Raw genomic sequence first — 72,089 nt, 5'->3', positions numbered from 1 at the left:
GAAGGTAGCCAGAAAGGTATAGTCTGTCTGCATTCTGTTCAAATTTTGCTTTGTCTGTTACTGATGATGATCCCAGAATTGTGAAGGAAGCAGTAGATTCAGAGGACGGAAAACTCTGGAAAGAGGCCATGGTTGATGAAATGGCATCTTTGCACAAAAATGAGGCTTGGGATCTGGTGGAGTTGCCAACTAGAAGGAAACCCATTGGCAGCAAATGGGTGTTCAAAAGGAAGACAAATGCAGAAGGGAAGGTGGAGAAATACAAAGCTTGGTTGGTAGCAAAAGGTTATTCCCAGGTACGGGGAATTGATTTTGGTTATATCTTTTCTCCTGTTGTTAAGGTAACTTCTATTAGGTTACTTTTATTTGTTGCTACTGCTTTTGATTTTGAGGTAGAACAGATGGATGTGAAGACAACATTTCTTCATGGGGATTTGGAAGAGGAAATCTACATGAAGCAACCTGAAAGCTTTGCGGTGAAGGGTAAGAAAGAATTGGTATGCAAGTTAAAGAAGTCTCTGTATGGGTTAAAATAGTCACCAAGGATGTGGTATCAGAAATTTGATACATTTATACGGGGACTTGGCTTCACCAGAAGCAAAGTAGATAATTGTGTGTATTTTAAATTAATTGGCGATCGTGTTATCTATCTGGTCTTGTATGTGGATGATATGTTGCTGGTTGGAAATGACAAAGAAATTATCCAGGATTTGAAGACCCAATTGTCCTCCAAATTCGACATGAAAGATCTTGCTGCTGTAAACTATATTTTGGGCATGGAAATTAAAAGAGATCGGGCAAAGAGGAAGTTCTGGTTAAACTAGAGGAAGTATTTCGAGGCAATGCTGCAGAGGTTTAATATGTAGGATAGTAAACCGATGAAGGTTCCTATTCCTATAGGTGTGAGATTATCTATTGAACAGTGTCCTAAGTCACAAGAAGAGGAAGAGGAGATGTCTCGTGTTCCATATGTGAGTGCAGTTGGTAGCCTGATGTATGCAATGGTCTGTACTAGACCAGACATTGCACATGCAGTGGGAGTATTGAGCAGGTTTATGTCAAAACCAGGGAAGGAGCACTGGACAAGAGTGAAGCGGGTTTTCAGGTATTTGCGTGGCACTAGTGATTTTGGTTTATGCTACCAAGGAAGACCAGGATTGGACAGAGTGTTGGATATTCATGGCTTTGTTGATGTAGACTGGGCTAGAGATCTGGATCAGAGAAGATCTACAAGTGGGTATGTGTTTAACCTATTTGGAGGTGCAGTCAGTTTGATGAGTAAGAAACAATCTGTAGTGGCACTATCAACTACAGAGGCAGAATACATGGCAGCCACTCATGCAAGCAAGGAAGCAGTTTGGTTGCAGAGATTGTGTTCAAATATGGGGTTAGTACAGGGAGCTATAATAATAGACTGTGATAGCCAAAGTGCAATTTTCTTGGCAAAGAACCCTGCTTATCATTCAAAGACAAAGCACATTGATGTTCAGTATCACTTTGTGAAGGAAATGATAGAAGACAAAAAGGTGTTGCTGGTAAAGGTGGACACTTTGAAGAATACTGCAGATGCATTCACAAAATCTGTGAGTTCTAAGAAGTTCTCTTGGTGTAGAGAAATAATGGGCGTTTCAGGGCTGAAAAAATGACTAAACTCTCTTGTGGCCCCTGTGGAAACAAAAAAACAAGTGGGAAATTGTTGGGTTGTGTTATATTCTTTCCACGGGGTCTAGGGCAGCGCCCCGGGAAATTTTCTTTTGGACCCTATATTAGGTTGGGCGAACCTACCTATGGTTTTTTGGTCCATGGTTTTGGATGCAATGGTTTTCAGTCCATGGTATTGGATGCTTTGACATGTATAAATATGTATTGTAACATTGAAAGGAATATAATGAAAAATCAAGCTGGTAGTCTCGGTTTTGGGATCCAGGGGAAAATCTCTATGTATATGTGCTTTATGTGTTATGCTCTCGGATTGTTTATTTTTCTGTGATTTAGAATTCGTGTATAGGTAATTTCTGTACAGGGTTGAAACCTACACTCAACATGTTTTTACTTATACATGAATGGATAATGTGTCTATGCCTAATAGATGATAATGCAACAAATAACAGGAGGGAACAATGATTCATAACGATTCTCATATATGAGATCCCTACACTTAATTTTTTTGTTTACACATGTAGGTTACATGTTGATGACTTTTTTGAAGAAATAATTGTCATGGCTAATACGGGTTTGGTTATGGACTTGTTCAACTTATTGTTTTTGCTCCACTACTTCCTTGCATTTTTACTCATTTCAAGCTATCACTCTAATCTGTGAGGTGGCATGAGATCTAAACTTGAAAAAATAGCTTGAATCCTACAATTGCTGGCATAGAACTTGTAATTTTGGTCTCTCTTCACTGGCATGGAAGCCTGTGAGAGGGAATTTAGTTCCCTGGTCACTCCCTTGCCCATAAATTGAGAGTGACTATGGCCTAAGAGCTCCAGAACAATAGTGGGACCTAGGGACAGGTTGTATAAGTGGTTGACTTGTCTCCTAAGGGTTATATTGATGATGTTGAATGACTATGTGTGAAGTTCTATTGATTCCACTTCCTTAAGGTCACATATGAGGCTGAATTTGATCATAGTAGCCTCTCATCTCATGTTTACCCTGATCGGCATGGTTACTTGGGTGGATGTGGGAGGAGGGTGTTACAAGAGGTTTATGTGGTCCATAGGTGCCGAAAGAGATCATATGCATAGGAGATTTAGAACACGTAGAAGGAGTGTTTGGCGGGCCCGAAGTTACGTAATTGATAAATTTCTCATAATTATTTTTCCAAAATATTAAAATTATGAGAAATTTCTCAATTATGTAATTTCACCCTTTTATCATGTGATAAATCTCAAATCAGTAAAACATAAGGTAAAAGGGGATACATTGTTAGCCAAACCACTAAGGTAAGTTGGTATTGGGTTTCTCTCACTATAATAGAGTGGAAAATAGGGATATAACATCCAAAATAAAATTTAAATTTATAGTGACTAATGAGTGATAGATACTTTTTCAACTATGTCACCAAGTTTGTGTTTAATTTATTTGATTTTTGAGTTTGTAACACTTTCACTATCCTGCATTTTAACACAAAGAAAATTACCCTTTAAAAAGAAGGACTATATTTATATTCTTAGATCATATTGATCTTTTAGAATTGTCCATGTATTTCTGAATGTCTTTCATTCATTAACATGGTGTATGATGATGTCCTTTATGAACACTCTTTGGAGCACGTTCGCTTAAGCTTCTAGCTACCATAGCTTATTGGGCTTCTGGATTAACTTTTTCACTACACTCAATCAACCACATATTCTATACTTCCATCTTAAATTTTGAATTTGCATAGGTTTCTCCATGTAATTTGATTGATTCATTTACATAAGAATTTTCTGAAGAATTCATCATTTATTCAAATTTTAGAAAATAATTAAAAACTAAAAACACAAATCATTATGAAAGTAGTAAATCTACGAACCACATGAAATAACTAACAGGAGATAAATAGTAATTAGTCTTTGCCACTTAGTTTAAATATAACTAAATTAAAGTAAAAAGAAATAAAGACAAAGATTTCATCAATATTTCATAAATATTTGATGGTACATTGCATTAACTAAACCAAATAATTACATAATAAGAGTATAACAAATCAAATGCATGAAACTATTATTATTTTTTTTATCGAATGCATTTAATTATTTTAAATATATATATTTTTATAATGTTAAATTTGTAGAATGCAATGTAATTTTTAGTCAAACGAAACAATAATTCACGTTCTTAGTTTTGAATTGTTATCTCTACCTACTAAACGAATTTTAGAACTGCACCCAATCAAATGCATGAAAAATAAAACTAAATTATTTTAAAAACTAAATTAATTTTTCTTCCTAATATTAAATTTATAGAAAGCAATCTAGTTTTTAGTCAATCAAATGCATGAAAAAAAACTAAATTATTTAAAAAAAAAAATTAGTTTTCTTATGTCAACTTTATAGAATTCAATATAGTTTTTATTCAAATAAAATAATAATAGGTAATCAAACTTGGTTTGTATTGCATTTAGTTTCATTTTCTTAAACAAAATTTCAAAATATAATTTTTTTTAACGGTTGAAGTCACTAAAAGCTTCTAAGCTGGGAAGAAAGAAGAAGAAATTATTTTAACATCCACGAGACTAAAGATAGCCTATGGGACAGATTTCTTCTTCAACCGCTTGATGTGTTCGACCCTTTTCTGTGAAGATTCACAATAAATTCTTCCAACTTCTCGACAAACCCCCCACCTAATGGATTATCCCAAGAGCTAGCTACCAGCATATCTACAAAATTTTCCTTGTTGTCTTTGAAGGCCTCACATTCTAAAATGAAATGTTTTTCTGCTTCCACTTTTCTGAAAGAACAAAAAAATCATACTCTATCCTCCCACACTTGTTTTGGTCTTTTCTAGTGCCTTGTTTCACAACAAAGTTGATGAGAATTAGTCCTTATCTGAGAAATAAGAATTTTGGCTCTCCAAAAGATATTAACCTCTCTATATGCTTTTGGTTGATGACTATGAGTGGGAGTAAATACTTCAATAAAGTACTTTTTCTTTCTTCCTAGCTCCTTATCCCAAGTACACTTGTAGAACTTATCCATAACAAAATATTTTATCTCCTTGCTATTTATAGGACACGTGTTCAAGAAAATACCCCATTTACTAAACCATTTGTTATTTTTCTGCATCCAAGTCTTTTTTCTATTGCACAATCTCTCATTAAGGAAAACCTTAAGCCATCTACTATATTCCATTTGATCATTTTTTTTAAATACCTTATGACTCGCACCGTAACAATTGCTTCAACAGGAGAAATCCCTGTTTCACTGGGCAAAACAGCATAAGGAACTGCACTTTTAATCTTGAATTTGTTTGTAATCAAACACTTTCGAATTTTCTCAATTTGTCTCCACTACATGTCGGATGTACTGTTGGTCCAGAGTCTAGAACCATAGAGAATCACTGGAATCACTAGAAGTCCAAAAAGAGTTTGAGTGGTATTCCAGTCCCATAATGATCCATGTGGATGTTGGTGGCCACCCACCTATTCCATTTGGACCCCCACAACTGTCTCTTTCAGTCTTTTCAGTTTCCTAAATTGTAGCACAATTTACTATTTTTAGCAGTTTTTCGGGTCCTGAACTTCTGGAGCCGTTTTGAGGCCCTAAATGATGTCTTTTGGGAAATATGGGGCAACATGGTCCATGGACCCATGTTGCCTCCCAATGTTGTAGTGCTCAGATATATCTTTCTAACGAGCTATTGTACGTGTCAAACGGAGATCGTATGCCAAAGTTACGACCACGGGAAATTGATGTACCAATTTACCCAAACGGGGCCCACAATTTGGCGTTTCATCTTCTAGGGTTAGATTTCAGAATGTTAAGGGTTTTCCATTGTTTCTCAATAATAAATAGGCCATCGAGCCCCATTGTAACACAGTTCAGAACAATTCAGAGGCATGTAGCCACCACATCTCTTCTCAGAGATAAGCTACCTTCGTCCTAGCTGGTTTATTTCCATTTCTGGTTGTAAGCATATTTCAGTATTTTACAGTAATGAAATGAAGTGCTATTTCTGCTGCATCTCTGTATTTATGGTTATTTCATCTCTATATTTATGGTTATCTCTGTAATTTGTTGCGTTCCTGTTTAAATCCGGATCAGTGGTGTCAGAGCGGTCTGCTTTTTCTCTATTTTTCTTTGCATGTCCCCAACGAGGTCAGGATATAAGGAGTTAGGGCTTGAACTAGTCGAACCTTTGCAAGACCAGCCTCGCAAATCTTGACGACCTCCCATGGTGGATGAGAAAAAAGATGAGGGGGCAGGAGATCCTATCAAAATCTTTCTCGAAGAAGCCCTCCAGCGGCAAAGGAACACGATGATGGATAGCTTTGCGCAGATCCTTCAGCGGCTACCCAAAGGCGACGCATCAGCTTCCAACAGCTACTCTGGAAACGCCACACCATTTAAGGTACAAGTTAATTTTTGAAATCCCCATTTTCGAGGGTCAAATAGACGTAGATTCCGTAGATAAATGGTTAAATCTGCTAGATGGGTATTTTTCTGTTCATGAATATTCAAATCGGGAAAAGATTGTTTTCGCTCTTCTCAAAGCAGCGCCCCATGTCAAGGACTGGTGGGAAACCTACTGCGAGCAGAAGGATGAAAGTACAGGCTCACTATTTTCAGCCGCACCCACTTGGAATGACTTCTGTGATGCCATCAAGGAGAAGTACTACCCTGTCAAAAGCTACAAGGAAAAATACATCAAATGGACCACACTGAGGCAGGGACGAGACCAAGATGTGCCAGAGTTCACAAACATTTTTCATACCCTTCGCACACAGTTGGGTATAAAAGATTCTGAGCTGCATCTGGTACTCAAATACCGTGCCTGCCTGCACAGATACATCCAGGAAGAGATGGTGTTCTTCAACATCTCCTCGCTCGGCACGACGTATCGATACGCTGTCAAAATCGAGCAAAAGTTCAAATAGAAGAAGCGAGACTTTGGATCTGCAAATCCAAAGGCCAAAGGACAAAGCCAAGGCGTGGTGACCCAAGACAACCCGTCGAAGCCACAATACAAGAACAACACCATGAAGCCGAAGAAGGACAGAGGGATGTGGTGTGAATTCCACAAGAGTCCCACTCATAACACAAGTGAGTGTCGAACCAAGCAATCGTTGGTGGCTGAGTTGAAGGCTTCCGAATCAGATGCATGTTCCGACCCTGAGCCAGAACCCGACAAGGGGAATGGCAAAGGGAAGTAGATCATTGATGCGGATCCCAGCGCCACTGTTTCCACCGCCAAGATCCAGAAAGATGAGCTCAAAAATCCAGAGGAAGGGGAGCGTCTTTTCCACTCACAGATGTGGGTGAAGGGTTCGCCACTACAATTCATTGTCGACAGTGGCAGCCAAAAGAACCTCATTTTAGCAGAGGTCGTGAAGCAGTTGGGCCTACCTACTACACCACACCCACAGCCGTACAGTATCAGGTGGCTTCATGAAGGACGACATCTCAAATTTCGCCAGCAGTGCCACCTTCCCTACAGCATCAAGCCCTTCATAGACGAGGTATTGCGTGATGTTACACCTCTGGATGTTTGTGATGTATTATTAGGCCAACCATACTTATGGAGGCGACATGCTGTGTATGAGTCAAGGCCTCGTGATGTCATTATTTCTTTAAATAATTCATTATACAGGACACCGGAGGTAGCCCCACCTACTGCCACATCTTTGATCACTGCTAAGAAAGGCAGCAAGCTCATCTCCCGAACCAGGAAATTTATCTTTCTGGTTCACTCCCAAAGTAAGGGGAAGATCATTGCTACATCCATGACCCCTGCAAAGGATTCGTCCATGCAGCAGCAGCAACAAAGGGATACGGTCATGACAGAACACAGGAACAACTTCTCCTCACCCACAGAGATACCACACAAGTTTCAGTTGGGCAACAAAGTGCGGTTGCATCTGCAGAGAGAACGCCTTACCAGAACACATCAGAAGCTCAGACCACTCCGACATGTTCCTTACAGCAGTACCAAGGATGTGGGGAACAATGCTTTGGAGCACATCATTCCTCCATTCCTTTGCCTGCACCAAGTGTTCAATATGGACCATCGTCGACCATGCTTCCCACCATTACTGGACACATCAGAGATTGCAGGAGAAGTTCAGTAGATGGAGGAACTCAACGCAATGGGGACCATTGCTTCCTAATGGGGGAGGAATGATCCACATGGATTTTGGTGGCCACCCACCTATCCCATTTGGAACCCCACAACTGTCTCTTTCAGTCTTTTCAGTTTCCTAAATTGTAGCACAGTCTACTATTTTTAGCAGTTTCTCGGGTCCTAAACTTCAAGAGCTGTTTTGAGGCCCTAAACGATGTTTTTTGGGAAATCTACGACAACATGGGTCCATGGACCCATGTCGCCTCCCAAAGTTGTGGTGCTCGGATAGATCTTTCTAACGAGCTATTCTATGCGTCAAACGGAGATCGTATGCCAAAGTTACGACCCCGGGAAATTGATGTACCAATTTACCCAAACAGGGCCCACAATCTGGCGTTTCATCTTCTAGGGTTAGATTTCGGAATGTTAAGGGTTTTCCATTATTTCTCAACAATAAATAGGCCTTCGAGCCTCATTGTAACATAGTTCAGAACAGTTCAGAGGCATGTAGCCACCACATCTCTTCTCAAAGATAAGCTACCATTGCCCTAGCTGGTTTATTTCCATTTCTGGTTGTAAGCATATTTCAGTATTTTATAGTAATGAAATGAAGTGCTATTTCCGCTGCATCTTTGTATTTATGGTTATCTCATCTCTATATTTATGGTTATCTCTGTAATTTGTTGCGTTCCTGTTTAAATCCGGATCACATAACTCTGCCTCTCTAGACCTATTTTGAAAATCATAAAATGATTTTCAACCCCCCAAATTTCTTTTTCTTCTACAACCATCCCAACTTAGATTTTTGCTCAATTCAATTCCGAGGTATCTGTAATATGCAACTTCTTTGAGAATGTTGCCTTCAATGTAGAACTTATATTGGTTATGTTTTCGTTTTTTTAGAGAAAACCACTACTTTCGTTTTGTTGATATTGACTTGCATCCCCACACTTCTACAAAAATGCTCAAGGGATAATATGTATCTGGTAAACCAAGAGCCGATTTACCAATTAAAATAAGGGCATCTGCATACAAAACAAGCCTTGTAACAAGCTTACCCAAATAGATACCATCAGCCCCTTGCGAATTTAGCAACTCCTCAAGCTTGTTTATATATAAACCAAAATGGGTAGGAGACAGTGGGAAACATTACTTGACCCCGATATCACTTCTAAAACTTTCAGAACTACATGTTGAAGTTCTAATTTTGAATTTTACCTGTTCATACAACTTATGCACAACTGCTCTCAAATGTTTAGGAACCCCAAGTTCCTCCATTATGTGCCAAATTTTATCTCTAGGAGCTGTGTCAAACATTGTTCTGAAATCAAAAAGGCAACAAAACACTTCTTCATTTTTCTCCCAAATTTTTTCAATGATGTGCCTTAAAGTTATACAATGATCAACTGTGGAATGCTTAGGTCTAGAACCTGCTTGCCCTTTAGCATGCTTATCTCTTTCTTCTACCCAATTGCTAATTTTATTTTCTAGCATTCTTCCAAATAGATTTGCAAACAAAAGGTTTACCATGATGGTCCTATAATTGGAGGGATTATTGATGTCACCACTCTTGAAAAGAGGTATTGCCACACTAGTTGTCCAATATGTGGGGAGGCCCTATTGTATGATGTCGTTGAAGATTTTTGTAATGTGAAGTGCAAGGCATTTTGAGCCCCACTTTAGATATTCTACTTGGAGTTTAGCTAAGTCTTTTTCTTTTCCAACACCCAAATTCTTGATACCCATCTGTACTTCTTGCACCGTGAAGAGTTCAATATTAGTGTTGAGCAAGGGGGGAAGGTCAACCTTGGGATCTTGCTCGTAGAGTTGTCTTTCATATTCAAAACATTTAGTAGCTATAATATTATTTCCAATTTTTATCTTTCTCACTTGGAGCTCCTTTGAAAATAATTTGGGATTATTTTCCCCAAGGAAGATTAGTTCTTCCCTCCTTGAAACCATGAAATCGACCTTTTTCTTGCTTAATAAATTCTTTTAAGCTTTTAACTTTATGTTATACTTGTTTGAATCTTTTCACATTCTCCTTGCCTTTTTGCATTCCTCATCAAACCAAGCATTAACTAAAAAGAATTTTGTTTCAGACTTCTTAATTTTTTCTCTTTCGCACTCTACAAGTGCACATTGAATTAAATGTTTTAATTCATGACTATGAAGACTGTGAATTGTGATTTTCTCCTTCTCGAAGAGCCTCTCTAGTGTCGTTATGAAGGTATCACAATTTTCTAGAGTGAAAAGGATTCCACCTTGTGGGAAATTTTGTTCAACATGCTGAATTTTTTACTCTAATTGTTTCTTTCCAGTCCAAGAGAAACTTAAATAATTTGGCTTGTGATCTGATTTTAAGTCCCACAGCTAATCTCCAACCAAAGCTTCCTCCATTTTTCACACAAACCATGCGAGCAAATTACATAATCTACTACACTTACTCCATTGTAAGTATTGTGAGTGAAATTACCAAACTTTGCCCATCTAGTTAAGCTATTACAAATGACGAAATCAAAGGCCCCACATAGAGTAAGAAATTTTTCACCAAAGAGATTGCAACCCTTGTCCTCTGAAATTATTTCCCACCGATGATTACTCTCTTCTGTAAGCCAAATAGTGTCGCAATCTTCTTTACAACAAAGAATACTAGCTTGCTCACTTGCGGTCCTAGCATTGGAATCAGCCACTATAAGGACTTCACCTAGCTGAGAATATGTTGCAGTATCCACTTTTATTGTTGTAAATGGATCTTTGTGCTCAAGCCCTCTAACTTTGTAGATTTTTGAAACTTGTGGCACAAAATAACATTCTGCAATTCTGATGTGGTTTCCATTTTCTGATATTTTAAACCAAATGAATTTCCTATTTGAGTCTTCCTTTTCTAAATGAATGAGACGACCTTCTTTCTCCCTCACTAAAACCATGATACCCCCATGCCCTTTTCCATTCCATACTGCCTTGTTCGACACTGCCATCTTCCAATATCCTTCAAACAAAGGTGTATTTCACACTTCATGCTCATGTGTTTATATGAGGCAAATTATGCCTCTATCTTCTGCAACAGGCCCTAACCTAGGTCCTCGTCTACATGGGTAACGTCTGCAGTTCCATTAAACTAATCTTAAGGAAACCTCAGTATGACTTGATTTCTATTTATTTTGACAAGAAAGACTCACATTTGAGTGTTTGTCCCTGCTTTCCCATACTGACCTTGCTTCCTGATTTTATGTTCAAGAGTATCTTGCCTCTTCTTTATTACCATCTTGTTGCTCTGTTTTGGAAGGAAGTCCAAATCACGCTATCACAACTTTTCCTTTATAAATCCATGCTCTTTTACCTTCATCTCTTGTTTCCCTAACCTTTAACATTTCCTCGCTCCTTTCCTCTTGTTATCTTTTAGTTAAATCTTCTTCTAGGAAAAGGTGAGAACCCCTCAACAAATGCTTCTTGCTTGGAATGATATAGTTATCATGCAAGCTAAACATGATAAATTTTATTGTCCTGGCTCTCTCACTGTTGAACTCACCCATGCTCCACACTTGGAATATTTGTCCTTCCCATAGCAACTTTTCATTCAAGAAGTCTCTTGCAAGGTCAAGAGTACATTCATTTTTCCCATAGTCTTTCACCCCTTTAATAATTATGTTTGCTGCTATATTTTGTCTTTCCTTGCCTTCTCTATCTTGCATGTTGTCAACCTCAATGTTTGTTTCTCCTTCCTTATTAGCAGAATTGTTAATAACTTGAGCCCATGTTTTTGAAACTTTGATGAAATCTCCTTTCCTTTCTTCTCTTTCTTTCTCTTCATGGTTGTCTATTTGGGCAATCATTTTCCCTTTATCCTCAGTTGATTTCACATTCACCACTTCTGTACTTTCCAATACAGATTTCTTTATGTTTTGGACATCCACATTCATGCGTTACCATTTTGTCTTCCCTATAAGGAGAGCTTCCTATAGCAATGCCACCCGTTCTTTCCAAACTTTACTGCTTTCTACTAAAGCCTTGTTCTCAACTACTATTATATGAATTTTATGATCTCTTTCCTTCTCTTTAGATTCTAAAACCTCTAACCTTCGTTTTTCATTTAACAATTCTTTCACATAAAGATCAAGTAAGCAGGTGAGAGGTGTGGATGTGGAATTATATAAGGCAAAATCATCAATGTCTTTTTCTCTGGATTTCTTGTTGTGACCTGCTTGTAGAGGGGACTTATTTGAGTGCTTATTTCCAAGGGCTCGAATACTTTCCTTTTGAGACCATTTTTCCTTGTCTGCCCCCATTTTAGATGGGCTAGGCTTTGTTTTAAAATGCCCCAATATTGTTTGGAATTGACTCAAAACCCACCTCCCAGCTTTGGTGGATGTGGAGATTTTCACTTGTCCTAAATCATTTGTCTCCACATGTTCTAAAATTCCTTATCGAGTTGTCATGTTTAAATACATTTTCCGTCCAACCTATTCCGAGAATGATATAGGTCTATAAAATGCCAAGATTACTTTGCACTTCTCTTGGCAATTCAAGTTATCGCTACTCCTTGCTTAGGCTACAGGCTGCTCTGTGCTCAGTGCTCAATACTTTTGTTGCATAAAATCTCCATGCTCTCACCCTACTCACTATTCACTCCTTGCTAACCGCACTGCTCACACTGGTGTCTACGCGCTCGCTGCTTATCAACATAAAACTTCAAAGATAAAAGTCCCACATTGATTGCCCATGAATTATTGCCTCATGTAATGTGGAATTTCCGAAGAAAACTAATATATAGTTGAACTATATGCAAGCATGCAAATTCTCTTTTCTACACAGAGGACAAAATGATTGCCTTTTGCTCTGCCAAATTGCTAGTAAAAGCCTCTTATGAATATTGTTTCTCCCAAAAACTTCTACAATATGCAAGTATGCAAATTCTCTTTGCTACGCAAAAGAGAAAGATTCTTTGTTGTTCACCGCACCTAAGCGAAGGTCAGGGGTTCAGACATCAATCAATGCAGGCTGGCTTCCAAGTTTTACACACCCTTTTCCCCTCTTCTAGCATCGCATCCAACAATATCCATAAAAATAGAATTTGGTACCCTGTAAAACAATTTGCACTTTTAGACATTTACTGTTTTTTACTATTTAGGCCTTCATTAATTAATGCTATTGTGGAACATTTTGTGAAGGCCAACCATTAGGAAGAGGAAGCATGTTAAAGAAGCCATTTTCATTGATAAGTATGGAAATGAAGGACGTAAGAAATGAATTTTTTTTAATTGAAGTCTATGATACAACTTACATTAAAAGTCTAATTCCTTATTATATTCATGATACAATTTTGATTAAAAGTCTAATTTTTTATCATATTATTTAAAATCTATTTTTAAATATATATAAACCAAATTTATAATTTTTAAAATATCTATGCAATTTTGATTAAAATAAAGACTCTGTTGGGAAGTACTAGCCTTAATACAGTGAAATAAATATATGCTTAATGTTGCCCGGGATACATCATGATGCACTGTGTCTTCCATGGATACATGAAGGTCCACTCCCTTTGCAAGTATTGCCCCTCATACAGTAAAATAACATAAAATTAATGTTTTGGTAAATGCAATAACCAAAAACTCTGAAAATACACTCGTGATATTAATGGGCTGATGAGCTATCCTATTTCATTCAACAAAGTAGGGTTGTTGACTTTTTACATTAACTGCTTAAAGTCCTCGGAATATGCTTTGTCTTAGAGTTTATCTACTGCTAGGGTTCGTGTTAAGTGGCCAGGGTGGTGGTTTGCTAAGCGTTTCAGGTTCCATTTTAAAACGTTACATGTTATGTTTTTAATTGAAATTGCTTCAAGTTCCATTTTAAAATGTTACATATTATGTTTTTAATGGAAATTGCGTGGCCTTCTTTCCGCCGAATTTGAATCGACGGACCTCTCACCTGCCCAATAGCCACGTTACAAAATGCTTTACCGCAGGTTCGATCATGGTGCTTGAGATCAGATCATGGTGTTTCTTCCCCCATGGAGAAAAAATCACTAGATATGGGACATCAGGATGGTTGTGAAACGCCAAAGAGGGAGGAGCACATAATACCCAAATTGCTTGAATGTCCCCCTGCGCCCAGAAAACCAAAGATGAAGCGGAAGACTCCAACTCTTACAAAAGATTCTTTCTTCGTCCTTAAGGATTTGGATTCTGCATTGCTTCCATACAGAATAAGCCCACCAAAGAAAATAATGCATTCCTCTAAGAACATCTTGGCGCTTGATGTGGGGCGGAATGAAGAACACCAAATCTAGGGCGGCGTATTGATGGCTGCTAATATATTCTTGGCTAATTACTCATAATTTCAGAAGCTCGTATTAAAGAAATCTATGAGCGATTTTATAAAATGTTACCATGAAGTCGAACCGATGCCATGAGAGATTTTTAGGTTTGTCTATTGATTTGGTTTGTATGACAAATTTGCCAATGATATGATAGCAATACTATGGCCTTCTTACATAGTAATCTCATCGAGGATCTGTGAAAATAATTATCATGTAATGTTATACATATGAGCAAGCCAGTGCTTAGTCTGTTAAATATTATCTGGGTTTATTACTGCTGCCTGATAATGGCTGTTGACATTTGATAGTCATGTTTGCATTTCCGTAATTAGATTGTCGTGAAAAGTAACATCATGGAAGGGCAACGACATTTAGGATGCGTGCAAAAGGCTCCGGCTGCACCGAATAACATCCATGAAAAAGAAAATGGAAATGACATGCTACATACATTAATAATTATTAAGGTCACGGCCAAGACATAAAATATAATTGGTGCATTGTTCGCCGGACAAGGATTAGTTTTCAGGTAGTTTTTTATTTTTAACTGTTAAAGTTTGTTCTTATCAGATCTGTCAAAATCGATATTGCCAGACCTCAACAAATATAAATTTCTTTAGAAAACGCATTTTACATGAATGATTATATGAATCTAGACAAACACAGGGAATTGGAAAAGGTAACACTGTAGTTCAACTACTTATTTTTTTCAATATTTGAAAAGGTCATATTCCCATATTGAATTGTCTATACAATTAAAGCTCGCCTACTTGACATGGAATAAGTCATAATCCACAGAAACTAAACACATCAAAAACAGAGAACGATAAACGAAATATGGTTTAGTCACACGCAACGGACAGCTCAAAAATATAAGATGATTGTAGCTGAACTAAAAACGAAGTAAAAATGGTGAATACTGAATATGATAATACTCGAACAAGTACAAAATTACAGCTACGAATGAGCGGAATTAGCATTTAGAATGCACAAGCCTCAATCCAATTTTTCAATTATTGCTGTAACCGTACCACACAATGCATTACTTGTGAATGATGTCACATAATTGACGATCGGGTAGATCGGGTAGATGATGATTACATAATTCAAAGTTTTGGAATCTTATAATATTCAATTAAAGATAATATCAATTGTATATTTAATTGAACTCTTTCTTTCATTGTTGCGTAAGAACATAATCGTGATCTTGAAATTGAAATCTATAAATATTTCTATGTTCACAACGAACAAAAGTTATAACTTTTTCTTTAAATCAATATTTAAAAAAAATGCGTAGACTTGAAAAGATTTTAATTTATTTTTTACTACTCTACTTGTGAATAAAGATGGATTATTGAAAATATTCGATTTCCTAACTTCAATCCTTATTTTGATTATTTGATGGTGTAGATGAAAATCACTTCTTTGCATAATTAAATTTCTTAAAGAAAATGAATTTACATATCGACATTTTTAAGTGTTTTTTTTTTCTATATATAAAAGTTGTGATGTTCTCAAATCTGAATAGGAATATTAACTATTATTATACATAAGGTGCTTTTGTTGCACATCTTATATATTAACTTTGTATTTTCTTTTTCACATTTTAGTATCAATTTTATGTTTAGTTAAATTATAATTGAAATAATTATAAAAGGCAAGAAGAGTACTAAGAGATAAGGATATCACTCTCATTGTTACTTTTCAAATTAGTACTAAGAGATAAGGATATCACTCTCATTGTTACTTTTCAAATTAGTACTAAGAGATAAGGATATCACTATCATTGACCTAGGCATCGTAACACCTTCTTCAGGGTAAGAATAATAGTGAGTTTGAAGTAGGATTTAATGTTTTTTTTCTTAAATTTAATTATACCGGAAGACTGTTTGGTGATGCTTCTATCTTTCCCTTTTAAATTTAACTGGATGATGACATTAGAAATACAATTAATATAAAAATAGATTTATAGTGATTTAAAATCACAGATATTTAAAATTTTAATTAAATATTGTATAAATATTCAAAATTGTTAATTTTTGGAAAGGTTTTTTTTTTTTTTTTTCACATGTGCTTCACGGATACCTAAGAACTGGGTAGCTCATACCCCGAAGGGGAGCACACCCCTCGGCCTATGCTGACCTGACCCCAAGAGCTTTCGGGAATTGACCCTGTGACCTCCTGATTGGAGGGGCACTGATTTGACCGATTGAGCTAACTCTTGGGACTTAATTTTTGGAAAGTTAATTGGGAAATATAGGAAATTAAAAATACAATTTATTCAAAAATAAGTTTATATTGGTTTAGAATTTGTGGATATCAATCTATCTATCTTTATTTATATTCAAAATTTTGATTAAATATTTTTATAAGTATTTCACTTATTTATAAAAATTATAACTAACCATTTAAACTTACCCTTATTCCACCTAAAATGAATATGAGATGATACAATTCATATTCAATTAGAGCTTTATATTATTCTAGAAAAGTGCAACTCAGACAGGTAAACTACTGGCGTAAACAATATCAGCTTTGCACTAATTTTTTTCTGATTTCCAACTTCTTGAAAGGAAAAAAATTCATGGGCTCATGAACTTGGTTTGGAACATTTCTTTACAAACCTAAAAGGTTTTTGATAAGTTGTAAAATCCATAAGTTTTTCATAATCATGGACATGTTGGAGTTTCTCCACTGGCACAAAAGAGATAAAGATGATATTGTCTGGATATTTCAGCAGCTAAATATAAAATAGTGGTAAAAAATTAGTCAAATATGAATAGTATAGTGTAACTTACACAATATTAGTTTTGATCATTTACTCTTCTATCAAATATATTTATATTCCAGGGTTCATTTTCTATTCAAAATGTCTTAATCTCTGACCATCATTAGAGTTAATAAGCTAGTCAATATTAAATTGGTGGGTTTTTGTTTTTTTTTAATTCATAAAAATGTACATATTCTAATTTTTTTATATAATTTTTTTTATAAAATATTTTATAAAATTGTAACAGATAATTTTTTTTATATATATTCTATTTTTATATAATTAATGTTTATTTAATTTATCGTTAACAATTAGAATTTGTTGTGATTTCTAGGAGATAGGCTAATACAGTCCAGAGAAGTATCATAGCCTACTAAGAAATTTTTATGATAGAAATAAAAAATTGTATATAACAATTCTTCTACATTGGAAAATTATCCTAACATGCCAGCAAAGTGCAAGCAAGTCCTAGCCTAGTCCCATAATCATCAAAGTGATGTTGGTCACCGGCACACAACCCACCCCACAAGCAGATTTTTCGCTTACATTTTATTAAATCTGAAGCTCCTTTGTACTCTCTCGTATGTCTAACAACTTTCCGCTTCACAATTTAAATGATGTATATATGTTTTTCAAATCTAAGTTGAGTTTGAAGTTAAATAATGTGGGTAATATTATTGTTAAGCCCGTAGATATTTTTGTTTTGTAATAGAATTATAAAACGTTTTAATTTATTTTGCAGTAATGGTTAAGTGGATAATAGAACTTATTTTCTATTAGTTTTAGTAGTAGTCGGAAATTAAAATTTGAAATTTATTTTATAATAATTTGTATTTTTAATTAAATTGAAAAATTGAAAAATTTCACATACAAATAAGTGTTATATGAAATGAAAAATAAATTATGGTTATTTAAACATGTGATATTGATAAATCATGATATTATAAGAGTATTATATAATTGAATGCAATAAAAATGTCATAATTAATTAATTTAGTGAAATTATTTATTTGAACAATATTTTTTTTGTTTATTTTTTATTTGATATTTTCATTCAAATAATAATAGTAATAAGATATTTAAAGTTAATATAATTTATTATCAAAATTTAATATATTCTAAATCCTCCTTTGTCAAGAAATTAGTGTGATGGTGATATTCAAACTATTGTAAAGATAAGATTTGGACTTACACGAAACCAAATTGAAAATTTTCTTCAATGATTTCTAGTTGAATTATAGATATTTCCCTAAGGGTTTTTATACCTTTGGATTATAATATTAATTCCTTAGTTTTAATATTGTCTTGTGCTAAAATCAATCATGCTCAAACATGTTCCAATGTCACATTGTCACAAGGATTCTCTAAATATGAAAATCAACAATGGCCATCCATGTTTCAACGTTGCGTTATAACAGAGATTGTCTCAATATGAAAATCAACCATGGAAAACCATGGTCACTAACCATGGTTACATTGTGACAAAGATTTATCAATATGAAAATCAACCGTTGTCAAATATTGTCCGACGTCACATTGTGAAAAAGCTTGTCTCAATATGAAAATCAATCATGCTCCACCATAGTCCAATGTCGCATTTGACAAAGGTTGTGCCCATAAAAGATCAATTATGGTCAACCATATTTATTTAAAGGTTTATAATAATTATCTTAGGGTTTTTATACCTTGGGTTTATAATATTAATTCATTAGGTTTAATATTATTCCCTTGGGGTTTTAGAATTAATCCCTTTGGTTTATAATATCAATCTCTTAATTCTATCAATCTAAGGGTTCATATTCCTAGGGTATAATATTATTCATAAAGTTTGTAAATTAATCCCGCGGTTTAATATAAATCCCTTAGGTTTATAATCATGGTCAACCATGCACAACCATGGTCCAATGTCACATTGTGACAAAGATTGTCTCAATATGAATGTCAACCATGGTCAACCATTGACAACCATCGTCAAACGTCACATCATGACAAATATTGTCTCAATATGAAAATAAACCATGGCAAAACATGGTTACTTGTAACCAATCTCCTCCCACATCTACCAAAGTAACCGACCAACCAGGTAAAAATGTGATGAGAGGCTACTATGATATGATTCAACCTCCTTGGTAATATGAAGGAAATTGAATCGATGGAAACGCATCAATCATACCTCCTACATCAACAACAACACCCCCAGGAGACATCTCATTCACTTAGACATCCTGCCTCTGGGTTCCACTGGCCTTTTAGACCTCTTGACCTCTAGACGCTCTCATGCTATGGTAATAACAATGTCCAGGGACCTTTGGACGCTCTCATAGGCCTCCATGCCTACGTCCAGGGACTTTTCCCAGTAGAGCTATCCCAACATCTATGGAATTTAAAGAACTTTTCTAGCACAAAATTTCAACCATTACCTAGAACTTGATGTAACTTTCAGAATCCATCAAGAACATGATGACAAGATTGATAAACCAAAAATAAACTTCAGTACTAGGCCTGACCATCCCCAACTGGGACTAACATTCTGTTAAACACTTGGCATTAATGCAATCTACAGGTCTAGGATACAAGACAAAACATGAATGACTAAAAAATCTTATGAAACATGGTAAGAAGGATCACCACCTTATCCCTTGAACTTTTATGACATCAATTAGGTATTCTATCCATCATTTTAACCATTACAAGTAAATAAATAAAGTAACCATGACATGAACTAGTCAATTAACAATGCTTATAACCAACATAAAACCATGGAAATAACAATGAGATAATAGTCATCAAATCAACATATAAAAAAGTACAAGAGGAAGAGAACTTTTCTTTGATTAACCATAGGAAAATCTAACCAGGTTCGGGACTTCCATGTACCACCCGACCATAGACATGGTTGAACCAAATCTTTCTTTCAGTCAGCCGCCCCTGTGCCATATTCCAAGCATGAATGTGGGATCTTGTGGATAAACCAATCCAAAAAAAATCATGGGAATCCAGAGGTTAAATCACTTCCACCCTCACCAAACCGTGATCCCACCAAAACCAGTGCTCTGAACACAAAACTAAAATGAACTTGGAATGCCATCGAGAATCTATCACTATCCTTGAGGAATTTTCTATCTCCTTGTCTTTTAGGCTTTACTACAAGCCAATCCCAGATCACTATGCCCTAAACCGAGACACCAACCTCCCAGGCTTTACCACAATCAACACTAGATTAATAGGCCCTAAATCAAGACTCCTCCCTGAGGCTTTACCATGTATCCCAACAAAATCATTCAAGGGATTCCTATACCTTTGGGAATTAATCTTGAGCCCACCTTTTCCCTGGATTTTTAAATCCATTTAGCAATTCCAAAGATGAAAATTGAGATAAACATCCCAACACACCATGGCATCCATAAAAGGAAAGACTAGACTGAAAGCCACTATCATGACCCAGAAAAACCATGCCAATGATAACAATAAAACCATACACCAACATGCAAAGTCATGCATGTCAAAACCATCTAGGAAATAACACATGCAATTTGTTACCTGCAAGTTTTCCGACTAAAGTTGCTTGATCCTACTCTTCCTTCCTTCATCCTTCCTTTCCTTCCTTTCCCTTTTCTTGCTTGTCCTTCCTTGATCCAAAGCTAGAGTGCTCTAAGAAAACTCTAAGTGACCAAGAGTGAGAGATAGAGAATGATGAGAGAGGTTGAAAACTTGAACTTAAAAATGGTTACCAGCTGATCCTCATAAGCCTTTTATTAATGAGGCCTCTATTTTCTTCATTTTCCATTATTTTCCTCCAATTTCCTCCTCACATGCAACTTCTGACCTTTCACCTTACGTTTCTCCTATTTTCCTTTATTTTCATAAATAATATGCCGAAAATGTATCTTTTTCTTTTCATGCATTTGCCTTAGCCTTTGCCAATTTCATTATCCATAAGCACATCCAGTGATGCCCACTAGGATATCTTTGACAAACCTTCAGCTTGGAATACGCATCCCTTACCCATGGCCTTATTTTGCTTTTATTAACTTTTATTACATGAAATTTTCACCAAGGATGTTACATAACCCTCGCCCTTAGGGAACATTATCCTCGGTGTTAAACCACACCAAGACCTCAACAAAATTGATAAAAGTCAAACATACTATGCATGGAGCTTTATAACTTAGATCATTGCAGTATTTACAATGAAAGACCTGGTCAAAAGCAAAACATCATAACAACATAAAAAAATAACGACCACACTGCTTATTGGAGTTGTATAACTTAGCTCATGGAATTATTTACATCCATATATATGCATATACTAAAACATCAGCAAAACATATGCCAAACATATATCAAACATCAAACCAAAAATACTTTGCCTCAACCACCAAAAAATGAAAGATACATGGCCCGCATCTGATCCGACATCTTCCATATAGCATCTTTAAGGCCAAAGTGTGTCCACTGCACTTTAACTTGTTCTATGGATCTATTCCTAAGCATGATATGCTTCCACTGCAATATGCACTAAGGCTTCGGCTGGAACTCCCCTTCTTGCTCCACTTGTAATATAGACCAATCAATACCATGATCAACATCCTTTATATACCTCTTAAGCAATGAAATATGAAAAAAATCAATGACTTTCACTCTTGGTGGCAATGCAAGTAGTTAGGGCACTATTCTAATTCTCTCAAGGATCAAAAAAGGCCCGCAATACCATGTTGCCAACTTGGCACGTGATCCAATCCTCAAAGAGATCTTCTTGGGCTTGATGTGAAAATACACATCCTCTCCAACCTAAAACTCCTTGAATACCCTGTGTTGGTCTGCATAACTCTTCTTTCTATCCTGTGATGTCTCTAGATTCTTCTCTATAACCTGCATTGTTTGTTCCATGTTTGCCAACATATCTAGTACCATGTTCACTTGGTCACTCCAGCTGATGGGAGTATTAGAACATTGCCCAGAAAATCCTCAAAAGGACTCATCCTCAAGGACTCCTCATAACCATTCTTGTATGTTAACTCAACCAATGGAAGTTATTCTTCCTATCTCCTCTTCTAGTGCATCACGTACATCCTCAGCATATTCTCCAATATCTTATTGACCCTCTTTACTTCTCCATCTGTCTGTAGATGATAAGCTATATTGAAGGCCAACTTTGTAACCAAACCCACAAATAGCTCCTTCAAGAACTTGGAATTGAAATTTACATCTCTTTCCGAAACAATCTTCTTTGTAACACCATGTAATCTCACTATCTCTCTATAATGAAAACATGTACCACCTCATTGGTCCAATATGTAGTCTTCACTAGAATGGCGTGATCTACCTTGGTCAACCTTTCAACCACCACCATAATAGAATCACGTTGTCTAAATGTTCTCGGAAGACCTATAACGAAATCCATGGAAATGACCTCCCATTTCCATTCCAGAACATAAATATGCTATAGTAGACCACTTAGATGCTTACATTCTACCTTTACCTACTGATAATCTAAACATCTAGCCACAAACTCTGCCACTTCCTTCTCCAGATCCAGCCAATAGTAGAACTTCATCACCATCATCAATGTCTTATGATATCTTGGGTGATCCAAGTATGTCTTCACATGAAACTCCCTCAATATAACCTTCTTCAGATCACTGCAATTTGACACATAGATCTTATCCTTAAATCTCACCAAACCATCTTCCATGAGATGATAATTCTCATCTTGATCACGTGTACCTGTACCTACACCCTGTTGTAACCTGTGCATGATCTCCATGTACTTTCCATCCCACTATCCTTCCTTCAAGATCATATCCTATAAATTTGTCCCATAAGATCTCATAGGTGCTATATGATTTACCTATACCTTCTTGCTAAGAGCATCTCTAACTCGATTCTCCTTTCCTTTGATGTATCTGATATCAAAGTCGAAATCACTAAGGGTGGGCAACCATCTAGCTTGCCTAGCATTTAGATTTAGTTGGTCAAACAAATACCTCAACCCATTGTGACCGCTCATCAATACAAACCTCCTTCCAAGAAGATAGTGCCTCCACATCTTCAATGCATGTATGATAATCAATACAAACCTCCTTCCAAGAATATAGTGCCTCCACATCTTCAACGCATGTATGATCATTGCTAGCACAACATCATGAGTTCTATAGTTCTGCTTGTGGTCATTTAGTTTCCATGGCTGATAAAATATTACCTGTCCTTCTTTCATGAGAACTCGACCAATTCCTCTCTTGTAAACATTTGTACAGGCTACAAAATCCTTTTATGGATCTGAAATCTTTAGTACATGTACATGTGTCAACAACTCCTTGAGCTGCATATTAGTCCATCCATTTGAACATCTTACCTCTCCTCTACAATGATATGATAGGATATGCAAACTGTGATAAGTTCCTGATGAACCTCCTATAGTAACCTATCAATCTCATGAATGATCTCACCTCATCCACATTCTTAGGATTTTCCCACTCCATGATGACCATTATCTTTTCTGGATCTAATGCTATGCCTTCCTTGGAAACAACATGTCCCAAGTAACGCACTTCTGTCTGAAAGAAGCTGCACTTGCTAAGCTTAGCATACACTTGATGCCCTCTTAGAAATATTAACACTGCTGCTAAATCCTCGCCATGTTCTTCCTCCTCCTTAGAATATACAAATATCTCATCAATGAATATGATAGAAAACTTGTCTAGATAAGGACGCAACATGCTATTCATCAAACACATAAATGCGGTTGAAGAATTAGTCAAACCGAATGGAACTACAACAAACTCATAATTCCTATACTTAACCCAAAACAAAGTATTGAAGATATCCTCTTCCTTGACGCGTACCTAATGGTATCCCAATCTGAAGTTGATATTAGAGAACTCTTCCGCTCCCTTCAACTGATTAAACAAATCATCAATCCTTGGGAATGGGTAGTTGTTCTTGATCATTACATTCTTCACCTGCCTGTAATCAATGCACAATCTAAGAGTACCATCTTTATTATTTACAAACAACACTTCTACACCCTAAGGAGATACACCTGGCCTAATGAATCCCTCTCAAACATCTCCTTTAACTGCAATTTCAACTCTACTAGCTCTGGAGTGCTCATCCTGTAAGGCTCCTTCGATGCTGGCGCTATCCCTGGCACCAACGCAATAGAGAAATCCACTTCCCTGTGACGAAGTAACTCTATAATCTCTAATGGAAACACATCCTCATACTATTGTAATACAAGGTACCTCTCAAATATTTATGCATCCTCAACATCTTTTCAGTTTTCACTAGGTATATGCACTGCAAATATCGCACGACCTTTTCTGCAACTACGCTTAGCCTGCATAGTGGTAACCATTCTCACTAACGTAGGATTCTTCTTCCCCTTCAAATTTCTCTTTTCCCAACTATCATCCACACACTCAATGTCCTTGTCAAATAAATCCACTTTGGTCGTGCGAAAGTATAGCCATTCCATACCCAAAATCATATATACCATCCCAGTGGTAGTACATTCAAATGTGTTGTTATAAGCATACCATTTAACTCAAATGTACAATGTTCTACCTAATGGTGAACTCTCTTATTTATACCTGTAGCCAACTATACCAAAAAATATTATTCATACACTTATTTTCTCAAATCACATTTATCCATGAGGTGAGGATTAATATAACTATAATTAGATCCATGATCAATCAAAATAGAAACAAATTTATCACAAAGCTTACCATCCATCTCAATGATAGATTTGTGATGATCTTCCTCCCTGTTGTCCATAGATGCATAGATTTGAGGAATTTTATGACCAAGGTCACCAACTATATGTTCCTCCTTAGCATTATAGATCTGGGGTCTACCACCACTCTGATACTGTGGACAATCCCTCTTATAATGATCCTTACCACATATCCAACAATGCAATGGTTCTCTACCACCTCCTCTAGTTTTTTTCTTTCCATGTCCCCTATGAGTTGTATTAAACTTTTTGTAAGGGGCTACATTTTCTCTCTCACTTGCATCTAGAGGTCTTCCTTGCTTTGGTGGCCATTTCCATTTATATTTCTCATTTCCTTTTAAGTCATGCTTAGGATCAACTTTGTGCTTCGACTTCTCATAACAATTTTTCAACTTTCGTATGGCCTCCTCCAATGATCTAGGCTCACCGAACTCAATTTGGTCTATGTATGCTATTCGTATTCCCCCAATGAATCTTTGAACCTTAGCCTTCTTCTACTTAAGGTAAGGAATATATCTTAACATCTCCAAGAACTTGCTAGTATACTCATCGTCTATCATGGAATCCATCTGCAACTCGTAAAACTCCTTAGCTCTCTCATCAAAGTATCCCTTTAACAAATACTTCTTCTTTAAGAACCTCTCAAACTCATGCCAAGTCAGATCATACTCATGTATACATTTAACATTCTTCACATCTTCCCACCAAATGTCTACTTTACCTTTGAGACTGACAGTGGCTATCTTTGCTTTCATGTTTTCTCAATAATCATGCAATCTAAAGAACTTCCTTATACCAAGCAACCATGCCTCTGCATCCTGTGATTTCTTCATCTCTCCATCAAAGGTAGGTGGCTTTTCTTTCTTAATATAATCCTGGAGGTGTCCCCTATCACTCCTCCTACAAGGGTGATAACGATGGCAATCATGATGTTTGTCCAAACCAGACCAAGAATAATACCTGTGTCCATCACCTCTCCTATCTGAAGTGTCCAAGAACCTGCTACCTCTCATCCTGTTGTCTCTATATGACCTGTGACCACCATACCCCCTATTTCCATATGCCTCATTAGTTTTTTCCTCCTGCTCATGGTTGATCTGAAGTGGTCCCTCTCACTGCAATTATGACAAACTATGAACTAGTATTGCATTAACCTCTACTTGTTTCTCATGTGTTTGAATTATTTTTTCATTGTCCGCCTTACAACTCCTTATTTCTTCCTTCAAGCTTCTCAATGTGTCTTCTAAATCAAAATAGTTCCCAACACCACGTTGCTCATCTAATTCATAAGGAAATTCTTAGTAATCTAACATCCTGCTAGCCTTTTTTATCTTTCTCCTGCAAGGCATACTATGTGAGCTAATCCAAATCACAATAAACGAACTTACCTTAACATAGTTTTAGGTCAATATCTCCTTTTCAAGATCATTAAATTAGAATGGTAGATGTATAACATAAACCTAGCAGCATATAGACATATGATAAATAAGCATATAACCATGTAACCATCAGTCTAGATAGAGTTTGCTCATCAACGCATGAATATATCAACTACACATACCATAAATATTGGAAATAATACTTAGAGGGGGGGTGAATCAATATTATTCAAGTCAATAATCATTTTCATTTCCATATTCTGTTTTATATACGCTACTTCAATGAAGGTAACCCGCATGTACATGTAACTGTGTTTAAGGCAACCTGTGTATATCTAGCAAGCTTAAGATTCAGTTAATTCATCGTATGTTGTTCTTTAATCAGTACTTCGTTAATCATATAAATAGTAACCATGTGTAGTAATATGAGAAAAAACCATCACACATAAGAAACACACATGAACACCAATATTTAAGGTGGAAACCCAATGTGGGACAAAAACCACCTATAGTTGTCTTCTTTTAATATAAGAAAAGCCTGTTTACAAACGTGTACTATTGTAGACTCATACCAGTACGCAGGCACCCACCTGCAGAAGGCTACAACCTTCTCTCGTTCTCTAGCTTCTACTGGAAAGGAGCTACAACCCCCTATCTCTTATACTAGCCGATCCATTTACTAGTAGATAGGTGCTAACCTATTGAAGACACCAACCTTCACTCATTTTCCAGCTGTTACTGGAACGGAGCTACAACCCCCTCGCTCTTATACTAGTCGATATGTTTACCAGTACATAGGCACTGACCTACAGAAGACTACGACCTTCTCTTTTCCTCTAGGGACCATGTTTCATAAATTTTCAAACTGGATGCTCATGGTACGCAACAATACACTTGAAGGCCACGTTTCACCTAATTTTCATACTAGACCCATCAACAACATTGAAGCTCAAATTCAATCACCACTGTAATACAACCATCAAATACATCTGCATTAACCAATCATTGAAACTCAATCATCAATCTCTAAAGCACCCACAACTGAATCACTTAAGTCCCATCATCACTGGAGCAAATAAAAATCAACCAATCAATATGAACATTTAGTATACTGTCATCAAAACATAGTCACTAAAACACAGAGCAGAACCTAGAATTCTGCAGCAACAGCAAGATCGAACTGCAACCTCGAGTATCATATTTCATCATGTATACGCTACTATGATTAGTTGAACTAGCGTGTATATGTGCTTTTACCAAAGCCAACAAGCGTATGCATCTACAAATATTAATTCATAATTTTGCAGCTATTCTAGACTTCAATTATACCCAGATCATAACATTTAGAGAACAACACATGCGTCAGTATTCATATCTAGTCTATACATGATCAAACCACATAATCATAATTCATTTGGAGCCTTAATATCCTGATCCATCATTATATCTCATCGCTCATCAACCTCTAAGGTTCATCCTTGGTTAAGATCAAGAAAACCACCATAAGCTGATAACCTGCATACTAGATCTCACACTTCATTAGATATTCAATACTTGCACACCTTGGCCTCATGATATTCTCCTCCTTATATAGTTTTAGGCCTTTCTCAATACCATGGATCAAAACCACTTACGACCAATACCTTGGACCAAATACCTAGGGTCAATACCTCGAACCAAATACCTTGGACCAATACAATGGATCAAAATACCTTGGACCAAATACCTCAGACCAGAAACTTAGTTTTCCAACATATACACACTTTTCTTTCTGTGAAAGTCCATGTGTATGTATACATGACTTGTGTTTAGTGAACCTACGTGTATACACAGCTTGGTCAAGGTAAACCTATGTATACCTGTCTTTCTTCATTCTCTATAGTATGATCTATAATTGTTTGTTGTTGATCTTTCATCTAAGTGAGTTGCCATCAAGGACAACACTTGTATCATAATGCCAACAATCTCCCCCTTTGGACTTGATGGAAGCAACAACACCAAGTCACTCTCCCCCTTTGACATCAAGGGAAAAGGGTGGACCAAAAAGAATACTTTCATGTCCGAACAACTGAATATAAACATTGATCATGCTCCCCCTAAGCACATGCTGAATTTTTTTATTAATCTCCCCCTTTGTACATGCTGAGATGCACTATATAATGCATGCTCCGCATGAGCATATGCAGAGTCTGAAAATATTTCTAAGAGAATAACATGACTCTATAACTCAACTAAGTGACTTTGACCTTCCTATCACCAATGACTCATACATAATTCAATTTCCCAACCAAGTGGGGATATATTGAATTTGAATCATCCTCCCAACCAATTGGGGATACACCAAATTTGACTCATCCTCCCAACCAAGTTGGGATATACCAATTTATACATGACTGAAATGTAGCAATTATTACGTCATCCTTCCCGTGCATAGTGGGGTTACAAATTACATCATATGATAAAAAAGGACTTTATCAAAAGACTAGGACAGATAGAGATAAATTATTACATCATGGGTCTTTTGTATGACCTTTATATCGAATGATATACACGATATTTATAATAGAGACCAAATATCTAAAGAAGACCATGGTAGTCATCAAGAACTATCATACACCATGTAAGATCTAGTCCATAAGCATTTGTCAACAACATCCAAACCAACAACCTGCATATGTCCATCATTAGTTCCAAAAATATCATCAATCTATGACAAAGTATGTCTGCATATATCAACTCATCCTCTTGATCTCATCAAAATAAACTTGCTTTTTTTCCTTAGTAGAAAGAGCTTTATCATAACCTTCCATGAATCAACTAAAAATATGTCATATCTCCAAGCGGTAGCACAAAATCATTCACATCATATCATATGTATGTGAAAACACCATTCACATCATCTATGATCATAACATCATTATTAGGAAATGCATGATGTTTTCACAAGGACCTTCATTATATCATCACTAGGGAACATCCCACATCTGATAAGCATCCACCATGATAATAAACATATGTGAGTATCAACCTATCATCATAAAGTAAGAACTCATCATCATTATGTGACTAAGTAAGCCATGTCTTCAAATATCCATATCTTCAAATAGTTATGTCTTCAATAACACCAGTCTCTTGGCGAACCAACAATTCAACTTAAGTAATCATTCATGTATCCATCATAATGTGTATCCACCAATTATGTATCTGGAAAACCATGAAATCATGGTCATTTGTTTAAGATTTCTTGATATCATCAACAACAACAATCCTCAACCATGTGAGAGCCAAGAACTATAAGAATCCTACATCATAATTGCATTTTTGAACTTTATGCATCTTTGAATACATGATAACAATAGCATAAAACAAATGAGTGGCTCGTCATCAAATAATGAAGTTGTGTACTCAAGCCTTGTACTTCTCCTTGTCCTTATGGAGATCACCATGTAATCAAAATTTATGTACTATATGCATCACCAAAAAGTCATTCACAATCATCCATAAATCTGATCTGAAAACCAACTATGCGATCCAAGAATGATTATGGGCAACTCATAATCATAACATAGCAAGATGTATCATTTAGCCATATAAGCATCATCATCATTGATTAGGTACCAAAGACTTCTAAACATAATTCCAACAATGTTTTATTAGAGGCATAACATTTTCTACTCCTACACCTGTTCCACGTGTTCACTGTCAGATCTGTTCATTGCAAATATCAGTGAGAGTTATCAAGGTATCATCATTAACAAGATATACATAACCTTTTTACCACAACCACATTTCTACAAATCATCAAAAAATTGTAACCATCATCAAATAGAGCAGATAAGTGAATGAACCATATCAGACACCTTTTCCCGAGTCTGTCCTATTGCTTTTTCCTCGAAACACCATATGCGTGACTGTGCAGCTTCTAACTCACGTATATACGCAACTTGTCCTCATGCTAACTATGTATGAGAACTAAGATTCTGAAGTTTCACACTTTTAGCTCCCTCTATGTCTGTTTTGTCTATATACTCTGCTTTGCCACATCTTTCTGATTGTACTTCCTTTTTCTTCCATATCTTTGAGTGTGATGATGTTTTCTCCCTTTGGTAAGGTGGTCGAAATTTTCTCATGCATTCCTTTGCTATATGTCCAAACTTGGTACAAGCATAACATCATACATATTTCACATTCCTTCTATAACAGTTAATGGCTTTGTGACCAAACATATTGCAAGCAAAACTATATCCCTTAAACAACCTGGAACGTGATGACCTTTCTGTGTGATGGTCTTGAACCATTCTACTTCTACATTTGACTGCAACATGTCCAAAGTTATGACATATAAAACATTCAACATTATTCATTGGAGGAAATAACCGACTATCACTTTCATAGTTAGGAGTAAAAGGTTTTCTTTGAAGACTTTCATTCCTTTGTTGTTGATGGGGTTGACCTCTCATCTCCTTGTTGAGCATTTCAAATTTTGCATTAGAGTTCCTTGCCTCACCTTGTGAGCTAGATTCACCTTCAACATATTCATGAAAACCAAGACCAGTTTTGATGGTAGGAGACCTTTGACTACTAAGAATATTATCCAAAATCTTAGTATTGTCTTGAAATCATAACAGTTTATCCATTTCTTCTAATTTACCTTTTAAGATATTTACCTCAACCTGATATTGCTCTTCCTTTTCTAGATATTTTCTTCAAGATTTCTTCATCGTTTCTTCCTTCTTCCACTTGTTACCTTAATTTGAGAATCTCATTTTCCTATTCTTCATCTCCTTGACGTAGTTCTTCATTCTGCTTATTTTCTAGATCTTCTCTTAGAGAGAGGATCTCAGCTTCAAGACTTACATAGTAACTGGATCTATCTTGAAGTCTCCTGATTGTTATACTCTGATCATTTAGTTCATTTATTAATGATGTCACTTCATCCTACAGCTTTTGACATTGATCTTCCTTTTCCTTGTACTACTTCCTTACTTTGTTTCCTTCCTCTAGTTGAGCTTTTAATCTGGTAACTTCTTCTTTGAAGGCACACTCCCTTTGGTTAAATAGATCTTTTTGATCTCTAATTTTATCTGCAAGTCTTTCAACTTTGGTCTCTATGTTTCTTTCATGATCACTTCCAATATCTCCAATATTGCATGAACAAAGAAAATTATCACTAGAAGACAAAAAATATGTACCTGATGCTTCATTTGCTTGTCCATCTTCAATCTGAGGTGATTCAGAATCTGAATACTTGCTTCCACCTAATGGCCAATTGTCTCTCCTACTGCCATTGTTCCTTTGAGCTATCTTCTTCTTCTTAGGCGCTTTCTTCTTTAGCTTCTTTCCCATTGTTCTACGGATCTCCTTCAAGCAATCAAGCTTCTACCAAAGGACTTGCCCTAATACCAATTCTTGGAAATTACTAAGAGGGGGGGTGAATTAGTATTAGTCAAGTCAATAATATTTTTCATTTCCATATTCTGATTTATATACACTACTTCAATGAAGGTAACTCACGTGTACATGCAACTGTGTTTAAGGCAACCAACGTATATCCAGCAAGCTTAGGATTCGGTTAAGTCATCATATGTTGTTCTTTCATTAACCATATAAACAGTAACCATGTGTAGTAATATCATAACAAACCATCACAGATAAGAAACACACATGAACACCAAGATTTAAGGTGGAAACCCAATGCAGAACAAAAACCACCTGCTGCTCTCTTCTTTTCATATAAGAAAAACCTGTTTACAATCTTGTACTGGTGTAGACTCATACTAGTACCCAGGCACCCACCTGTAGAAGGCTACAACCTTCTCTCGTTCTCCAACTTGTACTTGAAGGGAGCTACAACACCTTAGCTCTTGTACTAGCTGATTTGTTTACTAGTACATAGGCGTCGACCTACTGAAGGCTCCAACCTTCACTTGTTTTCCAACTGTTACTAGAAGGGAGATCCAACCCCCTGGCTCTTGTAATGGCCCATATATTTAACAATATGTAGGCACTGACCTATAGAAGACTACAACCTTCTCTTTTCCTCTAAGGACCACATTTCATAAATTTTCAGACTGGATGCTCCTGGTACACAACAAGACACATGAAGGCCATGTTTCATCTAATTTTCATACTAGACACATCAACAACATTGAAGCTCAAAGTCAATCACTAGTACAATACAACCATCAAATACATCTGTATTAACCAATCATTGAAACTCAATCATCAATCTTTGAATCACCCACAACTGAATCACTGAAGTCCCATCATCACTGAAGAAAATTACAATCAACCAATCAATCTGAACATTTAGTATATTTTCATCAAAAAACAGTCACCAGAACATAGAGCAGAACCCAGAATTTTACAACAACAGCCAGATCCAACTACAACCTCAAATATCATATTTTATATTGTATACGCTACTTTTATGAGCCGAACCACCATGTATATACGCTTTCACCAAAGCCAACTAGTGTATGCATCTAAAAATATTAATTCATAATTTTGCAGCTATTCCAAACTTCAGTGATACCCAGATCATAACATTTATAGATAAACACATGTGTCAGTATTCAGATCTAGACGATACATGATCAAACCACATAATGATAATTCATTTCAAGCCTTAAGATCCCGATCCATCGTTAGATCTTATCCCTCATCAACCGCTAAGGTTCATCCTTGGCTCAGATGAAGCAAACCACCATAAGCCGATAACCTGCATACTAGATCTCACACTTCATCAAATATTCAATACTTGCACACCTTGGCCTAATGATCTTCTCCTCCTTATATAGTTTTAGGCCTTTCTCAATACCATGGTTGAAAATGACTTAGGATCAATACCTTGGACCAAATACCTAGGGTCAATACCTCGAACCGAATAGCTTGGACCAATACCATGGATCAAAATACCTCGGAACAAATACCTCAGACCAAAAACATAGTTTTCCAACATATACGTGCTTTTCCTTCTGTGAAAGTACGTGTGTACGTATATGCGACTTGTGTTCAGTGAACCTGCATGGATACGCATCTTGGTCAAGGTGAACCTGTGTATATCTCTCTTTCTTGATTCTCTATAGTTTGACCTATAATTCTTTGCTATTGATCTTTCATCCAAGTGAGTTGCCATCGAGGACAACACCTGTATCATAATTCCAACAAACCTCATGCGTGACAACACAACCATATCACTATACACTAATCGTACACAAACATGAAAAAAATGTACCCAATCATATATCCATGGCAACACACTTCACACAACGATATCGTTATTCTCATGAAGATATGACTACGACCATGACCAACACCATGCATATGCAAGAAGCATTCAAGGACAACTGACACATGTGAAACTGACATGAGTGTATGACAAGCACATTCACCCAAGGAGAGCACAACCACGCTCTGATACTAATCTGTAACCACCATCCTCCCACATCTATCCAAATAATGAGCACACCAGTGAAAATATGTGATGAGAGGATATTATGATATGATTCAACCTCATTGGTGATCTTCAGAAAATGGAATAAAATGAAACACATCAACCATACCTCCTACATTATCAACAACACCTATAGGAGACATCTTAGCCAACCATACATCTTACCCCTTGGTCGCGCTGACATTTTAGACCTCTTGACATTTGGATGCTCTGATCTGGATTTAAACAGGAACGCAACAAATTACATAGATAACCATATACACAAAGATGCAGCGGAACTAATACTTCATTTCATTAATGGAAAATACTGAAATATGATTACAACCAGAAATGGAAATAAACCAGCTAGGGCGATGGTAGCTTATCTCTGAGAAGAGATGTGGTGGCTACATGCCTCTGAACTGTGTTACAATGAGGCTCGAAGGCCTATTTATTGTTGAGAAACAATGGAAAAACATTAACATTCCAAAACCTAACCCTAGGAGATGAAACGCCAAACTGTGGGCCCCGTTTGGGTAAATTGGTACATCAACTTCCCGGGGTCGTAACTTTGGCATACGATCTTCGTTTGATGCGTAAAATAGCTCGTTATAAAGATCTATCCAAGAACTACCACTTTGGGAAGGGAAACATTGGACCATGGACCCATGTTGCTCCCATATTTCCCAGAAAACATCGTTTAGGGCCTCAAAACGGCTCCAGAAGTTCAGGACCCGAAAAATTGCTAAAAATAGTAAGTTGTGCTACAATTAAGGAAACTGAAAATGCTGAGAGAAAAAATGGTGGGAGTCCAGGTGGACTTGGCAGGTGGCCACCAATATCCACCTGGATCATTCCTCCCCCCTTAGGAAGCAATGGTCCCCATTGCGTTCAGTTCCTCCATGAGATGAGGAAACTTTTGTTGAACTTGTTCCCTCGTGAGCCACTTGCCCTGCTGAAGGATTTGGCCTTCTTTGACAACTCGGTACAGTTGGATATTCTGTTGGCGAGTGTTCTTGATTTGTGTGTCCATGATCCGATCAGTTGCAGCTTGTTCCATGCAATCTGGATTTAATTCTGTGGGTTTGAGCTCTTCTGCAATGTCGGATGTGTCTAGCAATGGTGGAAAGTATGGCCGAAGGCGGTCCACATTGAACACTGGGTGCAGGCCAAGGAATGGGGCAATGCTGAGCTCAAATGCATTGTCTCCCATAGCCTTAGTAATGGTGTATGGACCATATCGGAGTGGTCTCAATTTCTGATAGGCTCCAGTAAGGCATTCCTTTTGCAAATGCAACCAGACTTTGTCGCCCACCTGAAACTTGTGTGGCACCCAATGTTGATCATGTCGCTGCTTGCACTTGGCATTTGATTTCTCAAGAATGTCATGGACCTGCTGGCGAATATGTTGGATGCGCTCAATGAAGCTGGTGGCCTTATCTATTTTGGACTGGACATGAGCTGAATTTATGTGAGTAGCTGCAAGTGGCATGGCCACATCAATGGGGCACAGTGGCTGGAATCCCAAACCCACCTGAAAAGGGCTATGGCCAGTGGAGCTGTGAAGAGCTCGGTTGTAGCTGCGCTGAACTTAGGGGAGGCTCTCGTCCCATGTGCGTGGATGCTCTGAGTTATACATGCGCAGAATGTGCATAATCATCCTATTGACAACCTCTGTCTGGCCATTAGTTTGAGGATGGAAGGATGTGGACTTCGTGAGTTTGGTGTCCAGCATTGACTAGAGACTGGACCAAAATGTGCTGAGAAACCGACTGTCCCGATCTGAGATGATAGACTGTGGGATCCCAAAGTGCACCCATACTCGTTCAAAGATGAGTTTAGCAGTGGCTTCTACTGTGATATTCTTCTTGCAGGACGCCATAATGGACATCTTTGAGAACCTGTCGACGACCACAAAAACACAGTCATTTCCATGCTTAGTGGAAGGAAGGCCTGACATGTAATCCATGGAGATGGATTCCCAAGGTCAACTAGGGGTAGGCAACGGGGTATAGAGGCCGTGCTTCTTAATGGTCGGTTTGGCAATGGCACAGGTAGTACATTATCTGATGTACTTCCCAACATCCTATCGAAGATTCGGCCAATAGAAATAATTTTGTAGTACTGCCACTGTTTTCTCGACCCCAAAATGCCCAGCAGCCCGACTGTAGTGTGCTTCCCAAATCATCTTGGCACGCTCACTTGAAGGAACACAAAGGTGACCCAGGTGGCATAACAAGGCATCCTGGAGGTGAAAATCTGGAACATGTCGACCCTCCAAGAGTGTCTGGTATGTGTGGCTGAATTCTGGGTCACTTTTGTAGAGAAGTGGCCAATCAGAAGTCTCGTGCCCACAATAGTTGATCACGGTGATTAACGCCATGATCCATGGTCGACTGAGGCAATCTGCAACATTATTGGTGCTGCCCTTCTTATACTTGATATTCAAGTGGAACTGTTGCAGGTATGTAGACCACTTCTGATGGCGATCATTTTGCAATTTTCCTTGGGACTGTATGAACTGCAGGGGTCGGTGGTCTGTGTGGATGATCGTTTCCTTCCCCAAAATGTAATGATTCCATTGTCGGCAGGCCTTTACAATGGAATACATCTATTTATCATAAGTGAGGTACTTCCGGACTGTGTCTGAAAGTGTTTCACTGCGATATGCCACTGGATGTCCATGTTGAGTAACGACTGCCCCAATAGCATAGTCAGAGGCATCTGTCTCGACCTCAAATGGTTGTTGTAAATCTGGTAATGCAAGCACTGGTGCCGTGCAGAGGCGATCCTTCAACTCCATGAATGCCTTCTGTTGAGATTCAGACCAAAAGAATTTTGCTTTCGCCCCTCCCTTGGTGACTTGACTCAAGGGCCAAGTAATATGAGAAAACCCCAACACGAACCTGCGGTAGAAGTTGGCAAGACCTAGAAAGCTGCAGAGCTCTGTTAGAGTGGATGGAGATGGCAAATCCCGAATGACTTGGATCTTGGCTAGATCGACATGCACCCCCTGTTCATCAATGATGTATCCCAGATACTGAACCTGGGTCATGCGAAAAGTGCATTTCTCCAAATTGGCACATAGCTTGTGTTGCCGCAGTGTTTGGAGAACCTGTCGGATGTGGTGGAGGTGCTCTTCCCAACTCTGGCTGAAGATCAGAATGTCATCCAAGTATACTACTACAAAGGAGTTGGTGAATGGCCGCAAGATGTCATCCATTAGCCTCATGAAGGTTGTAGGAGCATTAATCAATCCGAAAGGCATAACCAACCATTCGAAAAGGCCCTGCTTGGATTTGAAGGCAGTCTTCCACACATCAGAGGGTTCGATTGGTACCTGGTGATATCCTGACTTCAGATCGATCTTGCTAAAATATTTCGCCCCCTTTAGTTGGTCCAAGAGGTCATCAATCCGCGGGATCGGGTACCTATTACGGATAGTGATCTTGTTCAGCGCCCGATAGTCAATATAGAGTCTCCACGTCCCATCCTTCTTCTGTACCAACACGATCGGGCTCCCACAAGGCGATGAACTCGGACGGATGTGACATTTCTGCAGGGGCTCCTGAATCTGCCTCTTGATTTCATTGTTCTCGAGAACGGAGCGCCGATAAATTGGTCCATTGGGTAGCGGCGCACTTGGGGTCAGATCGATGGAGTGCTTGACCTGACAGTGCAGAGGAACCCCTGCAGGGGAGGTGAAGATGTCCTCGTACTCCTCCACAACCTTGTCCATCTGTAGTTGTGGTGCAGAGGGACCCCGTCTGGAGGCCGCGACCACCGTCTTCTTCTTTCCTTGAGGGCGTATCATCAGGAAAACAAATTTCCAGGTTTTGGAAATGATCTTACTGCATTGTTTTGCAGTAATCAAAGAGATGGCAGTAGGTGGTGCCACCTACTACCTCCTGTACAAATTATTTCCCAATGTAATAATAACAACACGGGGCCTTCATTCATACATAGCATGTCACTTCCACAAGTATGGTTGTCCTAATAATACGTCACAAACTTCAAGGCGAACAATGTCACTCAATACCTCATCCGTGAAGGGCTTGATGTTGTATGGAAGGCGACACTGCTGGCTCACACGAAGATCTCGTCCTTGGTGAAGCCACCCAGTGGTGTATGGTTGTGGATGTGCTATGGTCGGTAAGCCCAACCGCTTCATGACCTCTGCCGAAATGAGGTTCTTTTGACTCCTGCTATCAACAATGAACTGTATCAGGGAGCCGTTTACCCACATCTGGGAGTGGAAGAGACGCTCCTCCTCCTCTGGATCTTCGGGTTCATTTTTCTGGATCTTGGCGGTAGCAACAATGGCGTTGGGATCTGCATCAATGATCTGCTTCCATTTTTCATTCCCCTTATCAGGTTTTGACTCAGAGTCAGAACATGCATCTGATTCTGAAACCTTTAGCTCAGCCACCAGTGACTGCTTGGCCCGACACTCACTTGTTTTGTGAGTGGAGCTCTTATGGAACTCACACAATTTTCCAGTGTCCTTTTTCGGCTTCGCGGCGCTGTTCTTTGCTTGTAGCTTCGGCGGGTTGTCTTGGGCTGTCCCGCCTTGGCATTGTCCTTTGTTCTGTGGTTTAGGGGCACCTTTCTCCTGCTTTGGATTCACAGATCCAAAGTCTCGCTTCTTTTGTTTAAACTTCTGCTCGACCTTCACGGCATATCGGTATGCTGCACCGAGCGAGGAGATGTTCAGGAATTGTATTTCTTCCTGGATGTACTTGTGCAGGCAGCCACGGTATTTGAGTATCAAATGTTGCTCCGAATCCTTGATACCCAACTTTGTGCGAAGGGTATGGAAAAGATTGGTGAACTCCGGCACGTCTTGTTCCCTTCGCTGCTGCAGCGTGGTCCACTTTATGTATTCATCCTCATAGCTTCCAACAGGGTAGTCAAGCTCCTTGATGGCATCCCAGAATAAATTCTAGGTGGGTGCGGCTGAAAATAGTGAGCCAGTACTTTCATCCTTCTGCTCGCAGTAGGTTTCCCACCAATCCTTGACGTGGGGGGCTGCTTTGAGAAGAGCGAAAACAATATTTCCAGACTCGAAAATTCATGAACAGAAAAATAACCCTCTAGCATATTTAACCATTTATCTACAGCATCTACGTCTATCTGACCCTCGAATATGGGGATTTCAAAATTAACTTGTACCTTAAAGGGTGTGGCGTTTCCAGAGTAGCTGTTGGAAGCTGATGCGTTGCTTCTGGGTAGCCGCTGAAGGATCTGGGCAAAGTTCTCCATCATCGCGTTCCGTTGTTGCTCGAGGGCTTCTTCAAGCAAGATTTTGATGGGATCTCCTGCCCCCTCGTCTTGCTTCTCATCCGCCATGGGAGGCCGTCGGGATTTGCGAGGCTGGTCTTGCAAAGGTTCAACCAGTTCAAGCCCTAACTCCTTATATCCCGACCTTGTTGGGGACATGCAAAGAAAAACAGAGAAAAAGCAGACCGCTCTGATACCACTGATCCGGATTTAAATAGGAACGCAACAAATTACAGAGATAACCATATACACAAAGATGCACGGAAATAATACTTCATTTCATTAATGGAAAATACTGAAATATGCTTACAACCAGAAATGGAAATAAACCAGCTAGGGCGATGTTAGCTTATCTCTGAGAAGAGATGTGGTGGCTACATGCCTCTGAACTGTGTTACAATGAGGCTTGAAGGCCTATTTGTTGTTGACAAACAATGGAAAACCATTAACATTCCAAAACCTAACCCTAGGAGATGAAACACCAAATTGTGGACCCCGTTTGGGTAAATTGGTACATCAACTTCCCAGGGTCGTAACTTTGGCATATGATCTCCGTTTGACGCGTACAATAGCTCGTTAGAAAGATCTATCTGAGCACTACCACTTTGGGAAGGGAAACATCGGTCCATGGAACCATGTTGCCCCTAGATTTCCCAAAAAACGTCGTTTAGGGCCTCAAAACGACTCCAGAAGTTCAGGACCCGAAAAACTGCTAAAAATAGTAAGTTGTGCTACAATTAAGGAAATTGAAAATTCTGAGAGAAATAATGGTGGGGGTCCAGGTCGAATTGGCAGGTGGCCACCAATATCCACCTAGATCATGCTCTCATTCTATGGGCATGTGAGTGTCCAGAGACCTTTGGATGCTCTCATAGACCTGCATGTTTTCAACCAGGGACTTTTGCAAGAAGACCTATGCCATCACCCATGGAATTTAAGGCAATTCTCTGGCCGAGAATTCCAACCACTCCCCATAACTTGTTGTAACTTTCATAATCCATCAAACAAATGATGAAAGAATAATAAACCAAAAATCAACTTTAGGACAAGGCCTGACCATCCTCAACCTAGACTGACATTCTATCAAACACTTGGCATCAATGCAATCTCCAGGTTTAGGATACAAGACACAACATGAATGACCAAAAATCTTATGAAACATGACAAGAAGGAACACACCTTCTTCCTTGAACTATTATGACATAAATTAGGTCTTATTTGCATGACTTTAACCATTACAAGTAAATACATGAAGTGTCGATGACATGAACCCCTCAATTAACCATGCTTATAACCAACATAAAACCATGGAAATAACATTGAGATATCAGTCATTAAATCCACATATTAGCAAGTATAAGAGCAAGAGAAATTAGATTTTATTAACCATAGGAAAATCTGACTAGGTTCAAGACTTCCACGTTCCACCCGACCGTAGACATGGCTGAACCAAATATTTCTTTCATCCAATCACCCCCACACCATATTCCAAGCATGAATGTCCTATATCATTGATAAATAAACCAAAAAAAAATACCAAGAGAATCTAGAGTTTAAACCACCTCCACCCTCACCAGACTGTGATCACACCAAAATTGGTGCTCCGATCACAAAACCAAACCGAACCTGGAATGCCATCCAAAATCCATCACTATCCTTGAGCAATTTTCTATCTCCTTCCCTCTCAAGCTTTACTGCAATCCATTCCCAGATCACTATGCCCTAAACCGAGACACCAACCTCTCAGGAATTACCGCAATCCACACCATATCACTAGACCCTAAGCCGAGACTCCTCCCTCAGGCTTTACCGTGTATCCCACCAAAACGAGAAAGGCATTCCTAAGCCTTTGGGAATGAACCTTGAGACCACCTCTACCCCAGATTTTGAAATCCATTTGACAATTCCAAAGCTCAAAACTGAGATAAAGATACCAACACACCATGGCATCGAGAAATGACAAGGCTAGGCTAGAAACCAATATCATAACCTATAAAAACCATTTCACCGACAACAAAAGAGCCATACACCAACATGCAAAGCCATGCATGTCAAAACCAGGTAGGAAGTCACCCTTGAAATATTTACATGCATGTATTCCTACTAAAGCTACTTGATCCTACTCTTCCTTCCATGATTATTGCTTTCCTTCCTTTCCCTTTGCTTGCTTTTCCTTCCTTGATGAAAAACTAGAGTGCTCCAAGAAAACTCTTAGTGACCAAGAGTGTGAGAGAGAGAGAATAATGAGAGAGCTCTAAAACTTGAACTAATAAAAGGTTACCAACTAATCCTCAGAATTATTTTTCTTAATGAAACCTCTATTTTCTTCATTTACCATTATTTCCTTCAGTTTCCTCGTCACATGCAACCTCTTACCTTTCACCTTACTTTTCTACTCTTTTCCTTTATTTTCATAAATAAATCGGCCAAAAAATCCCTTTTAGCCTTTTAATGTCTTTTTGTTAGGATTTTCCAATTTCCTTAGCCATAAACACATCAAGTGATGCCCACTATGATATCCTTTCCTAACATTCATCTTAGCATATGTGTCCCTTACCCCATGGTCTTATTTGGCCTTTATTAACTTTTATTACATGAACTTTTCATGAGGGTTGTTACATCAACCATGTTTATTTTAGGGTTTATAATATTTATCTTAGGGTTTATAAACATAGGGTTTATAATATTAATGATTGGGTACAATATTATTCCCTTGGGTTTATAATCCCTCAATCTTGGTCAACCATGGTTCCATTAAGACAAAGATTGTATCAATATGAAAATCAACCATTGTTAATGATGGTAAACCATTTTTGAATGTCACATTGTCAAAAAGGTTGTCTCAAAAATAAAATCAATCACGGTAAACCATAGTCCAACATCACATTGTGACAAAGATTGTGTCAATATGATAATAAAATGTGGTCAACCATGGCCAACCATGTTTGTTTTAGGGTGTATAATATTTATCTTAGGGTTTATATACCATCGACTTATAATATTAATCCTTTAGGTTTAATATTGTCTTGATGTTAAAATCAATCATGTTCAACCATGGTCAACCATGTTCCAATGTCTCTTAATTAAGTTGGTCAATCATGTTCCAATGGTTAATGTTATCACTTAATTAAGTTGGTGATAGGCTTATTGGTATATAGAAAAAATGCACTCTTTTAGAAAGATAACTACTTCAACAACTCCTTGTAAGGGTATATTGGAGTCATAAACACTTTCATTTATAGGGAAGGGCTATTCATGTCCATTAGATGTATCTTCTTGCATGCCATCCTCTGAAACTAGAACTCCAAAGAGTGAATCATCTTCATGACCACTTGCAGACTCTACATCATTTACTCCCAACCCATCCTTGCTAGTAGTTGGACACAAATTATCAACCTAGGGCCTTGTTTTTACACCCTTTTCATCCAAAAAGACTTGCAATAACGATTATATCCTCCATAAAATGACCTTCTTGTGGTAATATAACACTCAAATGATTCTCCTTACTGCAATCAATAATTAAGGAAAAATGTTGTGAGAAAAGGTTAAAGTACAAAGCAGTATAAGTTAAGTGTACAAACCCATATGCTTCATGACCACCCTAACTTGTTTGTTTCTAATGAATTTTTTTATAGTTATGTGATCCACTATCACAAGAAAATCTCAAAATCTTAATAATAACCTCATGCTTGTAAACAACATGAAACTTCTAAACACAATTTTGTCTCTCATTCCTCCACATTATTCCATACAATATGTCCAATAAAGAAAAAATAATAAATGTGTGTATGTTCTCAAATATTGTATCATCCAAAACCACATCATGAACAAACTAAATGAAAGTTTCCAAAATAAGTGATAGTTGATGGTCTAGATTTTTCTACACATCCACATGATCATGATTGATAGTTTCAAAGATCATCTTAAACAAGTTAGGCAAAAGACTAGCCACTTCACTAATATTTATTAGTAAATGACTCTTTGATACGATTTTTTTTTTTTGCTTTGTAAGGCTAACAAGAATCTTCAAAAGATTTCTAATCAAATTTGTCCTTGACTAAACTTTCTCATCTAAGATTTCCTTAGTCAGTTCAAGAGAACACAACAATTTTCTACAAAGAACCCCCACTCGCAAGATTCACCCAAGATGGGTTACTGCATAATGTTGTGATATGTTGTGCAAGAAATATCACATCATTTTCATTCTTCCATAAAGTAGACGCTTCTAGGTCTATTGGTTGTTCAATATCCAAGTGAAGTTCTTCATTGGATAAAATAATAATTGCATTATCTATTGATTGTCCTCTCCCTTTATCAACAAATTGTATTTTCCATGACCACATAAACCAAAAGATATAAATATTGTCTCAGCAATTTTGGTACAATAAAATTAGCTTCTTAGAAAAAAACTCTAACCATGAATCCGACTTAAAAGACCATCCAAATAGGAAATGCTCAAATAATTAAGTATGTTCAATACAATAAAGGCCATTACATTGTGAAGTACATTCTATGGTCCTCTTTAATTCCTCAGATTCAAGATTAGAAGAATACAAAACAAAACATACCTCCAAATTCTGCATTATCGTTAAAGTTGATAATGCCAACTCTTTATCCCTTCCATCTATGACTAGCATTTCAAGAAGTTGTAATACAAACTACTGTCAATGCAAATGAAATGTTATAACAAAAAGACAAATATAGAAATACCTTATTTCGGCCTAGTATATATAATGATCTTCATAAATAAAAAAGGAAGGAAAAAAGATTATGACAACCTCAGAAGAAACTAAATCCCATATGCATTCCATCACTGGTAAAAAAACAAAAAAAAAAAATCCCCACAAATATAAGCCAGCCAAACCTTTTGTCGACATTGATATGCCAATTAGTAGAAATTCCAAGATCATGCAATTAATTCATGAGATAGCCTCATATTTCAAATAAAACTAACAAATCTCAAAGCCCATGCAATAAATAAAAAATATGAAATCATACTCATCCCCAAGTATCCAACTAAATAACATCCAAGCAATGTACAAAATTATTGTTTCCCATGGGAAATGTAAAACTAATAATTACAATCTAAATGAGAAAAAATGACAACATGAATGATGGATCAGTTCATGGCATCATGATTAAGATGGTCTGGTTAGGCCATGATTCAAACCATGTCATTTCATAAATTGACATAGGAGTTAGAACACCTTTTATTTCATTTAGTAGGTAGTTTTACTAGCCACTTGACCTAATTACCTTATTTTAATGATGCATTGTTTATCTATAAAGGTCAATTAATATTAATGTAACATTTATTACACATCTCAATCACTTTATTAAACTTGGACCGAAAATAACTAAGATTGAGCTTTTTCAATTTTATTTATATCATACTGAAGAAGGAACACTCCAAAGCAGAAGTTAGAAGGCATGTTAACAGATAATAATAGATGATATAGATTAAGTTAAATGAAACAAACTTTTCCATCAAGAGTTGGCCAACTGAATGGAAAATTCTCCAGAAAAAAGATGTAAAACACATCATTAATGTACAAATATGCATGTTTTCATATATTTTGGAACTAATTTTTCATTTTGATATTTTCTAATATCAATTCAAGATAATATATATATATATATATATATATATATATAGAGAGAGAGAGAGAGAGAGAGAGAGAGAGAGAGAGATATCAGTGGAGTTTGTCTAAGGTGGTAGGGAGAGATTTTTGGGACCCTATCCAGCGAGGTTCAATTGCCATAAGTGACTTGACGAGCTTAATGTAATCACTTTGAACATATGATGTAATGGACTAAAACATATAATTCAGTTGGTAGTTCTGCTACTGACTTAACGTAAGCACCTTAGATTATCAGCAACTTGTTTATATATAAAGGTCACTTAATGTTAATGTGACATTTGTTACACATCTCAATCATTTTATTAAACTTGGACTCAAAATAACTAAGATTGATCTTTTTCAATTTTATGTATATTATATTCAAGAAAGAAAACTCTGAAGCAGAAGAAAGAAGACATGTTAATACGTAATAATAGAACCTAGAAATTAAGTTAAGAGAAACAAATCTATTCAAAAGGAGTTTCAAAAGTCAATGTGCAATTCTGTAGAAAATAGATGTAAAATCCATCATTAATGTACATATATGCATGTTTTCATATATTTTGCAACTAATTTCACATCTGAATTTTTTTAATATAAAAGTGAGATAACATACATACATACATACATACATACATACATATATATATATATATAGATATATATATATATATATATATATATATATATATATATATATATATATATATATATATATATATATATATATATATATATATATATATATATATATATATATATATACATACAGGGACAGAGTGAAAGAGATCTCAATGGGGTTTGTCTCAGGTAGTTGGAAGGAATGATTGGGACCCTCTCCACCAAGGTTCAATTCCCATAAGTGACATGATGAAATTTAATGTAATCACCTAAAACCTATGATGTAATCGAATAAAACATATATATATATATATATATTCTTCATATAGAATATAAAGAGTATTTTCCACATGGAAAAAACATACAAATTATATGTTCTCAGGATGCTTCACCTGCAACGACTTTTGGATGATAATGTTGTTCCCACTCCTTTCAACCTTGGTTCAAGAATTTCAAAATAAAGCACCAACGCTAGACCCTGTTGATCAAGATCAAGATCTATATCCCTCCCTCACATTTAGATGGGTGAAGCTTAAATCTAGTTGCTTCACACTGCATCCTATTAAATCTTGTATTGAAAGTAACCCCTTTCGATGATTGTATTAATTCCAAAATATTATCTACAATTTAATTATTATTTTAACAAGTTGATAGTTTACCCTTGGGAACAATATTATTTAGGATCCAAATAAAAATACAAAGAGCTTGAGGGCCACTTCTATTTTTTGCAAGAAAACCACCTAAGGTAAACTTAAAAATTGCTTATTTCATACTGTTAAGTTCTTGGCTAGCCATCACCTTTATCAATTCTATTAATTTTTGCATGTAGGTTTTCATAGCCATAATTATGTTCAATTGAGTTTCTTTGTGAATACTCTGCAGTATCACAGAGCTGTCCAATTTCTCTATCGTATTATCTAATTGCGAAATGGTTGAATTAATAAAAAAAGGAATATCAACATGTAGATACAGTTTGTACATAGTGCTTTGCATGACTTGTTCATTTCAAACATGATTTAAGGTTATTTTATAGCAGATCCTTTTAAGCTATCCATTGGACATGGTTTCTGATAATTTTAGATGAGTAAGAAAACACATTTTAAGATATTTCTCCATGAGAAACACATGTTGAAAAGCATGTACCAACAAAAAGTCAAATGGATGGCCTAAGAATTGTACTAACACAAAAACACATATATATGATACCTCATAATTTTGGTTTGATTCATGAAGAGTTTTCATGAATTTTCTAAAGGATTAACCTTGGCTAGCCTTTACAAAAATTATTTCTTTTAAATAATTCCCAGAACATCAACTCTATTCTATTAAAGGCACACATCGAGCCCCCAACCCAACAGTAGAAAGATGGAGGATTATGAGGACTACATAGAGAAAGAAGATAGGGGAGACCAAGGGCCTTAATCTAGTTGTATTCTATCAGAGTTCCTTCACATGTTAATATTTTATGTTACTAGCTATTTCACGTGATATGATGACATGGGACAGGAAGGACACAAAGATACAAGTGTCATACACATGACATGATAATTATGGCAACAAGACACAAAATACACATTACAAACGCATGAAAACACAAATATTAGTTATATATATATATATATATATATATATATATAACAAATTAGTAAATCTCACACACAAAAATTCACTATTTTTAATAATTTAGAAGCAAAATGTTTACAATTTTACATGATGATAATACAAATTCAATCATACAACTTTTTACCTTGAGCCTATTATCTTGTTGTTGATAGTGCTAGAACCACCAACATGTCAGGGGATCTCCCCGGTAAGAAGTCCAAGTTAGACCTCTGACCATTTGGTGTAGGAGTCCCAATAGTGGGTTGTGTAGTAATGCCTTGACCACGGTTTCACACATAGGTAAGCAAGATGTCCCTATTGGTAGTAAGGGTGTGACATATGCAGTAATTCAAGGAAAGTGCATGAGCAGTTCTAACACACAGAGGGTGTGGTGAGTGCATCCCTTCGAAACCTGTGATAGCACGGAGTTAAGAAGGGAACACACAAGCAAAGATGCAACACAAAATGGAAGACAAGTAGGCTAGTAATCCAAAGTGATGGTTAAACCAACATAACATTTCAGAAGATTCATACATACATATACAAAAATAGCTATATATGCATGCATAAGAAAATAGATACATATATCATTTATAGTACTCAAGATAGCTGAAATACAATACAAAATATGCGTGAAACGTGTTGGCTTTGTTATATTAAGTGTAAGTTCGAGCCATACAATATATCCATGTCCAACCACTAGTTCTAAGAGCAGAACATTACAACCACAACCGCTTACTCCTCCAAAGATATATACTAGCTCTGCGTAGTGGAGAAGCCAAGGCTCGTTACAATACTATCCAAGATTTCTTTAAGATACTCCTATCAGAAGCTTGGTTGACCAAAAGCCTATACAATAAGCTATGACGGATTATTTACAGCAAAGGGTAAGGTGACCCTTGAAATTCCCCTTTGTGACCATTCATCTATTGTCATGACTCTTCAACTACTGTATGACTGTTACATTCAACAATTGACACTTGAACTTCCGCTTGACAAGATGTTACATACAATTTGCACATGTACCCATGTGAGACAAAATGGCTTGAGCAAGGCACGCAAGACATAATAACACTCAGACAATTTTTATGAGACCAATTGTTTGACATCCTTGTGATGGTCGATGGTGGCGAACTGATGCTAAGCTTGGTCATCGATGATGGTGTCGATGCACTCAATAGTGACATCTTGCTGAAGTGAACTCTTGCCCCATTCAATCTGGGTACACTAATATGGCTCCTCCATCCAACTCACCTAATAGCATGTGCATGGTCATCCTGGGTGTGACCGGACCGACAACATGTTAATGCATAGGGTCTCTGATGATCTCCAAGCATGTACTTATGGCCATCTGCATCAACTTGTCAAAATACATGTTCAACTCCAGTTGGACTTGCTTCTTTTCTTCTTCTTACTGTGTGTGCCAAATGGGTGGGATCGCATTTGTGCGCACAATGACATGCATGCTATTGAATTCCATTGCATGCGATAAACAACATTGCTCACCTTGTCTACTTCGTGTCTGCTTTTGGGATGGATCTATAACTCATACATGCATAGTTTCATTTGTTTGTGCATGTTGCAAACCCTGCTATAACTGTTCCTGTCGGAACTAATTCCCTCATCTATGCAGATCATGTTCTTCCTTGAGTTGCTGCCTCAACACATGCAACTCCTTCTCTATTTCATTCTATGCCTTCGCGTGATCTTCATGTCATGTCATCACCTCATAGCCTAAGTCTCCAAAGTTTCTTTCATTAGAAGTGGATCTACTTGAGCTTGCAACTTTGTTCCGCCGTTGTGTTGTCAACAACCTTCCTCTTACATCTGAAGGTGTGTTGCCTTATGTTGTTGCTGATGGTGTTGCTTGTTGTAATGCTGCTACCATATTACCTTGATGTCCTTATCTATGAATAACTTGACGTCTTCATAGGTAGGCGAGCTCATAGACACTTGCTTGGCTAGAAACCCTATTTTTCTCTCAACAGTGTCCTTTGACTCTGCTCTCCTAAAGGCCATTATACTTGTGCTATTGAGAAACAGGCGAAGACCTATGATGCATGGAGACATAGCAACACTCATGGAGAGAAATTTTCCTGTCAAAAACTAAAACAAACTTGAGGACTTACTTGCAACATACATGTGTGATCGATCGTGAAGGCTGCAAAATTTCTGCTCGCAGGTTGGGGGACTGACTACCAAAACTACGCAAGGAATAGTCTAGGCTTTCAGGAGGATTAATTGTAGAAATTTCCTACAAACTACCTCTCATACCATGTAGAAAATCTGATGTAGGTTAACCTGATAATGCAATACAAATCAAAGCAGAATACTATAACCTACTTCTACTATCAATTTGCAGAAGCTTAAAGATCGAGTTGAACAATATAACTAGAAGAAGAAGAATCAATGCACAATACACATGAAAATATTTTGGCGAAAGCCTCAGCGAAAACCCCACTATCTATATTATCATACAAGGTGGCAATACATGGGAATTATACAAAGCCTTAGCTCTCAAAGCTAGCCAACTCTCAATACAATCCTCACATATGCTCATAGGTAATCTTGGCTTCTCTCCAGCCTTGCTCTCTGCCCTCCAAGCTCCTATTTCCTTGCACTGTTCCTAGTGGATGATTCTCCTGTTACCAAGTGGAACAGTCCCTTCAAAACTGCGTAACCCTCAAGGAATGATGCCTTGACTGCATGCATGAGTTTTCTTTATAATAAAACACATGCAACTGATAGTACACTTTCCTTGACATCAATCTCAACTGGGTCTTTCTCATAATAGACATGCATGATTTTCTAATGAGGGAATCTTTAGTTAATTGGAGTAGCACTAGTTGAGTGTATTAATGCATCAACTGACTGTTAACTCACTATTAGTTCCTCAAAAAGTTTAGAACTAATTTAACTGGACTTAAATCAGTAAACTAATTTAACTAATTATAACTCAAATATAACTCAATCTTATCTCCTTAATTTAAGGGATAACTCTTGCATGACTTCATAAAGACTTCTAACTTGAATTTCTCCAACTAATTAATTTAAAGTAAAGTAATTAATTATTTCCAACTAGTTGTTAAGGCTAAATTCGATTTTAGTTCACAATTTAATTCAAGGAAAAATTAAATTGGAATATTCTTGTTGCCATATTTCAATGCTCCCTCCCAACAAGAAAGGGATTATCTACCACCTTGATCCTGTCTCTATGGAACTCGAATTTACACTTTGATAATGCCTTCATGAAAATGTCAGCATCTTGCTCCTCTATTGAAATATACTGCAGTAGCATGATCCTCTCGACTTGTGAAAAGACGCGGGCAACAAATCTTGCCTTATGCTTCTTCACACTACCATCAATAGCTTGCTTTACCTTGTAAAGCCAACAGGAACTCACAAGTAACTTGTTCTCCAGTCTCAGAAGCACATCCCAAACACTATTATGGACTATGGAGTCATACTCCTCCTCCATATCATCAACCCAAATTGGCTGCTGCACTGCTTCCTCAAAGGAAGATGGCTTGGTCTCAACACATTCCCTAGCAAGGGCCATGTACCTCTCAAGTGACCTCCTCTATCTGCGCTGAGAAGATGGTGCTCCCATATTCTATCTCGCATCCTCCAACAATCTGTCAGCTTCTCTTGTGTGCTTTTGTCCATCTCTAGAAGACTTCCTGAGTGGATGTCTCCACTCCTAGAACCTCTGCATGCGGCTACTTCGCATCAGCGTGAGGCTCCTCCTCCTTAGGAACCAATAGTTCCTCCACAGGATGTAGTTGGAGCTCCGTCCCAAGGGAAACTCACATGGCCTTCTTGTTATAGACATTTTTGTGCCTTATAGCTCTAAGCATGAAATGTCCATAATCCAAGGGATCCAAAGTCCCTAAAAGTGTTGTTCCTGCCCCTAAAGGAACAAGGTCAACCACTGACAGCTTCTCCCAGAAGTTCTCCACCAGAAACTGCTCAAAACTAGTCAAATCAGGATCAATTCAAATGCTCCACTAGCTGGCTGCGTTGCAAAGCACCCAAATACACTGGCTAGGTGCATTGCAATGCACTTGAATGCACTACCAGGGTGCACTGAGCGGGAAATGCAAAATGGCAGTGTCATTCCGCGAGGTGGACAGACAATGGAAGCTTCCAGAATCTTCCTCAATGACACTTGCCTCACTGAGTTCGACCAAGGATGAGTAAGAGGCTCTCAGCCTCCAAGTGGAAGCAAGAACTGACAAAGAGAAGCCACAAGTCAAAACATAAGCTGACTCATCCTCTCTGCTTACATCTATATATGGATCCCTCATCCCAGAGATCCAGGAGGCTGGAATTTTGTACTTTGCAGAGAGTTGCTGTTGGTTTTCAGATTGAGATTAGTGCATTGGGTGATTTATGCTTTGTTGGAGGTGAAAAAGGGATTCCTTTGCTGGGAGGTAGATGCTGGATTGGTACTCACTTGGTTGTATCTCCTCCTGGACTTCTTATCATATCAATAAAACTATTTTAGTTTCTCCTACATGCTTGTCTATCAATGATGTTTTTTGTTATATTTGCATGTTTAGCTTAAATCTTATCCTAAGCTAGTTATGAATGTAAATCTATATCTTTGTGTAGTTTTTCCTCTTCTGTGATCTTGTAGGAACTCGGTGAAGCTGGGCAAGTAAGGGAGCAGGTAGCTAGAAGCTGTCAAAGAGGAGAGAGATTGGATCAACAAACTAGCGCAAGACACAGGTTAGTCCATCCTTCCTCTCTGTTTACATTTCATAAAGAAGAATATGAAAGTAGTTTTTCCTTGTTTGTTGCTAAGGCACTGTCACACCTTAGAGTGGGATAGGGGCATTCTGAGTAGATAATTTTCCCAACAACAAAATGGCGACTCCGCTGGGGATCGTGTCTAGTTAGTTTGTTTGTGTTTCCATTGTTGTTTGTCTCATAAACACGGAAGTAGCAATCGAACTGCATTTGCCATTATCAAATGCAAAGTAGCTGCTACTTCAATCCACTCACTGGATTTGTTTATGATTTGAACAGCTGATCCACAAATTCTCTAATTACCCTTTGTGATAGCTCTTAGTCCTCCTTTAAATCATCCCTCTGATTGTACCTTACTGATTGCTTTTACTCGGCCAAAAAACCATAGATTAAACTGCAAACCATGACCCAAAACCCGGATAGAAGTCTCGTTTCTGCCCGAGCGCAGGCTCTGTGAAGAGGTTCTGCATTTCAACGCAGGTCCCGAGAGGGCTACCTGCGCTGCAATTCAGTTTCTTTGTGCAACAGGTGCGCTGATCAGCCTTTGCCCTGTGCAGCTGAGGTTCTTTGCTTCATTTTGTCCAGTTGTATCTCTGATTTTTGCAGCCTATTATCAGTGTGTGTACCTATCTGAAAACCCCTTTTCTCTGCCTTAATTCCACCTCCTTTGTACAAAAATACTGTAGATGTTCTTTGTGTGTTTGTTACATCATTTAAAGTTTTCCATTGAAAAGTAGAATATTAATACTGTCGTCCTTAGATTTAGATCTGTCGTAAGTGTCGATTTTGATCTTAGGAGAAAGTTTTCTTGCTGTTGACAGATGAATATACTTTTTACTTTTGCATTTGGTTTGAATTTGTCACTTTCTAGTGTCGAAACGAGTGTTTATTTCCAAAACATAAAGTGTCGTAATCTTCTCTACCCTTTTGATTTCGAAAAAGAAGCTTGTTTGTGTTTTTCAATTGAAAGCAAATTCAAAATTGTACATCAACTTTCTTTTTAGGCATCAATATTAAGAAAGTGAAAACAAATACATGCATATGTGCATTTGCATATTGATAGTTTGTATGGTTTGATTTAGGAAAAGTGCATTTACAGTGTGCTCTTTGCTCTTTGAGAAAAGATTGTGTCTTTCTTTTCCCCTTGTAGCTAGGATTTTCATTGTTGAAAAGAGATAAAAGCTTTCTTATCATCTTTAGATTGCATTTAGGAATTACATCTACATCTCGTGGTGATCCAAAAAGGAAAACTTCTAAGAAATATCAACTTAAAATAAATTGAATGAATCTAACAATGCATTGGAACTTAACGCACAACATAGAGGTCTAGGCAAGAGACGTGTTCCGGTGTCGTAAAGCGTGGTAACTGTTGTCCTCACTGATGGTTGGGTGATTCCTCCACTGTGAGACGATAAGTGCTAGTACGGATTGTGCTCCCACGTACCGTCGAGTATATATTGGGAGACCCCTATAGGCTTAAAACGTTTTATCCATAGGAAGCCGTGTCGGCCGCCCTACTGATCGCAATGCACCGAACACAGCATTCGGGAAGATTGACTGTCGTACCATAAAACGTATTCTGCAGTTTTGTGATTGGTTTGGCACACCCTCTACCTAGATCTCCATAGCAGTCCCTTTCGTTCCTTTTCAGACTCCTTAACGGAAAAGGTCCATCTGAGCACTTGTCACTGCAGGCTCATTAAAAATCGAAGGAGACTAGAGTCATCTTTTGTTTTTTCTCGACTCTTTAAAATTGAAAAAACAAGTTGTGTCCAAGCTTCGTAAAATTTATTTTAAACAGAATATTCATACCCTTTTCCTACGTTGATCTTAGGTTGAGAAAATGGAGTCTACCAACCAAGTAATTCCCCTTGGTGGAAATCCTAGTCCTTTCTCCTCTTGGGGAGATGTTGGTGCACCCCATATGGCCACATTGTCGCTTCCAGGACTGACAATTCGCTTGCCAGTTTGGCTCTTCTCAACCAATGTCGTTCAGAACACCACTATTCCTGAACAATCGAATCAGCAATTAGACCAGTCCAGAGTTACCCACCAACCTTCTACTTCCTCTAATTCTTCTTATCCTCTTTCCTCTTCGCTTGATGGGGCTGGCAAAGCCAAAAGTCAAGTTCCTAAGGAGAAAAAGGAAAAGAAGAAGAAAGAGAAGAAGAAGAAGGAGCCAGAAGCGAATGGGGGCAAACGAGTGTCGTCTAACGAAAATCCACACACTGCACCGACCAGGCCTAAATCGCCATGTGTCATTTGCAAGGGAGACCACTTTCACAGAAATTGTCCTTGCATCCCTCGGATACTAAGGGACTGGTCTCCCCATTTGCACAATCCAGTGTCGTCAACCTCTGATTGCCATGTTGAAAGCACACCGTCAACTAGCGAAAGTGAAGTCCCAGGAAAAAAAGGGAGAGCTAGATCTCCCTGTAAACTGTGCGAAGGTGATTACGCCATCCACCATTGTCCCTTCTTAGATGAAGCTAAAAGAGTTTTGGATGATCGTCTGGTTTCACCATTACGACTTCCTCCTGGATATAAAAAACTCTTGCCGAGTCCTTCGTTAGTTGAGAATCCAGCTGGCCCGCTCAAGTGGTCAGCTGAAGCGCCTATCATTGAAGATGAACCAGCTAAATCCATACCCGACGAAAGTCGAAAGGTCGAGGCGGCAGTTGACCCGGTCTTGCCTTCACAGGTTTTATCTTCGAATGACACAGTCACTGGAGAGAACAAGGATGACACCGTCCAAATTCTCTTCATCAACACAGACTCCGATGAACATGGGGGCATCTTACCCATTCCTTTACCGCAGGAAGGAAGTTCGTTAGAGCCATACCCGGCTGTCTACTCGGTCCCACCTCCAAGCAACCTAGTTGTCTCCTTCGACTGGAATCAACTAGGCAGAGCCAGTTTACCAGCAAGCATACCATTCAGAATTATCGTCCAAATATACAGAATGATCATGGCTGGTACCATCATAGATGAGGGGGCTTCTGTGAGTATCCTTTCCTCTACTGCTTGGAAAGCGCTTGGTTTTCCACCGCTTTTGCCTGAGATGAGAAATCTGACAGGCTTTGATAAAGGAACTAGTCGACCTTTAGGGATCCTCCCCAATGTGCCTATAACATTGAAAGGGAAGACAGTTGAAATGAACGTAATGGTCGTTCAAGGACCCTTGGATTATAACCTACTCCTTGGACGGGACTATATTTATTGCATGGGAGCCATCATCTCCTCACTCTTTAGAGTAATGTGTTTTCCGCACGAAGGAAGAGTGGTCAAGCTCATGGACCAGCTTTCATTTCCTGGATCACGCATCGCAAATAGTCATATACCATCCCTAAATGGTCTCTTCACACAAGAAATGTCTCAACCCACGGTCCGTCCTCCCGATGAGCATGAATGATTCAGAGGGATATGACTGGAACCCGGGGGGCATGCATCCTGGTCTGCTTCGGTAGGAAAACTTCGGGTATAGGGTAGGTTTCCGCGGGAGAATATGACTAGTCTGTAGCCCGTCCGTCTTGGAAGAGGGGTTATTCTAGAATAATATTCTCTTGTCAAAGTTATGTGTGTGGCGCTCGTTGTCACTCACCTTTTTTTATCTCGGTAGACATCGCCGAGGAAGTGTCTCATTTGTAACGCGAATGAGACAATCTTTGGTAACCTGAAAGAGGTAGGCCTTTCCTGATAGAACAAATGTTTTGTCTGCAAATTGAGGGGTAACCTTGAAATCGTATTTTATACCTGGGGTCATGCAAACCTTTTGGGGTGCAAGAAAGGGGTGGCTATTTATTTTTTAAATTTTTAGGTCCTCCCTTTAAACCTGTAGGCTAACCCTTTAAACTTGTAGGATTAGTCGTTTCCAAACTTGCATAACGAAAGGATGTGGGGAAAAGCTTTGTAAGGCGCAAGCTCCATAAAAATGGCATCTTATATGAGACATTCTTATCATATGACTGGATTATCGAGCAGTTTTAGCACATAGTTCATGCTCGTTAAAAAATAAACATAAGACTGAGCAAGTGTTTCAATCCGCGTTTAAGCTCGTTAAAAATGAACTACCCTTCGGTAAATGACCACCGTGAATGTAGCATTATCAGCCATTAAAGCCTTGGTCGTGTTTGCACCGTCACCTCCACTTTTCCATTGGCCGATCATTCACCTCCATTTGATTTTTTACCCATTTTGAGGAACAGCTGCGAAGAGTGATTTCACCAGCCATCCTTGTGACACTGCCGTGATGGGAAAATTACAACCCTTACCTGGAATCAGCTGCTACCCATTTTATCACTCGTTCCTCAAAAGACGAGTCTTCTTTAAGCTCTTTTCAACTGACTCGTAAAATATGAAAAGATTGCCGAGTTTTGGCCTTCCAGCTCGTTAAAGCGACTGGAAGCGCTATCCCTCCTCTAGATTTTAATCTTTTTGGACCTGAGGGATTATTGCACAAAAAGATTGAGCGCTTGTTTTGTTCGTCTCGTTAAAACTATCGAAAATTCATCCCTTCTATATTGTTTTATACTTTTTCGGACTTAAGGGATTAGATGACGAAAAAGGAATTCCGGAGTTAACTTTACGTACCTTTTCAGACTCTCTAAAAATGAAAAGGACCGAGTTATCTTTGTCGTTAGACTCATTAAAAACATTAATAGCGACAAACTTGTCTTTAGATGAGAACGAGTTTCACTATTGCTAGGCTTGTTAAAACATAGCGATGGGTTTGCCCGAAGGGAAAATTATAGAACAAGCATATGTTATCCTCCTCAAGCTTGACAAAAATAAAGAGGTACTGGTCAGCAATGACTGGGCAAAATTGGGAAGAAACTCAAAGAATCTTTATTGGTAGCAAGTCGCTCTTGAACATGACACTTCCACTCCGTGCCTGAGTCGGGTTGGGTTGTTTCATTCACCGGTCACATCACCATGGTCTCGCCATACCATCCACCTTTGGGGTAAATGCTACCGATCCATCACATAAGTGTCGCCAACATGTTCAAGAGAAGTCAACCGTGTCCCATCCACTACCATACATTATACTTTCATGACCGCCACCCTGAACCATATATCATCAGATTGTTTTCACCTCCATCAAAATCATTTGCTCTGTTCTGTGTCATTGATGTGGGATTCATCAAGGCCCTCCTTTGATAGATCGCTTCTTGTCGACATCAGCTCATTATCCAAGAAATTGATCTAGGAACACCCCATTCCGTACTTTGAAGCCTGCATGCCTCAATGGCAAGTTTCTCACTTCCGGCGACAGGTATACATCAATGACCTTCGACCGAAAGATTTTGCGTGGTGTTCGACGCCAAGTCCTTTATTCACACCACGTCAATTGTACTGTAGTACCTTGAGGGTCATCATCCTTATCGGTGATTCCTCTCGCGCTTGTTAATATTTTACATCATTGACTGGTAATCAAGCGATGTCTTTCCATGTTCGACTTCAAAACATTTTTCACATGGATCGACTTGTACTTCGAGTGAAGATCGGACGAGATTGAAGACCCCGGATCTAGTTTCATCCATCCGGGCTGCAATATATATTCAGGAAAAATAAAGACATTGACATGTACAACATTGCAGCACAGATAATCATCCTACCAAAAGGATGATGACTTCATCAAAATCATCAGTTTACCATCAGACGATTGTCTGTCCTGTGTACAGAAAAATGAATTTATAAAGCTGAGCATGGGAATGCCCGCCTCAGCTAGATCATGAAAACAATATGAAAATAATGTATTGTATTGTATCTTATTACAGGTCTCCTCCCAAGCATTGAATGAACTTCGGATCCTCCTAATAAAGCATTTCACCCGATAAACGGCCTCATACATTAGGGGGCAACTGTTATAGACATTTTTGTGCCTTATAGCTCTAAGCATGAAATGTCCATAATCCAAGGGATCCAAAGTCCCTAAAAGTGTTGTTCCTGCCCCTAAAGGAACAAGGTCAACCAATGACAGTTTCTCCCAGAAGTTCTCCACCAGAAACTGCTCAAAACTAGTCAAATCAGGATCAATTCAGATGCTCCACTAGCTGGCTGCGTTGCAAAGCACCCAAATACACTGGCTAGGTGCGTTGCAATGCACTTGAATGCACTACCAAGGTGCGCTGAGTGGGAAATGCCAAATGGCAGTGTCATTCCGCGAGGTGGACAGACAATGGAAGCTTCTTGAATCTTCCTCAATGACACTTGCCTCGCTGAGTTCGACCAAGGATGAGTAAGAGGCTCTCAGCCTCCAAGTGGAAGCAAGAACTGACAGAGAGAAGCCACAAGTCAAAACATAAGCTGACTCATCCTCTCTGCTTACATCTATATATGGATCCCTCATCCCAGAGATCCAAGAGGCTAGAATTTTGTGCTTTGCAGAGAATTGTTGTTGGTTTTCAGATTGAGATTAGTGCATTGGGTGGTTTATGCTTTGTTCGAGGTGAGGAAGGAATTCCTTTGCTGGGAGGTAGATGCTGGATCGGGACTCACTTGGTTGTATCTCCTCCTGGACTTCTTATCATATCAATAAAACTATTTGAGTTTCTCCTACATGCTTGTGTATCAATGATGTTTTTTGTTATATTTGCATGTTTAGCTTAAATTTGATCCTAAGCTAGTTATGAATGTAAATCTATATCTTTTTGTAGTTTTTCCTCTTCTGTTATCTTGCAGGAACTCGGTGAAGCTAGGCAAGTAAGGGAGCAGGTAGCTGGAAACTGTCAAAGAGGAGAGCGATTGGATCAACAAAGTAGCGCAAGACACAGGTTAGTCAATCCTTCCTCTCTGTTTACATTTCATAAAGAAGAATACGAAAGTAGTTTTTCCTTGTTTGTTGCTAAGGCACTGTCACACCTTAGAGTGGGATAGGGGCGTTCTGAGTAGATACTTTTCCCAACAACACTTCTGCTCATCAAACTTGAGATCTCTGAGAACCACTGTCCTTCGACTAGTAGGAAAGTACACGCGATATCTGTGAGGTGTATCAATGTACCCCACAAGTATCCCCAACTCTATTATTGGCTCAAGCTTCTTCTGTGCATCCTTTGTCACATGGAAATATACCGATGAGCCAAAGATCCTGAAGTGACACAAATCAGGCCTCTTACCGAAGAAAGCTTCCTCTAGTGTCGTCATCCCAAGTGTACGATGCGGGATTCTATTCTGCAAATAGACCATTGTGCTGCATGCCTCAACCCACCATTGAAGTGGTGGGACTTGGTCATGCAGCGTTGCCCGTACTATCCCTACAATAGTTTTGTTCTTCCTCCTGGCCACCCCATTCTGCTATGGGTTATCAGGTGCCGTCAACTGTCATTTAATTCCTTCCACTACACAGAAGTCCTTAAACTCTTGAGAGACATATTCTCAACCAATGTCGCTTCTCAAGGCCTTGATATTCTTCCTAGACTCTTTCTCGACCAAACCTTCGAACTCACAAAATTTTTTGAAAGTTTGGTCCTTCTTTTGCATGAAATAAATCCAGAATTTACGAGAATAGTCATTAATGAAAATCACATTATACCTTTGATCACTGTGGATGCCATTGATAATGGTCTGCACAAATCAATATGAAATCACTCAAAGAGAGCCTTTGCTCGATTGTCTCGTTCATGAAAGGAAGACTTGGTGTACTTTCCCAATTTACAGCCTTTGCATGTGTCAAATTTCTCAAGTTTACCTTTTGGAAGTGTTGTAGATATCTATTGCATTATCTTCAAAGCCCCATGATGCAAATGGCCCAGCCTCCTGTGTCACCACTCGCCAATGTCTTGGATTTGCACCAATTCTGCTTTCATACTCAATGTTGCACAATCATCTACCTCTAGTTTACAGAGATTCTTCACCCGAATCCCTATCCTCTTGGCGTGACCCATGGATATGTGTCTCAGGAACACCTTTCTGTTACTGAAGACAACATCATAGCCTTTTTCCTCCAACGTCACGATCGATGCCAAGTTCTTCTTCAGTCTAGGCACATACTTCACATATGTCAAGGTGATAGGAGCTCCCTGCTCCCTCTGAAAAGCAACCATGCCCACTCCTAAAACATTATACTTTCCATCGTCACCCATCTCTATGCACATATTGAGGTCTTTCTCCTCCAAGGCACTGAATAAATTTTTATCATCAGTCATGTGGAATGAGGCTCCACTGTCAAGATATCAGACACAACCCATCATCAATGACACCATGCATGCGATGACGGTAAAGTCCATTTTGAACTAAGAGGCTAATGCCTCACCTTCCAATCCTTCCGAAGATCCCTTCTTGGACTTCTTTGATGGGAAATTAGTCGCATAGTGTCCCATATTGTGAAAATTAAAGCATATTACTTTATACATGTCACCCTTCTTCCCTCCATGAGAAGAATTCGATTTGAAATGGGAAGCCTTTCCCTTCCCTTTCCTTGCCTTACTTTCTAAGGCCAGATTTTCTTCTTCATCATTCTTAGAAGAAGAACCATCTCGTGTGCTCCTCCTGATATCCCCTTGCATAAGATCTGACCATAGTCGTTCCCAATCCGACAGTTTCTCCCTTCCATTCACAGATTACTCCTAGCTATTCCAACTCTTTGAAGGCCAAGGAGAGAGAGGCTCACCATATCATCATCAACAGTAGTTAGTCCCACACTGCCAAGCTCATCTTTGCAGGTGGTGAGCTTGTTCAAATATGTGGAAATAGCATTTCCCTTCTCCATCTTTATTCCTCGAAGCTTATCCTTGAGCGTCAATTTCCTCTCATCACTACTATTCTGGTAGAGGTCCTTCAATGTCTTCCACATTGAAAATGGATCAGCCTTCCCATGGAGACTCGAGACAATATGGTCTCAAACTCCCTGAAGGATGAACCATCTCACCTTCGCCACACACTTCTTCCACTCAACCAATTCTTATGCATTAGTTGAAGCTAGCTTTTGGATTTCTTGATCAATGAACTCCCTCAAGCCATTGTCTCCTAATACAGCCTCCATTCTATCTTTCCATGCTATGTAATTCAAGCTACCTTCCAATGCATACTTGAGTATCAAGCCATAGAAAACCATTGGCCAACCTTGAAGTATGATATGAATTCGATTTACACCTATGACCCTGAACTTCAAACTTTGAATTCTCTTCTCAGTATACTATTCACAGCTCCGATACCATATAGAAAATCTGCTGGTAGGTTAACTTGATAACGCAATATAAATCAAAGAAGAATACTATAACCTACTTCTAATATCAATTTGCAGAAGCTTAAAGATCGAGCTAAACAATATAACCAGAAGAAGAAGAATAAATGCACAAAACACATGAAAATACTTTGGGGAAAGCCTCAGCTAAAAACCCCACTATCTATATTATCATACAAGATGGAAATACATAGGAATTATACAAAGCCTTAGCTCTCACAGCTAGCTAGGTCTCAGTACAATCCTCACATATGCTCATAGGCAATCTTGGCTTCTCTTTAGGCTTCCTCTCTATCCTCCAAGACCCTATTTCCTTGCGCTATTCCTAGTGGATGATTCTCCTGTTACCAAGTGGAACACTCCCTTCAAAACTGTGCAATCCACAAGGAATGACGCCTTGTTATGAAGCCAGCTCAAGAAAAGATAGAAAAGATAGATCAACGCCTTAGAATTCAGCCTCTTCGAGGGGGAAACCTCCTTTACATTACATAAATGAACAATTCTTGGATGATACAAATGAAAATACCTCCTTTCTATATATAGGAGTCTAAGGGGTCATAACATAATCAGAGCCGACATAACAATAATAATGTAAGGGCACAATAATAACAATAGTGGGCTTCTATGTGGCACAATAGTAACAATATGGTCACTACATGGGTACATCAATATAATAAGTGGGTTATACTAATAACAATAAGGGGTTACACTAGTAGTATAGGGGCCTAACATGCTCCTCTCCTTCAAAAAGAATTGTCCTCAACGCTTGAGTAGTTCTTGATGCTTCTGTATACAATTCTTGTCCTCCCATGTGGAATATTCAGTGGTAAGTTATTCCACTTGATGAGATACTTTGAAATTGATCAATTTCGTAGCTGTCGGGTTCTTATTTCTGTCACCGCTCCAGGTTCCAATATGATTTTTCCTTCCTCTTTAATTTCTAGCAATATTGTTTGAATTGGGATCTTTTGCAACTTTTGAATAAGTGGCCATACTTCTTTTTCCTTCTTCCATTCATCCCTTTCTTCATTTATCCAATCTAGTTGGATAATATAAATAGCACAAAGCAATGCTTCCACATCCTCATCCTTGAAGAGTCTTCCCATTCGGTAAGGTCACCATTTTTTAAGTGCATGTAGTATTGCCAACATTTCCTTCTCATAAATGGCTTGCTTGAGATGTAGCAGTAAAAATACCCAATCACCTACATCAAAACATTTTTCACTACAATGTTGATCTACCTATTGCTTCATTTGATTTTTCACCGAAGTGGCATTATCCTTTAAAAGTTGGAGAACTTGTTGTTGATGCTCGATGTGATCTTTCACTGCTTGAACCTTTTTCTTCTTGATATGTCCTTCTATCTCTAGAGCTTGAGGAGTGGTAATTTCTTCCAATCCTTTACAAGATATGGTCAGATTCATTTCTTGATGCTCGATGTGATCTTTTACTTCTTGAACATTTTTCTTCTTTATATGTCCTTCTATCTTGATAGTTTGAGGAGTGGTAATTTCGAACAATGAATTACAAGATATGGTTGGATTCATTTCTTCTTTCTCGATGTGATCTTTCACTTCTTGCACCTTTTTCTTCTTGATATGTCCTTCTATCTTGAGAGTTTGAGGAGTGGTAATTCTTGCCATCAAACTTCCTCATATCGATTTTTGGAATATGGTGATTCTTTGGTCCAACATTAGCATCTATGAAATCATGATTAACATTTTTTTTTGTTCTCATCATGAGTTTCCTTTACTACCTTTTCACCATTAGTAAGTATTTCTTGTAGAGAATTTGTCAAATCCGTCTTCAAATCTGCCATGCCTGTCTTTAAATTTGTGTTCAAATCTATCTTCAAATTGTCCATCTTAGCTTCCATGCCATTCATCTTAGCTTCCACGCCATTTATCTTAGCTTCTGTTAACTTTTGTGAGCGTGACATTTGTTGCACTTGTTCTTGTAATTTTGATATATCATGTAGCATTTTTTCCTCTTCTTCATGAGTCATGCTAGAGCTTTCAGGTTCCTTACTAGGTGTTTGAATTTTCTTTCCTCGAGGCATCACTTACCGATCATAATGCTCTACTATGCCCTTTGAATTCCTTCAAAATAAATTTTCAAACCAAGCTTAAGCAAAAATTTAAAAAAATCTACACACGTTTTTTCACTTTGTAGGAGCTCGATATTGCCTGTGATGTATCTCTGTACTTTCCAATCATCTAGTTCTAAATTTGTGACCTGTAGTAGCTCTCTATGTCCTATTTCCAATGCCACCAGTCTGATCCAAATTGGATTCTCCAAGAAAGAGTTATGCACAATCTACCAAGATGACCTGATTATAAACCTTTCCAGAAGAGCGAACTTGTATGAAGTGCCACGTGTACAATTTTCGATCTTTGGTTTTGAAAAATATATACAAGAAACTACAGTTCGTCCTCTTTCTGTACCTTCTTACAAAATTTCAATCTGATTCCCAGAGAGAAAGTTATGACGATTTCCCCCAGGTCACCTGTTTTGACTGTAATTCAAGAGTCTGCAAAAATCCAACTTCCTCAGATCATATCTCCGCAAATATCGCACGAAAATTTCTGAAATTCGGATCCAAGGTTGAACGCAATTTTTTCTCAAATGGGTTTTTCTTGCGACTTCTGAAACATCACAGAAAAAAAGTTAGAGCGGAAATTCCACGATGACCTGTTTGGAGCGCCAAAACCCTAGAATCCAAAGCTCTGATACCAAATGTTATGAAACCAGCTCAAGAAAAGATAGAAAAGATAAATCAACACCTTAGAATTCAGCATCTTCGAGCGGGCAAACTCCTTTAAATTACATAAATGAACAATTCTTGGATGATACAAATGAAAATACCTCCTTTCTATATATAGTAGTTTAAGGGGTCATAACATAATCAGAGCCCACATAATAATAATAATGTAAGGGCACAATAATAACAATAGTGGGCTTCTATGTGGCACAATAGTAACAATATGGGCACTACATGGGTACATCAATATCATAAGTGGGTTATACTAATAACAATAAGGGGTTACACTAGTAATATAGGGGCCTAACACGGCTTGACTGCATGTATGAGTTTTCTTTATAAGAAAACACATGCTACTGATAGTACACAGTCCTTGACATTAATCTCAACTGGGTCTTTCTTAGAATAGACATGCATGAGTTTTTGATGAGGGAATCTTCAGTTAATTGGAGTAGCACTACTAACTGTTAACTCACTATTATTTCCTCAAACAATTTGGAACCAATTTAACTGGACTTAGCTCAGTAAACTGAGTTAACTAATTACAACTCAAATATAACTCAATCTTATCTCCTTAATTTAAGGGATAACTCTTGCATGACATCAGAAATACTTCTAACTTGAATTTCTCCAACTAGTTAATTTAAAATAAATTAATAAATTATTTCCAAGTAGTTGTTAAGATTAAATTCGATTTTAATTCATAATTTAATTCAAGTACAAATTAAATTGGAATATTCTCGTTTCCATATTTCAACATCAATGGCTACTGGAACTTTGCAATTCCCAGTCTAGCCTAGCCTGCTAAGGACTGAAACTGCATAATGCATAATTTCAGTCAGTAGTGACATGCAACTAGCAAACTATATTCTGCAGTTTTTGGGGCCAGCAGGACACTGCCTCCAAGAATTTGACAATGCAATCCTCGAGGTTAGTGCAGGGCCAAACGTTTACAATTTCTGGTGGGAAGGAAGAGCCTTCACTTCTCAAAATGCACAGTGCTAGCCAGGCAAGGCATGGTGTAGGCCAAGCAACCCAGTCCGGCTGACAGGCGACTGAAAACCTAAGAATTCTGGATGCATGGTGAGATGAGTGTAAAAAAGAGTGAATGATCATCTATGCAAGAAACAAGTGTGGGATTCAAAAAATGGGAAAACATGCATGTGTGTGAAGCGTGTCGCCACAACGTGTACCGTTCGTGCAAAAATAGTGTCATGCATGCAACAATAGTGAGATGTGAATGAAAACTAAAATGATGATTCTACAAGCTAACATACATTAAAATGACAACAAACACTCACTGAAATAAAGCATAGAACACTCACACAAGGTGAAACACAAAAGGTGACAGAAACACAGTGCGAGACATGAAAAGCGGGCTTAACCAAAAACAATTGACTTGAATGTGCTGACGACTATTAGATGTAGCATGAGATGTCAGAGATGCAAGGTGGATGCAAGGAATGATCTATGCAATGTCCAATTGATGAGTTTTGATAAAATCGAGGTTGTAACATGCGTGCCACAAATCTTTGAAAAGTGACACTTGGCAGGAGGTTTCTGAAATGATCCTTGCATGTAACCTCTAACTACTAAAAGTAGATCCCTGAATCAAGGGATACCTTTGCATGATGCCTTGGGAGAAGTAGTCCATACATACAAACCAATTTTTCTCTGTCATGAAGGGAATCGATCAACTTGAAGGAACATGCATCAATCTACGAGTGTGGGATGAAAATCTATGCAACTTTTAGGCTAAGCAGATATGGATGTCGCAAAGGGATTGGACAATTTCTGAGAGGAATAGGTTCATGTCTCTAGGATTGAACAATTTCTGGGTTGAGCAGCTGTCATAAGTCTGATCTAGCAATTTTCTCAAGGAAGCCTGTCTGACTGCATCTCGCAATTTCTGAACCCAGTAGGATACCTATATGGATTTGCAAAATTTTTGTTAGCTACTGCGCTAGCTGTCCAAGAGGGATTGCATGATTTTTGGGCTGAGAAGCTAACTTCTACCTAGAATTGCAGAATTTTTGGGTTGGCGAGTCTTGCCGGGCTGGATTGTGTCGTTTTTCCAGTCAAGGTTGGTAGGCAGGATTACACAATTTTGGAGCCCAAAAGGCTGCCAGTCAGGATTGCGCAATTTCTAGAGGGAAGGCTGGTTACCCTACAAAATTGTGTAATTTCTTGAGGGAGCTTCTCAGCTTGCAGCTCGACCAAGTCTGAAGGAACAACCAACAAGTTATCATGCACACGCTGGTAATCTGCTAGAAATCCAGTGAAGCTTGCGTACTTTATAGTGTAAGACATGTTGCTAGGTATGGTTGGGAGGGAGGCTACAAAATGAAGCTAGGGAAAAAAATTTGAGGGTGTTTGTAGCCTCTACAACACTTGGAAACACATTGGTAGAACTCCAACTCTATGAATGGACCTTATTTGTGAAAAGCAAGTCTAACACCTCTGCAAGTATTGTTCAGTTCTCTGTTTGTCTTGGTTTCCATGCTTGATTGATTGTAAGAGGTAGGATCTGCCAAGCCCTCAATCGGTTGACGCACATTCCAAGCCAAGAAAACATATTTATTTCAATTGGGAATGAGGGATATATTGGTGGACAAGCAGTATAGTCATTAGAGTTTTAGTTTCATCTTTGGTGTTGCTCCGCCGCTAGCAAGCCTGAAAAGTACCCTGACAGAGTTGCGCAGGAGCACAAGCATTTCTCTGCTTCCAGCAAACCTAGTTAGCACCTTGGTGGAGCTACTTACATCACCTCCCTACAAAAGAAGCCTTTCTCTTCTTTCGCCTTATTAATTTTTCATTTTTAAATTTCATAACTGTGCATAACATTTATTCATTTTTGAGGTGGAAGAGGGATCTCAACTACTTGAGAGTAGAAGAGGTTGTTCCTTCAAAAAAATAGTTTATATGTACCTCTGATGTGATTCTTAAGGTTTTTCCCCTCACCTTACTCTACTTGACTGAGTTACCAAGGGTTAAACTAGAAACAACCAACTAGAGTAGGTGACATTAGTTAGTGCGCAAACGTTTTGTTTTCACCAAGGTTCACTTTGAATAGTACATATTTTCCATCGATGTATCATGGACGAAAAGTAACAAGTTATTCATACAGAGGAAGGATGGAAGATAACCAAGTAGTGATAGCTACACAAGGCCTCTTGTACTTTACCCATCTTGTTTCAAGAGCTGCACACAGTTTCATGTGAAACTAACCTATGGACATAAACAAGCAAACAAACCAAAAATAAAATCAAGAAGCAGAAGAAAATGTTTATGAACATCGAGTAATAAAACAAACAAGCAAGAAAGAAAATACACAAAGAAAGAAGCAAAATGCATGCAAGAAAACAACTCAAAATAAAACACTACTCCTACTCCTAAGCTAATAGTGCATGGGCCTGATAACGTGAACTAATATTTCTAATGCAGCCACCGGCGCATTGGTCAACCCATGGTGGTGAAGGCATGGTTTGCGAACAAGACACCTATGTGAACCAAAAAATAAGAATGATATAACAATGAAGACAAACACACTTTGAGTTTACAAGCGTCCATATAACAAAAATGAGTGAAAGCACATGACATGCAATCTGTGGACATTCCATGTTGTGCTACACTGTGTGCAAATGTCAAGTGTATGCATTCTCTTGACTGTGACATGGAAGAAAATGTGAGAAAGGTAGACCACTTACATTGTGCAAGTGTGCTTGCTTTGTAAGATTCCTCCAATACATGAGTGATGTGATTATGTAGTTTGAGTGGAGGAAGTGAAATCTGAGTGTTTGGTTGATCTTCAATGAAAAGCAAAGAGTGATCAGGAGCCTTACATGTTTCAACAATTTCCTGATCAGAAGTGAAACCAACCTCAGGACAGCAAGGGCCTGACATAACCATCAGCTTGGGCTGCAGTGCCTCAACAGCCTAGGCAATTTCAGCTTCATCGACAGATAGATCATCGTAGACCAGTGTATTAGACACAAGGGCTTCACTGGGGGAGAAATATCATACCACGTGGGTTCATATTGGGGAAATATATTGGGGAAAAAATGACATAATATATTGGGGTATATATAGGGGGTAAAGGGTTTTTATATTGGAAAATATAAAAAATGGAGCTCAAAGTTAATGAAAAAATATAAATGGGTATAAAATAATTAATGAAAAAATGCATACCTACAATATCTAGTGAAAGTAGGGGTTTTTTAAATTGGGCAGTTATATTGGGTTCATATTTGTAGGGGGTTAAGTAATGCGATTCTTAGAGGGATTTGCCAATATGTACTCAAATTAAGGGTATTGTTTAATATCCCACGGACGCATGTGATATGTCAGAGGTTGATAAAAAATGGGGCACTAAAGGCTTCTTGTCAGCTTACAAGAACCTCTCACACTCCAAAGCTTATATATTTCCAAGATCTAGGCTTATATTGACAATTTGCGGAATTAAAAGAACTTGAAATAGGTGTATGCTTGTGTTTGACTTTGTCAGGCTAGGTAGTAACTCCACGAAATTCAATTCATTGATTTCATTTAGGTTGGTGTTTATTATATACATGAGGGAGAGGTTGTTCATTTCATCTCCTGGTGACTATTCATATTCTCCATTATTTATTTACATCAATTTTAGTTATTCACCCAATCCTGATGATTAGGTGTCAACATTCCCCCCTGTCATGCGGAAAGAGTCAATTTTGCAGACAAAACCAACCTCCCTAGAAGATAAGGCTTTCTAGTGACAAATAAGACAATTAAACACTATCTTTCCCTAAATATGCATTTAGAATACAAGTAATCAGGTGTTCAAAACATACCTTTAGTCCGACGCTGTTTGTAGCAGTCCAGCCTCTCCGATCCAGATGAGCTCCTCCTTCTCTTTGAAACCTGCATTCACTAACAAGAAAACGACTACATAGCACCTGAATAACTCATAAAATAAAACATATTCATCATAAAGACGAAGGAGTATATGAAACAAATTATGTATAACAACTTGTTGAGAAAAATGAGCTTAATTGTATTAAGTGGAAACAAAAGAAACCATTACAACCAGTGCCTTGGTGTTGTGCAGGTCCTTCCCAGGGTCCAACAAGAGTTCTCCTTTACTTTGATCAGCTCACCCACTTCCAAATGAAGCTAAGAAAGGATGGGAATCTCTCCTCTCAAGCTCTATAAGGGAGTCCTAATTCCAGCAACATCTACCCTTAGGAATGTTCAGCTTTCAACCTCCCCTCGCTCTGGCCCAATGCCTGTATTTATAGTGCTTTGGAGGAAGTTAATTAGGTCCACCATCAATGGGATAAGCCCCTCTTTGAATGGGATAGCTCCCCTCTTGATGGGATAAGTTCCTCTTTCATAGGGATACATGAACCATCTGGAGGCGCTCAATACACGTCAAACCAACTTCTAGAATGCTCTAGAATTGACCACAAGTAACCTTTTTGAAGTAAAACTCGCGCCTTTTGACCTTTACAGGAGTACGCACCCATCCCTTTACAGACAGAGCGTACAAGTACGCAGGTATTGTGAACTTGGGGTGCGTACATGCAGGTAAGGTTAAGAGAAACTGCATAACCAGAGTTAATTGACTTTTTAAGGACTTTATCTCTTTTTTGGAGTTTGACATGAGGAGCAGAGGTATAAGACTTGCCAAGGAGGATAGTATGACAGTTGATGGAGCCATACTAACTGCAAATAGTCATGGTGACAAATTTTAGTGCAACAGATTGCCCCCTAAAGTGCGAAGCCTGTAGTAGATTAGGGTTTCATATCATCTAGGAAGGGTGAAGTACTTTATCATTTCAAGGATTATCTTGTGGAGAGCCCAGTCAGAACCTGCAAATATTTAACAAAAAATACATATATAAGATCATATCATCACTGAGGTAGGCATTCCCATACTCAGATTGAAAACTTTAACTAACAAACTAACTACTGCTCTGATATAGGAATGATTTCGCAATACATCATAATCATAGACTCTTGTAGACACAATATGGACGCAGCCATCTGTTTATGATTAGTCTACTGTACAATGAATACAAAACTCCTCGTAGCCTAGATGGTGGAAACTAGATCCAGGGTCTTCATTTCTACTTCCCGAAAAGGTACGATTCTATCCATGTGAATAAATGAGTTGATGTCGAACATGGTAGAAACCACTTGATTACTAGTCGATGATGTAAACTGTTAACAAGTGTGAGAGAGAGCACCAGTGATGTCGATGGTTCTCAAAGTACCCAGTACAATCCATGAGATGTGAATGAATGAGTTGATGTTGAACATTTCACGGAATCCTTCGATCGAAAGTCAATGATGTAAACCGTTGTCAAAGGCGAGAAACCTGCCATTGATGCATGCAGATTTCAAGGTACTGATGATTTCTAGGTCATCTTTCTAGATAATGTGTTGATGTCGATAGAAAGTGACCCGTTGCAGGCAAGCCCACAACACGAAATCATAAATCAAGTTGAAGAAATGTAGCTGTAAGGACTGACTCAGGGATGGTCGAGATGGATGATAGGTATTTTGTAGATGAATGGTTTATTTGCAGTGACCTCTTGAACACATAACGACATGACAGATGGCTTGGTGACAATTGACCCAATAGTTAATACCCAGAACCGGCTGAAAATTTTCAATGTGGTTTGATCAACTGTTAGGTAAAGGATTTCCCAACCCAGGTGAATGAAAAGTGTCGTGTTCAAGAGTGGTGATAAGGTTTCTTCTGAGATAAAGGATAACAAATAGGCTCATTTTTCTCTCTTTTCCCCCACCATTTCTGGCAAGTACCTATTTATTTTTTACAAGCTTGAGGAGGATAACATATGCTTGATTATAAGCTCATCCTTCGGATGAGTCCAACTTAGTTTTAGATGCGAACCCTGAGAAGGAGTGGTCCGTTCCTGTTTGTAATCGAACAGGTCCTTTACTGTGAAATTTTAACGAGTCCAGTATAGGAGAAACTCGACGTTTTTCAATTTTAGAGAGTCTCAAAAAACTTAAGAAGACTCCAGGGTTGAACGTTTTCGTAAATTTGTGTCTCCCAAGCCCGAAAAAGTATAAAATAATACTTGAGAGAACCGCTTGATCTTTTACGACCAAGGAGTACTTTCATGATTAGTGTCATTGACCTGAAAAGTAAAAAGTGATCAAGGACACGTCGTTTTATTTCCGGTATCGAATTTGAAACGACAAAAATCCAGCAATCTTTTCCTGTTTTTATGGTGAGAAAAGGGCTATAAGGGGACCGTCTTTTAATTCCATTTTAACGAGTGTAAAAGAAACGCTCGGCAATATTTTCATGTTTTAGGAGTCAGAAAAGGGCTTAAAAGATGACTCTAATGTTTTTGTTTGTGAAAAATGACAATTTTCCCTGAAAACCCTTTTATCCTGCACAAAAACCAACACATTACTCATACCTGTTTAAAGATAGATAAAAATACTTTGAAAAATACCTTTTCATGGTGAAAAATAAACAAATTTACCATTTATTTACCCAAAAAACCTATAAAAAGGGCTTTTACCATTTTACTGTTGAGGAGAGAAAAAGGGCTTTTGGCAAGAAACTTCCCGTGGACATTGCAGAGAATCCGACCGTCGAAATCGAACGCCGTCTCATCAGGTATTCTACAACATCCTCCTCTTCATTTCCATCTGTTTATAATTTGTTTTTAGGCCCTAGTTTCATTTTTTGGAGGCTTTGGGGTTTCAAGGTCCGCTTTTCGGGGTACGCAGGTGCTCCATTTGTGACCCACGTACCCTGACATTTTCTCAGTTGGGAAAATGCCGAGCGTACGAACCTTGCCTTAAGGGAACCTGCGTACGCACACCCTGTTCCTAAAGGTGGGGTGCGTACCCCGCAAAACGAATTTTTAAACCCCAATGTCTTCAAAATGGACCAAATTTTTTTGATTTCATTGATTCTAACAGATGTTTTTTGGTGTGTAGATTGCCCACCCTGCTTGATTGGCGCGAGAGAGAGCACGAAGATGTCGATTTGGCCGCCGTTAATCATCAACCATCCTTTGATTCTTTAAACGCATGCGGCCTCTACAAATACTGGGCCATACCTGGCATGAGGGCCCAGGTGCATTTTCTAGAGTGGCTGGTAGAGAGATGGAATGTCCAGGACTAGTGCTTTTACATTGGAGGGCACCAGCTCGAGATAGAGCTCTCAGATATTTACTTTCGCACTGGTTTTCCCAAGAGAGGCGAACAATTGACTCTGTCCGGGACTAGGCCGGGTGGCCAGTCCATTGCTAGTCTCCGACTAGAGTGGTGCAACACGCAGAACCAGGAGAAGGGGATAGAGATCAAAACTATATCCCGCCCTGAACTTATGGTCATTGATTTTACAGTTACCAGACTTTGTGGGGCTGCCGCTTTGCATATTGCTACTGGATCCCAGATGCGGATGGCGATTGATTGCTATCGAGGCACCATTTTCAACTGGTGTGATGCTGTGTTGGCTAACGTAAAAAGCCAACTGACTAAAACCAAAAACGGACAGCTGAAGACCTTTGGTTATGGGGCTTTAGTTTTGAGTTTTGCTTTAGAGAGGGTTCTGATGCTGATCCCACAGCATCTCACTGTTGAGGCTGGGCTTCCCCGAGAGCCCAAATTGACGCGATGGGTTGCGGTTATGGCCCGTCATCCTGACGAGGGCACGGAGGTTTTCCGATTTAGACCAGAGTATTTTCACTGGTTGGAGGACCAGATCTTCTCTATACAGGATTTTCCTTATGCCGGAGTTGATTTTCGTGGAGATTCAGACATGGTCCTTCCACCGGGAGAACAATGGGATGACACAGGTACTTCATTTTTCACAAGTTTTTAAATTATCTAT

The sequence above is a fragment of the Pinus tabuliformis genome, chromosome 8 (assembly GCF_031772625.1).
Source record: "Pinus tabuliformis cultivar Carrire ecotype Pingquan chromosome 8, CPIR1, whole genome shotgun sequence".
Classification (NCBI taxonomy): Eukaryota; Viridiplantae; Streptophyta; class Pinopsida; order Pinales; family Pinaceae; genus Pinus; species Pinus tabuliformis.
The sequence above is the reverse complement of the archived record's forward strand: the minus strand, read 5'-3'. Positions refer to the sequence as shown.